The sequence below is a fragment of the Garra rufa genome, chromosome 18 (assembly GCF_049309525.1).
Source record: "Garra rufa chromosome 18, GarRuf1.0, whole genome shotgun sequence".
In the NCBI taxonomy this organism is placed as follows: domain Eukaryota; kingdom Metazoa; phylum Chordata; class Actinopteri; order Cypriniformes; family Cyprinidae; genus Garra; species Garra rufa.
Window position 1 is genome coordinate 2151678 of NC_133378.1, and position 72089 is coordinate 2223766.

General features: G+C 35.3%; 1 protein-coding gene across 1 annotated transcript; it reads left to right on the top strand.

Annotated features, from left to right (window-relative positions):
• Positions 1-40926: 40926 nt before the first annotated feature.
• Positions 40927-48266, top strand: gata5 (GATA binding protein 5). The gene is made up of 7 exons (XM_073823349.1): positions 40927-41147; positions 41641-42301; positions 44177-44346; positions 45684-45812; positions 46201-46285; positions 46602-46729; positions 47436-48266. The coding sequence occupies exons 2-7, from the start codon at positions 41782-41784 to the stop codon at positions 47553-47555; spliced, it is 1152 nt and encodes a 383-aa protein (XP_073679450.1). The 5' UTR covers positions 40927-41147; positions 41641-41781; the 3' UTR covers positions 47556-48266.
• Positions 48267-72089: the final 23823 nt, after the last annotated feature.

Sequence of the window (72089 nt, forward strand, 5' to 3'; positions counted from 1 at the left end):
ATCACTGGGAAACACAGTGAGTTTTGTCAGAAAGAGATCTGGTAGAATATCTTATGAACAAATCAGAAAATAAACACACACACACACACACATATCCAGAAAATGTTGAATGCACACAGAATCTATAGAGGATTTATATCCTATCAAGTGCAGTAATTTCCTGTGTGTAGGTGTGATTTGTGTCCTTGTGTGTGCATGTATGTGTATACTGTATGTGATTCTCATTCGCTCTGTGCATTGGGACGATGAGAGCATGATATTAGACAGAAACGATACATGCATCCCTGTAGGTGAACTGCTGAATCTTGCTGCATTGGGAGTGGAACGCCTGCATTAAAGGCATTTTCGCAACAGTATGGAGAACACTGCAGCAAAACTCCTTTACACTGGAGCTCCGCAATACACCACACTAGATGATGATGTCACTCATGCCTTTGCAAACACTGTTAACCTGCTTACACTGACAAAACGCCTTTGCTGACCAATCAGTGGTCACCGCTTCTCTGTCCCCTTCATATATCTGACAAATAATTACGATTAAAATGAGTTAGTAAAGGTAAAGTGACACTTTTTAAATATAAAACTATATTTTATGTCGTTTAATACAAGCTGGAAATTATACTGTAAATAATACAATGTAGGTCTTCATATTTTAATTTTTTTGTGTGTTTTTGGTTTATTTTGTTTCCATGTGCAATGCATCACACATCATTGATTTATAGGCTTGAGCAGCACAAGTGAATGCATATAAATAGGAAATAACTTCTTATAATCTCTTCTTAATAAATGATGTACATCCCAATCCAACCTTCTGGGTTACACCTTACATCTACCCAAATATGCACGCATGGTACTGAAGTTTTGAGAAAAAAAAAGGAAACTTCAGAAATTCTTCTGTTGCCTTGTTGTATGGTTGAGGTCAAAAGTTTACATCCCCTTTGTTTTTGTTTTTTTGTTCAGTGATAGTTGTTCTTGAGTTCCTTGTTTGTCGTGAACAGTTAAACTGCCTGCTGTTCTTCAGAAAAATCCTTCAGGTCCCATATATTCTTTGGTTTTCCAGCGTTTTTGTGTATATGAACCCTTTCCATCAATGATTGTATGATTTTGAGATCCATCTTTTCACACTGAGGACAACTGAGGGACTCATATGCAACTATTACAGAAGGTTCAAACACTCACTGATGCTCCAGAAGGAAAAAACATGCTTTAAGAGCCGGGGGTGAAAACTTTTGAACAGAATGGAGATGTGTACGTTTTTCTTATTTTGCCTAAATATCATATTTTTTTCATTTATTGCTGCCCTTCTGAAGCTACAGAATATACTTACATGGTTCCCAGAAGACAAAATAAGTTAAATTTAACCTGACCTACAAAAATGTTTTAACCCCCCCCCCCCCACCCCAGCTCTTAAAGCATGGTTTTTACCTTCTGGAGCATCAGTGAGTGTTTGAACGTTCTGTTATAGTTAGCATATAAGTCCTTTAGTTGTCCTTAGTGTGAAAAGACGGATCTCAAAGTTATACAGTCATTGTTGGAAAAGGTTCAAACAAACAAAAATGCTGGAAAATCAAACAATGTGTGGGACCTGAAGGATTTTTCTGAAGAACAGTAGGCAGTTTAACTGTTCAGGACAAACAATGGACTCATGAACAACTTTCACACAAAAAAAAAAAAAAAACAGCTATGGATGATTCAGGTAACAACACAGTATTAAGAATCAAGAGGATGTAAACTTTTGAACCAGGTCATTTTTATAAATTCAGCTATTATTTTCTCTTGTAGACTATATGTAAACATTGTTTATGTGAAATATCTTATTCAGGTCAGTACTGAATAAACAAAAATAAAATGCATTTTGTATGATCCCTCTTATTTTGGTAAAATAATCACCATTTTGCAGATTCTGAAAGGGGTATGTAAACTTTTGACCTCAACTGTATAAAATGCAATCGGTCTTGAAATGGCAAGCTGAGTGATAACTCTTCTGCTCACCAAAGCTGCATTTATTTAATCCAAAATACAGTATAAACACTAATTTTGTTAAATAGTATTACAATTTAACTGTTTTCTATTTGAATGCATTTTAAAATGTAATTTATTCCTGTGATGCAAAGCTGAATTTTTAGCGTAATCGCTCCAGTCTTCAGTGTCACATGATCCTTCAGAAATCATTCTAATATGTTGGTTTGGTGCTCAAGAAACATTTCTTATTATTGTCAGTGTTTAAAACAGTTGTGCTGCTTAATATTTTTGCGAAGAACTAAATTTATTTGAAATAAATTGATCAGTATTTGATCAATACTTGCTAAATAAAGGTATTTAGTTCTTTCAATAAAGTAAGGAATTTATTCTTAATAGTAGGTCTATTTATTTATTTAAAGAAAAGTACATGGTAAACGGTTGGTAAACATTATTGTGCCATGTTCTGTACATCCCAATTACTCTGTGTGGGAAAAGCACAAATGTTCCAAATGGAGAAACAACTTCTGCTCTAACTTCTTAATGTCACTTCCTTCATTTGTTTTGACCCACTAGAAATCTGAATCTGCACTGTCCTGTACGAGGTTAAACTGAATATTAGAGACCTGAGACCTCAGAAGAGCAGATGTGAGTCTCTCTATAGCAGGCCTACTTACAAAGAACCAGAGGAGGACTGAAATAGAAATTAGACCATGGCAGACAGAGGTAAAAGAGAAGGAAAGGAAGCTTTAGAGTGATTAAACAGGCTGCGAAAAAGAAAGGATGAAAGGGATGGATGACGGTTTAGAGAGGGGACCTGAGGTGCTGGATTAGTGGTCAGCTGGCCCTGTTTTTAATATGAAGAGGATTTCTCACTAATAGACATCTAGAGGACTTCATAGGAATTCAATGAGAAAGACATCAGTCTCTGGTCACCAGTGCCAAGTGTCAATATTTTGGCTGGCATTGAGCTCTGTTTGACTGAAGGACAGCAGGAGAATGTGTTCGGAAAGATAAAGGTGGTGATGGCAGCTCAACAACTAGTCATTGAGATCTTAATTTTGTTTGTATTGTACAGTCAATGTTTACCTTAATTTGCATGGTTTTATATTAAAGTCAGAGGCACTGTAAAAAAAATGAAAAATGTCAACGCCATTTCTTGGTAGCTACAAGTTTCTGGTTGATTTTCAATTGTAAACCCGAAGATGACAATGAAGCCATCAACATGGTTGCATCACTGACAAATAAGTGTTTTTTTTTTCCATCCAGGGGCCTCATTTATAAAGACTTGCGTAGAAACCATCCCTGATTTTATCTAAGAACTTTTCTGATTTGATCGTAAGAGCGATTCAGAGAAAACGAACGTACCACGAAATCCATGCGTACGCCAGTCATTCGGTTATAAATCACAAATGATCGTGGAATTGTGTGCAGCTGAATGTTCCGCCGTCGAAACGCCCCTGCTTAATTAATTAACAAATAAAATGAGCTCATTCCTAAAGCAAAAACTCTGTGACAATGGCAAGTAAAAAGGAGCGCAAGAAATCAAATTATAGTGAGGCTGAACTATCTGCAATACCAGGCATTACCACAAGGAAACGGTCGTACGCCAAGCTGGAATCTGACGTGGAGATAAGTACTTTTCCACGTCAAAGACGGTTTTTATAAATCTGTACTTTGACGTGGATTTGATCGTACGAACACTCTAAGATCAAATCAGTGCGTAAGAAAGTTTTATAAATGAGGCCCCTGGTCTTATGATGAAAACGTACCTGTGGGAACCTTTTCCCAAGATGCGAATATATACCAAACAGTACATTTCACTGCAGTTTTCAACACTAGAGGCGGTAAAATAGCAAGCATTTGCAATCGCTTTCAGGACGTAACAGGCTTGGTCAGTAGCTTCGCCGGCACGGAATTGGACTTAGGATGTGGAATCCTTGGGTACGAATCCCGTGAAAAACACGACTCACGATGAAAGAGTTGAAAGATGAGATTGTACTCAACGGATATTTCAATTCAGAACTGCGGTGACACGTACGAAACCAACGTCACATAAAACGTACCATATGTGACTCTGGACCAAATCAGTCATAAGGTTAAATTTGACAAAACTGAGATTTATACATCATAAATAAGCTTTCTATTGATGTATGGTTTGTTAGGATAGGACAATATTTGGCCGAGATACATCTATTTGAAATCAGAAATCTGAGGATGCAAAAAAATCAAAAATACTGAGAAAATCACCTTTAAAGTTGTGCATATTACAAATCAAAAATTACATTTTGATATATTTACAGTAGGAATTTTACAAAAAATCTTCATGGAACATGAACTTTACTTAATTTCTTAATGATTTTTGGCATAAAACAAACATCAAAAATTTTGACCCATGCAATGTATTTTTGGCTATTGCTACAAACATACCCCAGCGACTTAAGACTGGTTTTGTGCTCCAGGGTCACATATGTGCATTCATCTTATCTGGGGGGAAAAAAACAAACACCCTTTTAGCACCACTCAGTGGACATTTCACATCAAATATGCCACGAAACATACACGGCGGTACGTACTTTGCATCTTGCGAAAGTTCCCAGAGGTATGTTTTCATCATTAGATCAGGTTGCATTATCCTGTTGGTAATGGCCATCACCAGCAGAGAACACATTTGCCATTAATGGGTGCACTTGGTTCACAGCAATGTTCGCATACCTGTCAGAGATTGAGCCTCTGTTGGTAATTGGTGTAGCCAGGAGTCACGTTTTGTTAGACCAGGCCACTTTCTTTCAATCATCCACGTTCCAATCTCGATGATCTTGAACTCATTTCATGCATTGTTGGCGACGGTGTGCAGTTAGCATAGAGTCCCGGGTGTGTTGTCAGCTATGCAGGCCCATACGCAGAAGGCTGCGATGAGCTGTGTGCTCTGACATATTGCCCTGGTCACCAGCTGCTAGTGATTTTGTCACACTGTGGCCCTCCAGCGCAACAGTCTCCATTCCCCCTGGCATGAATGAGCTGTGGACGAGACATGGCTGGACGACAGTTTGTTGTTTGGCCATCCGTGCACCACTTTAGATATGTTTTCACCACAACAGCATGTGAACAACCCAGTATGTGAACCGTGTCTGACACAAAGTTCCAAGGTGCTGTGTCATCGAAATTTGTCCTTTATCAAACTCTGATAAAACAGCAGCTTTTCCCATTTTGAGGCTGTTTTTATCCCTACATTGTAAGGAATTTATTATTAATATTAGTGAATGTCATTGGCGTCCAAAACAACTTTGGCCCCACAGACTTTCATTTTATGGACAAAAGTGCTCTGAGACATCTTACAGTTGAGGTCAAAAGTTCACCTTGCAGAATCTGCGAAATGTAAATTATTTTACCAAAATAAGAGGGATCATACATAATTTTTTTTATTTAGTACTGACCTGAAAAAGATATTTTACATTAAAGACGTTTACATATAGTCCACTAGAGAAATTCTTAGTTGAATTTATAAAAATGACCCCATTCAAAATTTACTATTTTTTCTTAATACGGTGTTGTTACATGAATGATCCACAGCTGTTTTATGTGGTCATGGTTGTTTATGAGTTCCTTGTTTATCCTGAACAGTCAAACTGCCCGCTGTTCTTCAGAAAAATCTTTCCGGTCCCACTAATTCTTTGGTTTTTCAGCATTTTTGTGTATTTAAATCCATTTCAACAATGACTGTATGATTTTGAGATCCATCTTTTCACACTGAGGACAACTGAGGGACTCATATGCAACTATTACAGAAGGTTCAAACACTCACTGATGCTCCAGAAGGGGAAAAAAAAATCGATGCATTAAGAGCCAGGGGTGTAAACTTTTGAACAGAATGAAGATCTGTAAATTTTTCTTCATTTAGTACTGCTCTTTAGAAGCTACAAAAGATATGTACATGTTTCCCAGAAGACAAAATAAGTCAAATTTACCATGATCTTCAAATTCAATAAGTTTTCACCCCTGCCACTTAATGCATTGTGTTTTGTGCATTGTCCTTCTGAAGCATCAATGAGCATTTGAATCTTCTGTAATAATTGCATAGAAGTCCCTCAGTTGTCCTCAGTGTGAAAAGGCGGCTCTCAAAATCATACAGTCATTGTTGAAAAGAATTCAAATACACAAAAATGCTGGAAAACCAAAGAATTGGTGGGCGCTGAAAGGACTTTTTCTGAGAAACAGTGCGCAGGATAACTGTTCAGAATAAACAAGGGAGTCATGAACAACTATGACTAAACAAAAGAAAACACAGCTATGGATTATTCAGGTAACAACACAGTATTATCACGTGTATGTAAACTTTTGAACGGGGTCATTTTTATAAATTCAAGTATTATTCTTACTACCTTTCTGGCCTTTCTGTCTATGCAGGATCAGAAAGCTCTCAGATTTCATCAAAAATATTTTAATTTGTGTTCCGAAGAAAGATGCGATCACAACCTGATCTAACAGCTTTTATTGTATTTTGTGTATTTACCGAAACACTGCTGTGCGCTGTGCTAAATTCGCTCATTGTATGTGTGTTCATATTGTGGTATTTTTAACAGATATTTTTAACAGAACTTAAAAAGTGCTTATAAAATGTGTAAAGGGGTCAAAAGTAAGCCAAGAATTCCTCCATTGCATGCACAAAGATGCTACAAGGAGACAGCGGCTGAGCATTTTGTGTTCATGGGTTAATTTTGTGTTCACATCTTGTGACATCACATCCTGTTTTCAGTTTGTCAGATGTCTTTGGTTTGCATTCCAAAAGTCTCAGGTTACATCTGAGCTGGACATACAAAATCAAAGTGTTTGATTCTAGGCGAGAGACCCAAGCAATAAAGTGTTTCAGCAAGAAAATATATATTTGTAAAAATTAAAGAGAGATATCGCAATGCTCCAGGTAATGCATGGCGTTCACCTCGAGAGAGAGGCCTATGACTGCAGAGAGACTAAACTGCAGAGCAGCAATTTTTTTTTACCCTTGGATTGCCCTAATTATACAGTGCATTGATTTTACAATGCATCCATGGATTGATTAGCAATGCCTCTCTCTCTGTGCACCCCTCCACCTCCTACAGGAAGTACTGTGCATGCCGGCACTTTCTGATCTCGTGCGATCTCTCCCAGCGGTGCGAAGGCTGCGCCTGCTTTCTACTGACCTCCCCTCTATCGTTCCCTCTCAGCTGCGGATCCCTAAGAGTGTCCTCTCTCTGCGGTGGCAAATGAACTAGAGAGAGCGAGTGATAATGAAAAGGAGAGCAAAATTGCTCTTTATCAAACTCTCCTCCTTTATGAAAAAGAAAAGGAGCGAGGCAGACGAGCGCAGGGAGATCAATTGCTCTGGGTGGGGAAACAGGAGGCAAACAAGATGAAGAATGCATTTAAAAATCAATTACACAGTAAATATGACACAAGTCAGCCATGACGGCCTCAGGGGAGGATGGGAAAATAAGGTTCTTGCCTGTACTCTGGTAAATTCATTCTCAATGAATAAATTATTCTTTTGATGTGGAGGGCATTAAAAAGAAAATACGCATGGTGCCTGTGTTAACACAATGTTATTCCCCGATGACATTGTGTGTTATTAATTTCTTCTATACATTTTTGCTTACAATCCTTCTTAGAAAGGCTGTAGTGCAAGATATTACCCGAGAGGGTCTTTCATAGAGGAAGGTCCAAGCCCTTCTTATAGCTATAAGCCTAGATCAGCTCTTCTATTACCTTTATTAATTCATTCATTTTATTTGTTTATTTATTTTTTTAAAAATTAAGTTTTTCTTATTTAAAAATTGTAAAAACCTTGTTATTAGGCTAGGGTTTTTAGCTAGGAGTTTAAGCTTCATAAAACACGTACACACACACGTTATAAAAATCTTTCAAAACTCACTTAGCCTATATATAAATCTACATATAATGCATATCTAGATTTTTTTAGACCTTAAATATGTTCAAAAGTTTATACTGTAGCAAAAATTACTTTTACTAGGCTAGTAAAGGTGAAAAGAGCGAAGTTAAACATCATGTCTGAAATGAGTGTCAGAGTAATTAATAAAATGCGACGTAAACTGAACGAATAGGTACAGAGTCTTTGATATCTTTTTAAACCGCTGTTTCACCAGCAACATCTTTGGACTATCCTGTATTTTAAGCATTTATTTAGAGAGGAACCGCACACGAGGTAATGAAGGGCATCGATCCAGGTTGCTTTATTAACGGGACGGGCTTCTGAAGCGCTAATAGGACGCCACTTATTCTGTGGAGGTTTAATTAGCCTCGCGCGGAAAATGTGCTTACTGCGCGCACTGCCACTCGGCCGTCACCTCGCACCCCGCACACACGCTCATTTCACGGGCCGCTGGGACCGAGATCAAGACAGCGTCAGCGAGGCCCTTTTTTCATTCAAGTATAGCGTTCATTAAAGAGACGGTGAGTTTGTCCCCTTTTGTCGGCTATAACCCGTCCCTCTCTGTCAGTCCTCTCGCCTGCGCACTTCAGAAGCTGATTCCTGCTATTGGCAAAATCATGAACTATCGCCAGAAGTCGCTATCGTCTACTATGGGTGATGATCTGTTGATATTGTTCATGTAATTAGCTTTTATTATTAATGGGTTCACCCACAAATGAAAATTCTAAATAAATATACCATAAAACCCCACTCACCCTCATGTTGTTTCAGACCCTTTGTTCATATTCAGAGCGCAAATTGGATATTTTTTATGAAATCCGAGAGCTTTCTGACCCTATAGACAGCAATGAAACTGACGCTTTCAAGGCCCAGAAAGGTAAGAACATTGATAAAATAGTTCATGTGACATCAGTGGTTCAACCCTAATTTTAAGAAGCTTCAAGAATACTTCTTATGCCCAAAGAAAACAAAAATAACAACTTTATGAAAGAATTTCTTCTCTTCTGTGTCAGACTTCACGAGAGTACTACACTGCAGGTGTTCCGCAAGTAAAAAAAAAAGGTCTTAGGCCGCGATCACACCGAACGCGTTTTTGCAGCTGGAGGCACCTCTTTTGAATGGTTTTCTGTTGGCAGTGAGCGTTCTGCGCGCTGCTTATGCGTCCCGGGCGCCTCGCGTTTTCGCCGCCTGCTGCGCCTCGCGTTTTTGCAGGAGCGCTCTGAGCGCCTGAAGTTGAAAAAAAATCAACTCTGACTGTGCGTTCACACTACAGCGTCAAATCCACGCTCAGTGCCGCTAGCAACGCTACAACGCCACTGCTTTGGGGAGTGTCTAATTTAGGGCTGAGCACGCCTCTGAAAAACAATGTTCACACCCTATTTATGTTCCATTGTCTTCTTTTAACGGCGGTTCGAAAACTAAACTGTAGCATATAATGAAAACATGCAAAGTACATTTACTTTTGCTTGACTTTTTCAATAATATGTGATTTCAGCTCAGTAATCCACCAGTTTCAGAAACACGCGTCATAATCTTGCCTTGCCTACTCTTCACAGCGATTGGTTGTCGCCGGCGTTTTGCGCTCGAAATTTGCATAAAGTTGAGGAATGCCCAACCTTTTGACGCTCTCAGCCGCTCTCAACGCTTTCTCCGCGCCGCTTCCAATCCCAAAATGCACCACGCGACCGTTTACGCTCAACTTCCACATGAATGAATTGAAAACGCTCGCTTCGCCCCGCTCGCTACGTGCCAGTGTGAACGCACCGTGAGCGGAAAAACGCCCAACGTCATTCGCGTTCTTTTCCATTGTCCAATCGAATGAATGGAGAGCCGCGCCTTCTGTTGTGGTGACGAAAGTTTACCGTTGCTTAACCCTCTGGGCCTCCTCATTAAGGCCGCGATCACACCGAACGCGTTTTAGCAGTTGGAGGCGCCTCTTTTGAATGGTTTTCTGTTGGCAGTGAGCGTTCTGCGCGCTGCTTATGCGCACCGGGCGCCTCGCGTTTTTGCCGCCTGCTGCGCCTCGCGTTTTTGCAGGAGCGCTCTGAGCGCCTGAAGTTGAAAAAAAATCAACTCTGAGCGGAAAAACGCCCAACGTCATTCGCGTTTTTTCCATTGTCCAATCGAATGAATGGAGAGGCGGGCCTTCTGTTGTGGTGACGAAAGTTTACCGTTGCTTAAAAAGTCCGGAGACTGCAAGAATTAGAGGAGAAACCTTTGGTGTCTATCGTGGGTAACCCAGAGCTGTATTATTTAGGGTTTCTGCTAATATGACAGTTTACTTAACAGCAAAAAACTAAGATTTTAGAGCGCTTGCGCTATAATCCTTTGATTTGACTGACAGGACAGCTGTTTTGGTCGTTGCTTAGCAACATAAAAAAAAACGCAGCACACTGCTCTTTTATTAAAAGTCACCAAAAAAGGCAGTGCTGTGCGCTTCCCGTTTTTAGAACTAAAAGACGCGTTCGGTGTGATCGCGGCCCTAGGCTGACAATACACGGGGCAACTTTTTGAGCAATTTTATCGGGCAACTTTTTGAGCAATATTGTTTGGGCACTTTCCCACTGAGAGTGGGTAACAAATTTCTATCTGGATCATTTAGATCAGTCGTGGGCCCTGTATCTCACCTGGTTACCCATTGAGATCAACATTTGCCAAAGTTGCCTGGCAACATTGCTCAAAAAGTTGCCCGGTGTATCATCAGCCTTAAAGGTTTGAAAAGACCAGAGGGTGAGTGATAGAATTTTCATTTCTGGTGAACTATATCTTTAAGAATCCTACTAGTTTGTTTTCTTTAGGATTCCACCAGTGGTAAAGGTTAATGTGACTATGATTGCTCATTATAGCGCAATAGGCTAGAGTTCTAAATATAAAAGGTCATAATTTTTCTCATACAAAAATGAAAACATTTCTCACATTATCACAGTTTATATGCTGTAGTTTAGAAAATGGACAAAATCAGAACAAATCCATCTTGATAATGTCAGATAACTGTGATAGAATGGTTTGTAATGGATTACAATCAACCAAAAATTCAGACATGTTTGTATGAAACAGTTGAGCAAAACATGGTCAGGTCAAAGTGTCTGGATAATTTTTGGTCCCAGTTTTACTGGTAGTCCAATGTATGAAGATTTTTTGGGTATAATATTTACACAGTTTAGTTTATTTTGCTATCCTCACTTACATAAATGAACTATAGTGCCCTGCACCCACTAGTAAAAAACAAAAACAAAAATAATATCTGGTGACTGAATAATTTTTGGTTTGACTATATTTATGTTGCTAATATATATGTTATATATTGTTGTAATCAGGACATCTAGTGCTGATGCTACCAAACCACAACCCCTTGAAGAACATGGATGGACCATTATTTGAAAATAAACCCTGTTAGCCTGTCAGTTGGGCTGACCAACTAACTGTACATTATCTCTTACCTACGGCCTTTAAAGGAGAAGTTCACTTCCGGAACAAAAATTTACAGATAATTTACTCGCCACCTTGTCAAGATGTACATGTCTTTCTTTCTACGGTCATAAAAAAGTTATGATTTTTGAGGAAAACATTTCAGGATTTCTCTCCATATAATGGACTTCTATGGTGCCTGTGAGTCTGAACTTCCAAAATGCAGTTGAAATGCAGCTTCAAAGGGCTCTAAATGATCCCAGCCGAGGAAGAAGTGTCTTATCTAGTGAAGCAATTGGTTATTTTCTAAAAAAAAAAAAAAAATTACAATTTATATACTTTTTTAACTCAAATGCTTGTCTTGTCTAGCTCTGCGTCAACTCTGTGTATTCCGGTTCATGACAGTTAGGGTATGTCGGAAAACTCCCATCTCATTTTCTCCTCCAACTACAAAATCATCCTATATCTTTACAGAAGTACCAACCCAGTGTTTACAAAGTGAACGTGCAAAGAAGATCAAACGCCCTTGAGTTAAAACAGCGATGTAGGACAATTTTGAAGTTGGAGAAGAAAATGAGATGGGAGTTTTTCAACATACCCTAACTGTCATGAACCAGAATACACAGAGTTGACGCAGAGCTAGACAAGATGAACATTTGAGGTTACAAAGTATATAAATTAACAATTTTTTTAGAAAACCAATCGTTTTACTAGATAAGACCCTTCTTCCTCGGCTGGGATGGGTTTGAAGCCCCTTAAAGCTGCATTTAAACTGCATTTTGGAGGTTCAAACTCGGGGGCACCATAGAAGTCTACTATATGGAGAGAAATCCTGAAATGTTTTCTCAAAAAACATAACTTCTTCATTATCTGTAAATCCCTGTTCTCCTTTAAGACTTATATTTGTAACGAAACTATTCTAGGAGTTCATAACACCTTTAGACACATTTTAGACACCTTTCAGACATTTTGATTTTAGACAGACATAGCATGTAGCATGTTGATACTTTCCACTGCCGTCCCAAAAATGTGGACTCTGTGGACAAAAATGTAGCTTGCGTTTCTCCGATCAAGCACTGACCCGTTCACACATTGATTATTTGATGACTTCCTCCAGGAAATGCCTAGTCCACTTATTTTATACTCCTGTCTGACTGCGAACAGGATTGTACTGCTTTTGACACTAAGTGATTTCTGAAAAAGTCGATAGTATTGCAGAATTAACTGCTATGAATCTGAGTAACAGTGGGTATTTGTCACACAGTATGAGCGAGTGATTTAGTTCTGTACTCCGCAGTAAAAGTCAGTTGGCCTGTTCATGTTTCTCAATCACAAACAGACTCTGCCTGTGGCTTTTTATTTAATCTTGTTTCATAGAAAACAGTTTGTCACCATAGTCTGGGCAAAATGAAACAATGGAAACCCCTAGTTGTGTAAATGGTAAATGAAAAATCAAGTATTTTCCCAACTGGCATGTGGCCACAGATGAAATTTAGCAATGATACGCACTGTGTGTGTGTGTTTGTGAGAGAGACACTTAGTGTGTGTGTGTGATGTGTCTCTACAGACTCAGTTGTGCTTACTAAGGTGGTGCCCCAAAATAGATCAGGAGAGAGAACTCCCTCAACCCGCACACACACACTTCAGTGGTCTGATAAAGACCACCGGGATCTCTGACAAACTGCATACGTACCGCTTTTCCACTCGGTCCGGATCGTGTTTCCCTCTGGACACTCTTGCAGCTGCCTTTTGACGCGGTTCCCTCATCAACAACCGCATATCAACTTTAAAACTGTCTCCATTGCTATACAGACACATTAGGGAATCTGTGTGTGTGACTTTGTGTTGTTTTTATACATCTAAGTGGAATTAAGCAATATACAGTTGAGGTCAAAAGTTTACATACACCTTGCAGAATCTAATGAATTATTTTACCAAAATAAGAGGGATTATTGCAAAAAGCATGTTATTTTTTATTTAGTACTGACCTGAAGAAGGTATTTCACATAAAACGCATTAACATATAGTCCACATGAGAAAATAATAATAGAATTAATAAAAATGACCCTGTTCAAAAGTTTTCATACGCTTGATTCTTAATACTGTGCACCTGAATGATCCACAGCTGTGTTTTTTTTGTTTTTGTTTTTTGTTTAGTGATAGCTGTTCATGTTCCCTTGTTTGTCCTAAACAGTTAAACTGCCTGCTGTTCTTCCGACAAATCTTTTAGATCTCACAAATTCTTTGGTTTTTTAGCATTTTTTGTATTTAAAACCCTGTCCAAAAATGACTGTATCATTTTGAGATCCATCTTTTCACACTGAGGACTACAGAAGGTTCAAACGCTCACTGATGTTCCAGATGGAAACATGATGCATTAAGAGCTGGGGTAAAAAATTTTGAACAGTAATTTTTTCTTATTTTGCCTCTCTCTCTCTCTCTCTCTCTCTCTCTCTCTCTCTCTCTCTCTCTCTCTCTCTCTCTCTCTCTCTGTATATATATATATCTATATATATATATATATATATATATATTGTATTGCCCTTCAGAAGCTACAGAATATGCTTACAAAAGATACTTACCAGAAGACAAAATAAGTTCAGTTAACCCTGATTTTCATCCCCTGGCTCTTAATGCATTGTGTTTCCTTCTAAAGCATCAAAAATCAAGCTGTGCATTTTGTATGATCCACCTTATTCAGGTAAATTGATTAACATTTTACTGATTCTGCAAGGTGTATGTAAACTTTTGACCTCAACTGTATATATTTCAAACATAAATTCAGAGGTTTATATTGTACTAAAATCAAAATAAGTAAAAATTCATACACTGGTATAAAGAACAATAGATTAATACAGTTATGTATTGTAATTAATCCTGGAGGTGGTCAATCTATTTTTTTATTGCATTCTGCATGACCTGCTATAGATCTTGCAGCTTATAATTTTTGCAAAATAGTATTATTTTAATGCTGCAATGATAAATAATGCAAATTAAGCATAATTGTATTTTGTCTTGTGGAAGCAATTAGACATTTAGATGAAGTAGATTACACTAATTATCCTGTTAACTGTTAATTGGTAATAATTTCTCATTAACTGAACTATTACTGTATATTATATTAAAATATTAATTTCAATTGAAGATATTAAAAAAAATTATGAGGGATCATGAAAATGTCCTGTTCAATTAGTTCTATTACAGTTTTTTACAGATTTCTCAATACTTAGGTCACTTTTGCAAAACTCTTCACACAATTCTCCAAACCGACTTTCAGCTTGGCAAAGCAGTTCATTTCACATTCAAAATGCACTACAACTACCAAAACACTTTATTCAGGTCTCAAATAAACTCATTCTTCCAGAACACTAGCAAAGGTTGACAGCCGACAAACACACTTTGTCACCCACACAACAATGAGCTAAAAAACACTAACAACACGTAGCATTACACACTGTTTTCTTGTGTAAAACAAGGACACATCTCTGTTTATAATTGCAATATATATTGTTTATAACTGCAATATATGTTACTGGAATGAATCAGACATGATGCAGAATTCGTCAATATTTTATGTTGTTTATTTATTTTTTATTTTTTGTTACTAAGTAATTCCAAAATACAAGAATTTGTATACACACCATCCACTGATACAGATACAAAAGTAATGCTAATCTACTGCATTTTTAGATTTGAAATATGTTTCAATAAAATATTGCTGTTGAATTTTGCTGTCTTATTCAGTTTTGCATTATGTTATTGTTTGGAACATAAGCTTAACAGTTTTGAAAACAGTATGTAAGCATGTGCAAAATGTGCTGTACGTACAAAGATTTTTGGCAGTTGTTGTGTCTGAGTGAGAAAAGAATTCTAGAAATTTGAGAGATGTAGTCATTGAATGCATTTTGTGCCAAAACAATGATAATTGATCCTCAGTTTAGCCCACATAGACTTCTGTTGTGCTCACTGTGTCAAGAGTTTTGCAAAAGTGACCTAAGTATTGAGAAATGTGTCCTAGCGTCTGTAAAAAACTGTAATAACCCAATGTTATTTAAACTTTTGAACAGAATCATTTATGCAATTTGAGTTATTTCTCCTGATAAACAATACTAATATTCGTTATGCAGCTTCCTTGACACAGTACTAAAAATGCTACAGTACTACTCATGCTTCTGTTTGCAAATGATAATCATCTTACATCTGGAAGTGTATGTAAACTAATGAGCAGAACTGTATTTGAAAGGTGACTTCTCTTCCAAAGGCAGAAGTCTGTGTGTGTGTGTGTGTGTGTGTGTGTGTGTGTGTGTGTGTGTGTGTGTGTGTGTGTGTGTGTGTGTGTGTGTGTGTGTGTCTGTGTGTCTGTGTGTGTGTGTAAGCTATATGCATGTCTATTTGTGTGTGCGTGTTTTTGGCTTAGAGGTATATGTAGTAGGACGACGGGAATCAATCGAACTCTTATCTATCCCTTCCTGCCTCCCTCTTTGTGTTTGATGAGGTTTCTGAGGTCCATTATGTGTTGGTGGTGATTTGCTCCCTCTGCTTTATCTGTTGAAGTGCTAGCTAATATGATTACGGAGCATTCACTAAAGCACCCTGTTCGCCTGTCTCAGCTCTTCACACACACAACCATTTAATCAGTCCCCTGTGACCAGAGAGAGAGAGGGAGAGAGAGAGATGGATAGATGAATGGTGGCAGTGAAGGTCTCCGACTTTGACACATCTTTGAGTTTGCCTTGATTTTCCCTGGTTTGCCTATTAGTATTTTTGTGTTTTAAACAAAAAATGAAAAGAAATGAGTTGTTTTTAGAAAAAGTCAGTGATAGTAATAAATAAACTACTAATGCATAAACTGATAATGAATAATTCAATCTGGAATTATATTCTCCCTTAACCAGTCATGGGAATGTTTAATATTCAGAACAGGCCTATTTCTGCAGTGAAATACTTTATTTTTATGTTTAGAAGCGTAATACAAAAATGTTAAAATCATGAACTTTACAAACTAAGGCGTTAGTCCTGCAATGAAATATGACAAAATATGAAACATTTCTCTCTTCCTTGCAGTTGTTTACTGAACTTTATGTGGCTGACTTTCTAAATGAATGACAATTTTCCCTCCTTCAGGGATGAGACATTTTTCTTCACTGGAGATGTACAACTCCTAACTATGTCATTCCTAAAGTGTGAAGGATGGCGTATAATACAGAAGCTGTGACTTCATAAGCATTGGTGCGGTAAATACTGTGAAATTGCGCCACCTAGTGAGTTGAGAAGGAAATGTCTGCTTGATATTGTTGAAGCAAAGAGAGCCAATGATACAGGAACGGACGCGCGACTGAAATGAGCAGAAAAAAGCTACTTATTAAACTATAGTAAATATCCTTACATATGTTTCAGGTAATTATTATTGTTTGTTAATTTCGTTTATCCGTTTGTCACTTTTTCATGTAATTAAATCATTTTCAAAAATAATTTAAACAATCCAACATTATGTTGCAAACATTGCTGTACAAGAGCGAAAGTCAAAGCGCTTTTTAAATGTGACTTTTTAAGAATTTTGGTGTTCATGAAATGCTGTTTGAAAGATTAAAAAGCGGTTTCACTGTGGTGAAAAGCGTGTGAATGAATGACAAATGACCTACCCTGTGAGTCTGTGACATTACAGTTTTTTTCAATTGTTTACACACAATTTTGAAAACCGGGTTCTTTTTTCAAAATATAATCACAATTGTCCAAATACCACACTCAATTTGCAGAATTCCTAGATTGTTTGCAAAATGACACATTTCAGTCAAAACATATACACATATTTGTGAAAATGCTATTAGTTTTCATTTAACCAACACAGTCCTCAATGATCAGACACTATTGCAGACAGTTTCACACTGCTGTGATAAATAAAAAACACATTTGTAAAAAAAAAACTAATTTTAGGAAATAGCATGTGCTAGATTTTTGGGCAGACATTGTTATGTAAGGGATAATTTCGATGACAAAACAAAATAGTGACAAACCCACAACATTCTTCATAATTAGTTTGAGATATAGGGAGAATGTACACAAATAGGCCTACTATATACTTACCAAGCACTGCACAACACAACACTGATGCTGCAGACTGAATATTTCAAGTATTTATTTCAATTCAAGAAATACAGTATTTCTTACCATAATCAGTTACAGTAATCAACCAACAATGAAATCAAACAAATTAAATCTGTAGACAAATAAAAATTACTGCATGAAGTACATACAGTTTGACTCTGGAAAAAAAAAGCAACACAAATACTGTAACTATTCCTCATCTCTCCGTCTGGCTGGATCAGGCCATAAGATTTCATCCACATCACAGGCTATGTCTTCATTGGCAAGGCAGCGTTGAAAGAATCGCCTTGAGTGACGAATCCACCCCTGCACAGAAGCTGTTTCGATTTGATCACATGCCTGCTCCATGGCCTGAATGAGGGGCAAACGGTCATAGGGCCGCAAGTCGTATACCTTCCACCGCCATGCTGAAAAAAACTCTTCGATTGGATTCAGGAAGGGGGAGTATGGGGGAAGGAATAAGACTTCAAATTCAGGGTGATCATGGAACCAATTCTGGACCAGAGCAGCCCGATGGAATGAGACATTGTCCCAAACAACAATGTACCGGATCTGGTCCACTTGGTTTAATGCTGTGACAATCTCGTGCAATCTGTCAAGAAATGCGAGTATTAGATTTGCATTATAGGGTCCCAGATTTGCATGGTGGTGGAGGACCCCATTTTGTGTGATAGCAGCGCAGAGGGTGATGTTACCCCCTCGCTGCCCTGGCACATTGGTGATTGCCCTGTGTCCAATTACATTTCTCCCTCGTCTTCGTGTTTTTGCAAGGTTAAATCCAGCCTCATCCACATATATAAATTCATGCTGAATTTGTTCTGCATCCATTTGCAAGACTCTCTGAAACACAGTAAAAGACAATAGGATGCTATTCAATATCTATTGTACATTTTTTTTTTGTGCCAGAACATTATGAGCAGTGCACAATACCACACCATAGCAGTAAAATGAACAATACATACCTCCACATACTCAGTGCGCAGATGTTTCACTCTCTCTGAATTTCTGTCAAATGGTACCCGATACAGTTGCTTCATGTGTACTTGATTTTTCTTGAGGATTCGAGCTAATGTTGACAGAGAGACTCGTTGGATGTTATTGAAAACATGGTCATCGTTGATGATATTGGCTTGGATTTCTCGCAGCCTGATACAATTATTGGCCAGAACCATGTTCACAATGGCGGCCTCTTGTGCACGGGTGAACATAGGGCCCCTTCCACCTTGGTGTCCTCGACCCTCAATCCTATGTGAAAAATATACTGTATATATAAAAAAATACACATGCAGCCTACTGTCAAATGTCACATTAAACAATATTGATGATAAGTACAGCAAGCTTAAGTTTCAATGTACTGTGTGGTTAGCTTACCTGTTTTCTCGATGAAATGTCCGAATTACTGACGCAACAGTATTTCTGCTGAGATTTGGTTGAACTCTTTGTCCAGCTTCCATCATTGTCAGTCCATGGTTGATAACATGGTCAATAAGTGTTGCACGGATTTCTTGAGTCAAATTTGGTCCTCGTCTTCTTTGTTCAGGTTCTATCAACTCTTCAAGTCCTTCTCTACCTCTTCCTCTACCTAGGCCTCTTCCTCTACCTACTCTTCCTCTACCTGGGCCTCCTACTCTACCTTCTTCTTCTCCTCTTTGAGCTCCCCCTCTCATTCTCACTCTTCTTCTAGCTCCTTCCATTTTTGATGAATACAGGTGAACTCACCTGCTGCCTTTTATAGCACCTGAGTGCTGCGTTTTCAAAGTAGCACATGTGTGCTTCCACACCTTGTGGATGTGTTTATCCAATTTGTTCATTAGTGTGGTCAATGGCAATCCGGGGCTTTGTAATGACAAGGAAGTAACCTCACAATCCTTATCTGTGTCTAAGGTGTTGAAATGTGTGTAGAGTTTTACAAATCACTGTGTGTAATGTTTTGCAAAAAGAGTGAAGCAGACATTGTGTGTAATGTTGTGCAAATCTGTGACGGTGTTTTGCTCCTTGGAGTAGAATTTTGCAAAATGTTTATTTTAGAGTGTAAACAATCGTAAAAAACTGTAACATAAATTTACAGGTCGTAAAAATAGCGACAAGATAGGATATATAAAGGATCAGAACTGTGTACTAATTTGTAAGGGTCGGTATTTCAGAGCCATTTATTTTTTAATTCATTACTTTGAGCGATTAACCATAAGATTGCGTTGAGCTTCCATTTTTGGACTTTCTGCTTAAGTTTCAGCCTTAGTTCAGCACATTTGGACCTTCAACTTTAGATGCCATTTGGAAATTTTGCATACTTTTGTACGTAATGTTGTTGTTTTAAATAGCAAAATAATTAGGTTCGATAAAATAGATTAGATGAAAAATGAATCCCCCTTTGCAAACACACCTTCATCGTGAACACCCTTGTTGTTCAAACGTAAGACCTTGACCCCACTGAAAAAAAAGCAGACACATTAAAAAATTTGCAATGGTTTTACTTGTTATAATGGGACTTGTATTGGTTTTAATGGAAACCGTAATGGACCCAGTGAGTTTCTACTGGTAATTTGTCACTTTCTATTGGTGGCTTGTTAAAACCACTCAATCCTAATGGAATATGTCCCAAAACACATACACAAAATCATTTTTTAAATGATTTTAATGGTTAAAAATGTATGTTTGTAATAGTATTTGTAGTGTAAATTTCTAGAATTTCCGTTACAATTCCTATGATGGTTTCTATTGTTTTTTTCAGCAAGGTAGTCTCAGATGCAATACCAGTCAAAAGTTTTTTAACAGTAAGGTTTTGTTTGTTTGTTTGTTTTTAAGAAGTCTTTTCTGCTGACCAAGCCTACATTTATTTGATTAAGTGTACAGCAAAAAAAAAAAAAAATACAATTTTGAAATAGTTTTACTGTTTAAAAGAACTGCTTTGTATTTGAATATATTTTAAAATGTAATGTATTCCTGTGATTTTAAAGCTGAATTTTTAGCATCATTACTCCAGTCACATGATCCTTCAGAAATCATTCAAATATTCTGATTTGCTGCTCAAAAACATTTATTATTATTATGTTAAAAAACAGCTGAGTAGAATTTTTTCATTTTTCTTTGATGAAAAGAAAGTTCCGAAGAACAGCATTTATCTGAAATCAAAGTCTTCAATGTCTTTATCATCACTTTGGATCAATTTAAGGCATCCTTGCTAAATAAAAGCATTAATTTCTATAATATCTTCCCCCCAAAAAATTATACTGATACTGTATAATGTTACAAAATGCGGATCTTTGGATCTTTCTATTTATGAAAGAATCCTAAAAAAGAAATGTACTAAACTGTTTTAAATATTGATAAAAATAATAATAAAAATGTTTCTTGAACAGCAAATCAACACATTAGAATGACTTATGAAGGACTGAAGACTGGAGTAATGATGCTGAAAATGTAGCTTTGATCACAGGAATGAATTACATTTAATATATATTTTTACTAAATGTATTCAAATAGAAAGCAGTTTTAAATATTAAAAATATTTTAAAATTTTACTGTTTTTGCTCTACTTTGGATCAAATAAATGCAGGCTTGGTGAGCAGAAGAGACTTCTTAAAAAAACATTAAAAATCTTTTGACTGGTAGTATATGTCAACTTTGTTGGTTTCATTGTTTATGGGTGAGGAGATGTAATATTATGCTATGGCATATGGCAAATGTTGCAATTCAATTCATGATGTATTTTGTATCATCTAGAACTTGCTCAGTATTAGCACATACAATGCCATTTCATTATTAGTCAGCACTAATCGACCCTATTAGCTGTTGTTGTTATTTTTCTGTGTCTTGAATGATATATGAGTGTGCAGGGTCCACATCTTAACAAATATTACACATGTACAGACCTGCATTTTTACAGCTTTAGCATCATTTTCCAAGAAGGTGTGTGTGTGTGTGTGCATGTGTGCGTGTGCGTGATAAGGAATGTGAACTCTCAGCAGAATGACTCAGGTAAGCTGCCAACTCAGGCCGAGTGACACTTGCGTAACTCCTGCGCGCCATACGTCAAACAAGCGAGCAAACCCCACCCCTCTCTCTCTCTCTCTCTCTCTCTCTCTCTCTGTTTCTCTCTCTCTCTCTCTCTCTCTCTCTCTCTCTGTTTCTCTCTCTCTCTCTCTCTCTCTCTCTCTCTCTCTCTCTCTCTCTCTCTCTCTCTCTCTCACTCCCTCACTCACACTCTCTGTTAAAACACATGAATGAGTAGCCTTAAAGTGTGAATGGCATTTATAAGAAAACACACACAAACCCCTTAATTTTAGCTAAAGATGGCCTTCCTCTTTCTCTCTCTTTCTTTTTCTTTTTAGGGTCATGGATGGGAAAGTAAACAGTCGAGGGGATATTTAAAGCACCAGTGGGGAAGGACACCATTCTAGCTCCATTCAATGCAAATTCACTTCTCTCTGTCAATGAGTCACTATTGTCACCTTAATTCACCAGAAGAACTGAGAAAACATGCGGTGAACTTTGACATTTTGCCTTTTGCAGTGAGACGTTTACATACAATTTATTTTCGTAATGAAACGTTACCTCACGCAACCCTTTGTTCATCAATTAGTAACAGAATGAGAAATAACAAAACCTTATTAATCTGACTTTAAAAGACAGTGGTTAAGTACTTTAGTTAAGCATTTATTATTATTATTAGTTAATTTCAGCATTTACTAATGTATTCTTAAAATTACAAGTTGTGTTTGTTAACATTAGTTAATGTACTGTGAATTACATTAACAATGAAAGACTATTTTTTTTATTAACTAACATTAAAGATTAATAATTTAATAAATTCCTTGTGGAATAAGAGTATTGATTTCAGTAACTTCTAGTTGTGTTGTGATTTATGAGGTTGGATCTTTGTCCTTTGATTATTGCGAGCAAGTACAACTATTTATAAATAAGGGTACTTTCATACGTTAATTGCTGCTTTAAAAAGGGGCACATGAACTGATCTAACTAGTTTTTTGACTAACGTTTTTCATTTATCCTAAACAGCATGTCCGTTCTTGTTTACAGGTTTTTCTTGCTTCGTTTTCTTACCAATCTACCTTTAGGGCACACTAGTTCTGTATATTGTTTTTGTAAACATTCTCATACATCATGGTTAACAGATAAAACATCTGATATAGATAACACTATCACAAATGTGATTTGTCAAGTCGGTTGTAGTAATGGCTTCACTCACTGAAGGAGGCAGTGAAGAGTAAAGCTGACCAGATCTGGACATGTTGGTTTAGAAATCTGAGTATTTTGGTATAGCTTGAAGCAGTTAATCTGAATGTGTTTTATGCAGTTATTAATTGGTCACATTTATACATGTACAGTTGAAGTCAAAAGTTTACATACACCTTGCAGAATCTGCAAAATGTTAATTATTTTACCAAAACAACAAGGATCATACATAATGCATGTTATTTTTTATTTAGTACTGACCTGATTAAGATATTTCATATAAAAGATGTTTACATATAGTCCACAAGAGAAAATATTAGTTGAATTTACAAAAAAAAATGACCCAGTTCAAAAGTTTACATACACTTGATTCTTAATACTGTGTTGTTACCTGAATGATCCACAGCTGTGTTTTTGTTTTTGTTTTTGTGATAGTTGTTCATGAGTCCCTTGTTTGTCCTAAACTGTTAAACTGCCTGCTGTTCTTTAGAAAAATCCTTCAAGTCCCACAAATTATTTGGTTGTTCAGCATTTTTGTGTATTTGAACCCTTTCCATCAATGACTGTATGATTTTGAGATCCATCTTTTCACACTGAGGTCAACTGAGGGACTCATATGCAACTATTACAGAAGGTTCAAACACTCACTGATGCTTCAGAAGGAAAAACGATGCATTAAGAGCCGGGGGTGAAAACTTTTGAACAGAATGAAGATGTGTACTTTTTTCACATTTTGCCTAAATATCATAGATTTTTTTTCATTCAGTACTGCCGTCAAAAGCTACAGAAGATACTTACATGTTTCCCAGAAGTCAAAATAAGTGAAATTTACCCTGATCTTCAAATTCAAAAAGTTTTCACCCCCCCGGCTTTTAATGCTCAAATACACTTAGTGTTCAAATATAGAAAAATGCTGAAAAACAAAGAATTTGTGGGACACTTTTTTTAGAAGAACAGCTGGCAGTTTAACTGTTTAGGACAAACAAGGGACTCATAAACAACTATGACTAAACAAAAAGCTGTGGAATCAAGTGTATGTAAACTTTTGAATGGGGTCATATTTATAAATTCAACTATTATTTTCTCTTGTGGACTACATGTAAATGTCTTTTATGTAAAATGTCTTATTCAGGTCAGTAGTACATAAAAAATAACATGCATTTTGTATGATCCCTCTTATTTTGTTAAAATAATTAACATTTTGCAGATTCTGCAAGGTGTATGTAAACTTTTGACTTCAACTGTAAGTAGTCTATGCTTACATTCTTTTCTCTGTTATGGATCCGGAGAGTTCCTGACTGTAGGGTCTCTGACTGTAGTGCTGATATCATACAGACTTCCTCTGCATGATCTGTTTTCTGCTTGAGAATTGAGATCACACACATACATACTTCTCTTCCTTTTCTCTCTTTCTCTCTCTCTCTCTCTCTCTCTCTCTCTCTCTCTCTCTTACACACACACACATACAGAAATGTGAATGCATTCATCTGGAAAAAACCTGGACATGATCTATTGCAGTAATATATCACAAACATCAAAGGCCATTTTACAAGCAGAATTGTTACAACTCATAAAATGACATTTTATTAAACCATTAAATTATGTTTTAAATATAAACACACTGAACTGCCCTCTTAGAATTTGTTTTTTCACTGTATAACTTTACAAGCTCTAGGGTTTGTACAAGGGTTTAAAAAGGTTTGAAAGTTAGAAATTATTAAATTTATTCAGCAAGAACGCACTGCTTAAAAATAAATATATTTATAATGTCACAATAGATTTCTATTTCTATTTCAAGTATTTTTTTTTTTTTTCAAAAAAATAAAGTATCAACAAATTATAGAAGTTTTTTTTATATTTTTTATATTTAATATAAAATACATATTTTACATAACAGGTTTTATCCTAAATTTGATATCAAAAATAAGTTATGTTCCAAATTTGAAGTTGATATGAAAAAAATGAAGGTTCCTGTGAAAGTTTGTTTAGGGCGTTATACCACAAACAGCCACCGGGTGCCATACAAACGCCATAAATATTTTTTATAAATATATTTTCACAGAAGTCTAAATTTTTCAGAAAATGTTCATTCTATCACAGAATAACCACCAAATATGCAATCCTGAGACTCAGACCTTTCCAATTATATGTTTTTTGTCAGGATTGTAAAATGTTATGTTTATAAAAGACCGTAATGCATTTTGTAATATGACACCGCTAAGGGGAAGGAGACCGCCAAACGATTTTAAAGTACCATTTCCATGGTAAGGCAATGTCCGATTTCAAAATGATTGAACTTTATTATTCTTGAGCTTCTAAGCTTTCAAATGATATATAATTTATGATGGTTACTAAAACATTTGATAGAGAAAAAGGACAACGGAAAAAAGAGCGCCAAGCGTCCCACAGGTGAGATGGTGACAGTTAAGGGGTTAATAATGTCACAAAAGATTTCTATTTCAAATTAATGCTGTTCTTTTAATTCCTAAAAATCATTTTCAAAATTGACAATAGTAAGAAATGTTTCTTGAGCAGCAAATCAGCACATTAGAATGCTTTTGAAGGATCATGTGACACTGAAAACTGAAGTAATGATGCTAAAAATTCAGCTTTGCATCACTGGAATAAATTACATTTTAAAATATATACAAATATTACAGTTTTTTACAGACGCTAGGACACATTTCTCAATACTTAGGTCACTTTTGCAAAACTCTTGACACAGTGAGCACAACAGAAGTCTATGTGGGCTAAACTGAGGATCAATTATCATTGTTTTGGCACAAAATGCATTCAATGACTACATCTCTCAAATTTCATGAACTCTTTTCTCACTCAGACACAACAACTGCCAAAAATCTTTGTACGTACAGGACATTTTGCACGTGCTTACATACTGTTTTCAAAACTGTTAAACTTATGTTCAAAACAATAACACAATGCAAAACTGAATAAGACAGCAAAATTCAACAGCAATATTTTATTGAAACATTTTCAAATCTAAAAATGCGAGTAGATTAGCATTACTATTGTATCTGTATCAGCTGATGGTGTGTGTACAAATTCTTGTATTTTGGAATTACTTAGTGCAAAAAAAATAAAAATAAATAAACAACATAAAATATTGACGAATTCTGCATTATGTCTGATTCATTCCGGTAACATATATTGCAGTTATAAACAATATATATTGCAATTATAAACAGAGATGTGTCCTTGTTTTACACAAGAAAACTCACTGTTGTTAGTGTTTTTTAGCTCATTGTTTTGTGGCTGACAAAGTGTGTTTGTCGGCTGTCAACCTTCGCTAGTGTTCTGGAAGAATGAGTTTATTTGAGACCTGAATAAAGTGTTTTGGTAGTTGTAGTGCATTTTGAATGTGAAATGAACTGCTTTGCCAAGCTGAAAGTCGGTTAGGAGAATTGTGTGAAGAGTTTTGCAAAAGTGACCTAAGTATTGAGAAATGTGCCCTAGCGTCTGGAAAAAACTGTAAAAGTCACAATATTACTGTTTTTATAGTATTTGTGATCAAATAAATGCAGCTGTTGAGAGCATAAGTGACTTCAAAAACCTTACAAATCTTTTCTTATTCTCTAAAGTGTGTTATTTGTCAAATTAGTTCTGGATATTTTATTCTTCTGCAGAATATCCCTTTAAATTTTAGATTGAGATCAGTATGGGCTTCTGTGGAGGCCTAGCAAGCACACAGAGGACTAAAGAGCCTGACATGAGGGATGAAAAGCAGCCCAGATCATCATTATCCTAAACCAATGTACAATTAGCACTAAACAGGTAGCGTTCTCCAGACGAGATTTGTTTGGCAATCCCTACGCCAGTTTTGTCTATGAAGATTTACAGACCTGCCAGTAACCTCACACACATTATTGTTTCTCTTTTTTGTTTTTCCAACCTTTAAATGAGTAGTTTAGTCTGTGATAAGTAATTGGCTTTTTGACAGCTGGTTGTAGGCTGGTCTGTGTGTGTGTGTGTGTGTGTGTGTGTGTGTGTGTGTGTGTGTGTGGTTGGGTTAAATGGTGTGTATAAGTTGTTTTTTATGGGGCCTCAGGGAGAGATATTTCACACCCTATTTAACTGTTCATTACAGCTGGTCACTACGCAGAGAAAATGTTCTGTCTTTGGACAATTATGCAGTGAAATGGTAACGGCGGCAAGCTTTCAACTACAGCACATAAAGCAGAACAAAGACGGTTCCTGAAACTAATAATTACTGGACAAATGAGCTTAACCGTTTATGCTGCTTAACTTCATAAATTGTGCCCTAATATGGTCATGTCTATTCTTCGTGCGCAAAACACAATCTTACAAGACTTTGGTTCGTGTGGTGAATGGTAACTTTGCATTTTCTGTGTGCTTAATGTTGACGTCATGATCCTGAGCTGTTCTTGGTGAGCTCATTGTTAAAAGCCGTCTTACCTCACTGCTAGAGACTCCATCTTTCCTCTTAAGATGGCTTTCACTCTGTGTGCTAGAGTCTGTTTTCCTTCTTGTCATTCAGTTGCGTTAGATAACTCAAGTTATCTGAATGCGCAGAGAACGGAAACCTCAAAGGGTTCTCACAGCATTTAAGCAATGTTTAACACTTTCTCGGTTGCTGAGCGTGTCTTATCTAGTATGTCGTTTTGTCACTTTATATGTTTGTTTGTTTTTAGTCTTACCATATATATTTTAATTAGAGATACACAGTATATCACACTATATCAATACCATATTGGTTATAGGCCTATATTAACCCTTGTGCGACCTTATGGACATTTTTGTCCATTTCAGTTTCGTTTTTGTTATACACTCTTAAAAATAAAGGTGCTTCACGATGCTATAGAAGAACCTTTTTGTCTAAATGGTTCCATAGAACCTTTAACATCTGAAGAACCTTTCTGTTTCACAGAAGGTTATTTGTGGCAAATAAGGTTCTTCAGATTATAAAAAGGTAAGCAAGAAATGGCTCTTTAAAGAACCTTTGACTAAATGGTTCTTTGTGAAACCAAAAATGGTTCTTTTTATGGCATCGCTTGAAGAGCCTTTTGAAGCACCTTTATTTTTAAGAGTGTAAGTGTGTCTGTGTTAATACCAACTGCATACATTTTGGCTCAGGTGTTTATTTTTATTGAAATTTTTATATTTCACCTTCATTTCCTCAAATCAATTTTACCCTCCGTACAAAAAATACTCACACTCAGGACCTTAAGGACAATAATGTCTATTGAAACCCATTAAAACTGAAATTTTTTTAACCCAGGGCCATTTAACTATAAAATTATGCAATATTTGCTAATAGGCATTCATTCTATCGACAAGGCTTAAAATTTTACATTTTTTCCATATTTTACTAGATTGTGCCATTTTTTTTTTTTGGCATATAAAAGAAATATTCGCTTTATTTGTGTTTTCTGCTTATGCATATTATAGTCAATTATAGAGTCAATTGGAAAAATAATGCAGCTATAATTGTGTGGGTATGTTGGTAAGGATGTCAGAGTGTGGTTTGCATGTGTTTACTGAAAATTTAATGTGTGTAATTAGTTTGAAAGAAATTATATTGTACTGGCATTGAAAAATCCCACTCCATGTATATGAGTCTCACCCTTGGCAGGGTCATAGGGTCATGTCAAAACTATGAATAAGGTCAAAGAAGGTTAATGAGCATTGAAGACTTTTCTTTTTCACCCAAACACACATTTTAATCCTTGATTGCACTTTTTCATTTGTTATTGTTTTTGTACAGAGATAAAAGGTGAGCTTGAATTTGATGTAGAACTTCAGAAGCCTCTAAACACATTGTTTTTGTTTTCACCACAAGAAAATGCTGATTGTTTAGTCTGGTAGATTTTATACAAAGTTTGAGTGTTCGCACAGCCCAGACAGGTGTTGGCACTGCCAAACCTATGCATATTTGGTACTTGATGGCTTGGTCATTTCATTGCTCGCAAGATGAAGAGACGTTACTCAGCAGAGGAAGCTCTGGAGCTGGTGTTGCCCACTGACAGACAGCATTATGTAAAGAAACCAGCTTTTAAAAGCATTACAATTCTGAAAATGAATGAATGTTTGGTAATTATGAATAGAGGAGATGCTGATAAAAAAACAACAGACAGTGAAAGTGGGGAAAAAATATTAATATATGTGACCCTGGAGCACAAAACCAGTCTTAAGTCGCTGGGGTATATTTGTAGCAATAGCCAAAAATACATTGTATGGGTCAAAATTATTGATTTTTCTTTTATGCCAAAAATCATTAGGAAATTAAGTAAAGATCATGTTCCATGAAGATTTTTTGTAAAATTTCTACTATAAATATATCAAAATGTAATTTTTGATTAGTAATATGCATTGTTAAGAACTTAATTTGGACAACTTTAAAGGTGATTTTCTCAGTATTTTGATTTTTTTGCACCCTCAGATTCCAGATTTTCAAATAGATGTATCTCGACCAAATATTGTCCTATCCTAACAAACCATACATCAATAGAAAGCTTATTTATTGAGCTTTCATATGTTGTAAACATCTCAGTTTTGTAAAATTTTACCTTATGACTGGTTTTGTGGTCCAGGGTCACATATAACATTTCTATGATTTTTGACATTGACATTTTTGTCCATTATGGACCTAAATGTTAGTTGTTGTTTTTTTTAAATATGACACTACATAAAAAATATACATGCCTCAAAATGAATGTTGTTGTTCTTCACTGACACACCCAAGAAGCTAATAAGCAAAGAAAAAAAATTCTGCTTAGCATTTAGTATATGGAAATTATCTACTATTTTTCATTTTTTCATAAAAAACACCTGTGGCATTATGTAAACAAACCAGCATTTAAGGGGTTACAATTCTGAAAATTAATGAATGTTTGGTATCTATGGATAGAACAGATGTTAAAAAATCAGTGAAAGTGGAAAAAAAATATTAATAAATCATATTTTATGACAGTTTTTGGACATGGACCTTTTTGTCCATTTTGCACCTATGTGTAACTTATTTTTTGAATGCACAAGGGTTAAAGATAATATTATGTTATAATATAAAATTATGATATGGATTAGAGGTATTAGAGGATATTGAATATTGCCGCCATCTAACATTCCAAATTAATTTTTCAAAAGTTCTATATAAAATATATTATATTTTATTATATTATAGTATATTATATACATTTATTTTTATGAATTCATTTTAATGAATCATTGTATAATTAATTGAAATAAATTATTGTAATATTATATTATAATATTTATAGTAAAATAGATTAGAGGTATTAGATTATATTAAATATTGCCGCCATCTAACACTCACTTAAAATTCATCTTTAAAAGTTTATATATGAATTATATGATATTATACTATATTTTAAACATTTATTATTATAAATTAATTTGAATAAATAATTGTACAATAATTAAAATAAATTATTATAATATTATATTATGGATTAGAGGTATTAGAGGACATTGAATATTGCCGCCATCTAACGCTTTCTTAAAATTAATATTAAAAAAATTCTAATATTATATTATATTATATTATATTATATTATGTTATATTATATTATATTATATTATTTAATACAATTTATATATATATATATATATATATATATATATATATATATATATATATATATTTATTATTATAAATTAATTTTAATATATCATTTTTTAATAAATTTATATATAATATATATAATAGTAATATTTATATTAAGATATGGATTAGAGGTATTAGAGGACATTGAATGCTGCCGCCATCTAACACTTAAAATTATTTTTTTTAAAGTTCTATATTATATACATTTATTATTTTGAATTAATTTTAAATGAATCATATAATTATTATTATAATTATTTAAAATACGTTATTATAATATTATATTATAGATTATAGGTATTAGAGGACATTGAATATATGAATATTTAGTTTTATGAATTAATTAATTAATAAATATTGTCGCATCTAACACTAACCTATAATTAATCTTTAAAAAGATCTATATTATATTATATTATATTATATAAATGTATTATTATAAATTAATTATAATAAATAATTTTATAATCAATTAAAATATATAATTATAATTTTATTAATACTCTTTGTAATAATTTTTTATATTTTTGTATCTCATTATTAAATGAAAATCCATATTTTTTATACCACATCAATTTTATGTTTTAGTGTTTTATTTCATTTTTAAATGTTTATAATAGTTTCTCATTTATTGTTTACTTAGACAAAAAAAATATTTTAATATCATATAACATCAAAAACATATAACAAAATTATATATATATATATATATATATATATATATATATATATATATTAACTTTATGTACTAAAATAACTCAAACTAAAATGCAAATAAAAATTAAATGTATAAAAAAGTATATATTTTATAGATAGATAGATAGATAGATGATAGATTGATAGATAGATAGATAGATAGATAGATAGATAGATAGATAGATAGATAGATAGATAGATAGATAGATAGATAGATAGATAGATAGATAGATAGATAGATAGATAGATTGATAGATAGATAGATAGATAGATAGATAGATAGATAGATAGATAGATAGATAGATAGATAGAAAAAATGACGAAAACACAACAAAATTACTAAAGCTTTAACTGAAATTTTAATCAAAACTGAAAATATAAAAATGAAAACTGAATTTTAATATCAGTGCATCCCCAATTTTTACATTAAAATGAACATTTATCAAACTCTCATTCAGTGTCACATGACATTTCTTCATCTGTATTTTGCAGTACTTTATATACCCGCTTATACTTGCCTGCATTTAATGCACTGTGTGCAATATGTGACCTACAAAAGACTAGACTACCTTTGTTTACATTCCTTTAGCTCCCACAGTCATAGACGACAATCTTGTCTGGTGCAGTAGTGAATGGTTGATGAATCATGGTTGGACACATGAAGTATTATGAGAGGTTAGTATTCATATCCATTCATAATCATATCTATTCGCCAGTACGTCCGGTACACACAGGCTTATCTCCTTCAAGCGATTCTAGCTGATTGCATTAGAAACTGAAGAAAGAAATGAACACGACTGTGGTTTTTGTGCAGACTAAGTGAAACAAGGAGCCATGGTAAATTTGTATGACTGAATAAACGTACAGACACACACAAAGCAGGGTCAGAGACTGTAAACGTGTACTCAACGCTCAATGCTTCAAATATACAAGATGTACTCTTAGTTCAAATTGAGATTCTTTAGCTGGGATATGGCCATATGTTGATGTGACCTGTGCCTTGGTGACTCCTGTGCCACCCCTCTCTGACTCACTCAGTCACGAGTGCCATACCTGTCTGCGCTGACCTCGATTCTGGCCCACATTCACAACCCTTCTTCCTCCCTCACACCCAGAAGAGCAGCTTCAGTCTGTGTGCTATTCAGTTACACATTTCTAGTTGTTTAGAAAGGGAGAGGAACTTCCTCTATACATGGACTACACACAGCGCTGCATTACTTAATCCTTTTGAGCCACTGAATGGAGCTGCCTTGATGTTGTGCCAATACACTAATGCATAAAGCACCCATTGACACATCAGCTTCCTTGATCTTAATTGAAAGGCATTTAGTAGGTAACATATTGGTGTTGTATTGATTTTATCAAGCGGTTTCCTGATGAGCATTTTTTTAGTGGAATGAGGGAGCATGCTTGGAAAGATCGCAGACATCTTTCTTGTCTTGCACTTTGTTGCAGATGCATTTATTTTCAGTATCGGTGGGTTATTCATGACAAGATGGGTATGTGTCTTTACAAAGCCAGATTCCCTGTTGATAAAGTAGATTTGATATAATCTGTGATCATTTTGATCCATGTAGTCTTACCACCTTTCTGTATGTCATATTTTGCAGTATAAATTGGGATCCAAAAGTATTAGGTTAGTATTGAGTATTAGGATCCATATTAAAAACTCTACCTTTTTTATCATTTATATCTGGAAATAAACTAAATTTCTACATAAAAAGAAGAATATTGTTTAACATAAAAGTGGTCAAAAGCTTGGGGTTGGTACGATTTTTTTTTTTTTTTGAAAATATAAAAATGAAGCATTAGTCTCTTATGCTCACCAAGGCTACATTTATTTGATTAAAATACTATAAAAATAGTAATGTTATTACCATTAAAAGCATATATAAATTTATTATTATTAAATAATTATAATGAATACTTTGTGTAAAGCAGATTGTATATGCTCAGATTTTATTTTATTAGATATACGCACTAGCCTATATCACACTATATCAATATCATATTGGTTATAGGCCAATATTAGAGATAATATTATATTATATTTATATTATGATATGAATTAGAGGTTTTAGATTATATTGAATATTGCTACCATCTAACGCTCACTTAAAATGAATCTTTAAAAACGTTTATATTATATTAATATTATATTACTGTTATATAAATGTATTATTATAAACTGGTTTTAATAATTAATTAATTATTTTAGAATTGTATAATTAATTCTATAATTATTTTTATTTAAAAAAATATTATAATTAATTAAGTTTATAATTTAATTTTTAATTAATTAAAATAAATACAATTATTATAATTTTATTAATACTCTTCATAATAATTTCAACTATTTTTATGACGTTAAGATGGCTAAATTGATTGATTTTATGTTTTAGTGTTTTATTTTTAATGTTTGTGTTTATAATATATTATATACCTTTGCTAATAACAACAATAATTATAAATTATAAAATAAATGTTTAAAAGTTAATTTAGTTTACCTTCATGTACTAAAATAACTCAACCTAAAATGTAATCTTTAAACATTTTAAAATAACAATTTTCTAATTTTACATATTTTTAAATGAAATTCATACATGTGATTAAATTTACATTTTATCCAGCCATTATTCGCGGCTTCAGTGTCACATGATCCACCAGAAATAATTTTAATAACCTTATTTGGTCATTTTAATAATTTTATAAGCTTGCTTGGTTCTTCTTAGATCCTATATATATATATATCTGCTTAAAAGTGTTGTTAAATATTAATTAGGGCCGGGACTTTAACGCGTTAATTTAGATTAATTAATTACACAAAAATAACGCGTTAAATTTTTTTAACGCATTTTAATCGCAATACGTTTTGCACCGCGGAACGTTTCTCACTAGATGAGATTCAGCGGACCGATTATACTGGAGCACAAACTAGCGTTCAGACAAGCCAAAGACGTCCGTCCTAAATAGTATTGTATGTCCCAAATCGTAGTATGTTTAAAAAGTATTCCAAAGATTCCCGGATGGTCTACTACTTAACGATCAATGCACACTCTTAACTGCTTATATTGCCCGCAGGATTCGATTAGAACTACAAACACGCATAAAAAGTGTTAAAAAACTACAAACATGGAGGATATACGCGACCAACAGACAGGTAGAGAAAGGGGTTTGAGTGATAAATAATCAGTGTGTAACCTGATAAAAACTATTTTTTAAATGTTATCCGCGTTATATTCCATGTGCAGCAACATTTATAATGATAGGTTTGGTCATTAAAGTTTAAATGCATAATTAAGCAAACACAAGAGCAGAGTTCTCGGAATGAAAGACTCGTTAAAGAACGTGCCTCTTGCTACACTTTTAATGGCAATATTGTACTGGTCTGTTGGACTTGGTTGAACAAAAATAAACAATATTTTGTTGCTTAAGCTTATGTATTCAGTCATTATTCAATGGTATACTAAAAATCCATGTAAAAATCTTAATTCTCACTGTTCTCAGGTCAAATATTTACATGCGATTAAAATGCGATTAATTTCGATTAATTAATTACAAAGCCTCTAATTAATTAGATTAAAATTTTTAATCGAGTCCCGGCCCTAATATTAATACAATTATATTTTATATAACTTATATAAAATATAATTGTGGAAATCATGATACATTTTAATGATTTTTTTAATGAATAGAAAATTCAAAAGGAAAGCATTTATTTGAAATAAAAATCTTTTGTAACATTATGAATGTCTTTACTGTAATTTTAATTAATTGAATGTCCTTCTCGGAAAAAAAATTAACCCAATTGTTTTTTGTTTGTTTTTTTGAGTGGTGGTGATGCAAATATTGCAATTGCAATTTCAAATGAGTGTTACAAAAAATTAAAAATTAATAATAATAATAATAATAATAATAATAATAATAATAATAATAATAATAATTCAGCATTTAATTAGAAAGGAAAAATATATCTGTTTTGAACACTAAATTGTATATAGCTGGGTTATACCCCTGGTTCCCAATAGCCATGGGAGGTGTTATTTTCAACACATTAATGGGTGGCAATAATCCTAGTCTCTGTGTGTGATTATATTCACATTGTACTGCCTGCTTGTGTATTGGGCTTTTTAATGAGGATCAGCTCTTCAATCCACATGTGTTTGATAGAACATACAAATGTTAGTTTGCATATGTGAAGTTGTGAATGTTGTGTATTTGTTTTGTGTAGGCTATGTATCTCAGAGTGTGTGAGATTATGTCTGTTGGTACAGATGAGGTAAATCTCAGAAATGCATATGTTAGAGGCTTTCCTCACATAGCAGCGGTGATTTGGATTTGTGTGTGTGTACACTGGTAGTCCATGGCCCTGTGGAGGCCAGTTGAATCCCATGCTGTGCCCCAGCACTGCAGTAGAGATAGGGAGGGAGGGTGTGAACTGAGACGCACAGATAGAGGCCTGGCAGACAGGCAGACAGGAGCCAGTCTCTCTGCTCTCACAGATTAGCCTGACTCCAGCTCCACATTCCCCAGCTCGCCTGCTCCGGACCAAACCACACACCAGCCGCGCCAATGCACTCACACACAGGCTGAGATATTACACATTATTCATAGTCGCATACAACCATTACAAAAATAGTCAGAACATTCAATTTCATCATGTTGTTTGGTCTAAGTGTGAATTTAACGTCATGCAATATTTTCTCAAGGTAAAGCACACTAACACAACGTCAAAAAATATTAAGAAGCGTCAAACTGAAATCAGGATGATCTTGTAATCTCAAATGCAAGTCATGACATCATTTTAAAACCTCATAATCTCTCTGTACCACATTATCACACACAAAGTCATAACAGTCACACACTATATTATAAACTTTGATTAGTGGCTGCAGTGTCTTCAGTTATGAGCTGCGCCATCCACAAAAACCACTGACTGACCACAGTTTTATTCTGATCAAGGACAATATTTCATTTAATCTATATATTATTTAATAAATAAATATGATTTACAAAAACAGTCAAACAAAAAACTTCATTCACGTCATACTCATTTGATTAAACTTAACGCAAACGTGACCCTGGACCACAAAACCAGTCTTAAGTAGCAATAGCCAAAAATACATTATATGGGTCAAAATGATCAATTTTTCTTATGTGCCAAAAATCATTAGGATATTAAGTAAGATCACGTTTCATGAAAATATTTTGTAAATTTTCTACTGTAAATATATCAAAACTTGATTTTTGATTAGTAAAATGCATTGCTAAGAACGTAATTTGGACAACTATAAAGGCGATTTCCTCAGATTCCAGATGTATCTCGGCCAATATTGTCCTATCCTAACAAATCATACATCAATGGAAAGCTTATTTATTCAGTTTTAAAATATGTATACATTTATTTAAAAAAAAAAAAAAAAAAAAAAAAATTACCTTTATGACCTTTACGGTTTTGTGCTCCAGGGTCACAGATGTCAAAAAACGAAGAAAAAATAGATATATATAAGTAAGATAGGCCTGAAATAATATACAGAATAATCTTGTTTAATAAAAAGCTTTAGATTGTCAGTATTATATTTTCTAAAATATTTTTAATAAATAATGAATATATTAATGAATATTCTTTAGCGTTGAAGTAAGCCAATGGGTGAGACTTCCGGTTCATTAGCCGCTATAGGGAAATATCGAGAAGAATAATGCTGTAAACGGTAAAACTGTTTGCACTACAAACCATTGTCTTCGTAAATAAGATATTACGTTAAAATAATATGATAAGTGACCGATTTGCATTTACAAGCTGCAAAACGAACTGTTTTGTACAGCAAAAAGCTAAATGGATACATATAAATATATAAATTACAGAAACACTAAAACTAAATAAGAAATAAAAATAGACATAAACTGATTTACAGAAACTATTTATGTCATACAAATTTGTTTATACCTAATAAAAATGTCAATAAATCGGAATGATTAATTTGTTGTTATTTATTATTTAATTTTCAATAAATAACGATGTATAAAAATAAGTAACCAATACATAAATAGGATCTGTATACTTCTGTATACGTGTTAAAATGTAGTTGATATGTAGCCGCAATTAAAGCTATTAAAACAAAATGCAGGAAATGGATGAAATTACAATCAGACGCAGATGGAGAAATAAATTCCTCTGCAAACACACAATGGCAGGTACCAGTGGAGGTGAAATTAGTCGAGAAGTACCATATATAGACAGTAAATACCTCCAGGCATTCTTGAGTTATCTCAGCCTGCTTCTAAACTTGAAGACTCAAATTCCGTTTACCTTGAAGGAATGCGCGCTAAACACGAGCGACAGCATCAAAGTAGGCTACACTGTAAAAAATCAAGACACAAAAACTGAAAACCTACGTTTAAATGCTGCCTTACGTTTGAAATCAAATCAAAGGAAGGCCTACGGTGATAATACATTACACTTTTTCAACCATGTATGATGCAAAACGAAAAGGGAAATCAATAAACGTTTCTATTAAGTAGAATATTATCCTAAATAGAATCTTTGACGTAGGCTCACGCTTAATATAACGATATGGGACGATTTATGTTGTTTATTGAGAAAGGCCGTCACAATAAATGGCTCATCTAATACTAAGGTAAGATGAGTACAACAACAGTTGCGAAGGATGTCTCTTGCGCATAGTCGTTAAGACGCATTGAGCATTATTAATATCCTGCTGATCCCTTCATGATTTGGAATAGGTTCATCTTGAGTGTTTCAGCGGCTACTAAACGCTGGGGGTTAAGGCTGGGTTTAATGCCTGTCTCTCAGGAGGGGACGGCTGATACCGCACGCTTATGAATGAGGTGCCTCGTGAGGCCCTCTCCGCGCGAGCCTCATTAGCTGTCCATCAAACTGTTCCACGCCAGCGAGCGCGTCCCCCGGTCAGTCTCTGGTTATGTAAATAATCTTTACCGAATTACCATGGTGACTATAGTTGCCAAAATAATATTGTTAATTCAACTGTAGATGTAATAAAAACTGTAGTAACAATAACTGTTATTTTTAGTGGAAGATATGATAGCCATGAATAGTAGGCCTTCAGGGAACCACCAGTCAAATTTGATTTGATCTTGTTCTTTGGAATTGCACCCGTATTTTGTTCTCAATATTTCTATCATTACTCTGACCCAAGCATGTTAGAAAATTAATTAACTAATTAATTAATTAATTTTTAAATATATAAATACCAAATTAATTAGCAAGGGTTTATTTGCAGCATTAGCCAAAAATACATTGTAATGGTCAAAATGATCGATTTTTAAATGCCACAATCTTTAGGATATTAAGTAAAGATCATGTTCCATTAAGATATTTTGTACATTTCGTACCGTAAATATATCGAAACTTATTTTTTTAAATAATAATATGCATTGCTAAGAACTTCATTTGGACAACTTCAAAGGTGAATTTCTCTATATTTTTATTTATTTTTTTGCACCCTCAGATTCCAGATTTTCAAATAGTTATATCTCGGCCAAATATTGTCCTATCCTAAAAAACTTCAATATAAAGCTTATTTATTCTGCTTTCAGATGATGTATAAATCTCAATTTTGTAAAAAAATAAATAAATAAAAAAAAAAAATAAAAAAAAAAACGGCCCTTACGACTTCAGGGGATCAGATAATATAATGAATTGTAAGATTTTTATTTTTGGTCATCATTTTATCGTTTTAATTAATTATTTTAATTTTAATTAATTTAACAATATTTGTTATACTTATTTAGAGGCTACCAACTTTGAAAGGCTGATCAAGACATAGACAAATCTTATGACATGTAATAATGTTAGATGAAGCATATAGCTGAAGAAGTTTCAAGCATCGCCCAAGAACGGTGTCCTGAAAGGTATGAAATGCTAAATCAATTAGGCTAGTAGTCATTCGTCAATTATTAGAAGTAATTAGTCTGTGGTGGATTCATAACTCAAGTCTCCCCTCCTTCAGCATTTCCTCGTCTCCATCCTCCAGTGCCTGATGTTGTTCGGTATCACCTCTATCTGCCAATCTTACTATCTCAGAAAATTATCAGCTGAATTATTACTTACAAACAATGTTGTATACTCAGACGCGTGTTTATTTTGTTTAGCTAATGGTGCAATTGTATCTCATTTTAAACCAGGTTATTTGTGTGTTTAAATGAGTTCCATTTTATTTAAATCATTGTAAGATTCATTGGTGGTCACCTTTATTCGTTAGTTAGCAGTTTGTGATTGCGTTTTCCTCGCGTCTTTACATAGACGCATAACAGGCTATAAAATAAATATAAATGCGTTTAAATATATAAATAAAATTCATCTACAAACATAAATATTTCAAACAGCCTAACATTTGACAACACTAGTGACAACATTAGATTTCTCCCAAATAACGCACAGACAAACACACTCACACAACTAAAACACTTGGCATTGCGCGTGGCCGTTCATCCAGAACAGAATTTACAGTTCTTCTCTGCATCATTGAGTTCTTGCTTTGGTTGTCTGTCAAGACGGCTGTCTGTGTGGCGCTCACTTTGAGGGTGTCTTTCGAAGGATAATGTCTAAGATAATTGAACGCAAGCCAGGTGATAAATAGCTAGAATCACAAAATATTTTACAAAAAAAAAAAAAAAAAATATATATATATATATATATATAGGTAGGCTACCACACATTAATAATTATTAATAAAATACTTTTATTTTAAGTTTGTTTTGATGCGCCAAACCCGTGACCACATTTATTTACATCTACTGACAAAATGAAACGGCTTCAATTGAAAATCCCCTCAGTGGTGATTTACTCTTGGGCAAAGCCGGCTTTGATAAAATTGAAACGCTTGAGTAAAGGAGGATTTATTTAACCCGTGTAGCCTTGCAGGTTCTCCAGTGATCAAACAGTCGCTGGCTCCCTCACTGCAGACAGGGTGTGTGTCCAATTGTCCTCTCCACGCGTTTGTGGTGCGAGCAATGAGTTCACAGGTCGCAACATCATTATTAATCTCATTATCAGCGGCCTGTCGAGGAGACTGATTGGCGACCACCCTTCTGAAATTTAAGAGAAATTTACAACACTTGCTTACTTCAATTTAGCAGAAGTAAACCCCCTATTCGATGTTGTTCCTTAATCATCCCTTAAAAAAATCTAAAACTTTCAGTATCATTTCTTTTTATTATTTTAATAATTACGCTTTTATTTGACAATTTATAATATTGAGCGCTATCTTTACATTAGCACTTGTAATTAATTTATTTATTTGCATACATATTTAAAACTCTATTTTTATTCGAAAAGGGGAGGGCTGATAACTCAAAGAATACCGCTAAGATAACAATATTTCCAACTGAGTATAATGAGTGTGATTATTGTTGTATGATCGTGCTAAGCTGTCGCTCGTATCTCTTATCTCTCTACAGCTTTTATAGAGAACACATCCAGATTTATCGGGCCATAAAATTGAGCTTTACGTTCTCGCACAGACAGCGAGGTTATTTTACTGCAACATTTTTCTTTTACAAGAAAGTAGGCTACAAACAAAATCCCAAGCGATTATTGTAAAACATAACGTGCACAGTAGGAGAAAAGCGTTTGCGTATTGGTCCAGTTATTCCAGTGCTTTGGTTTTATTTGGAGCGTATTTAGACTAATTTAAAGTATTTAAAATAAAGTTAAATAATGTTTTATTGCACTATAGTGATTTTCTAGTGCGTGTACACGGATAATATTTGCTTTGGTGCCTGTCAAAGCAATTTTCCAGCTGCTTCTAATGTCTCTTAAAAGTTAACTTTCATCGACTAAAACAAAAAACAAAGTCGTTTAAAATACAGTGGACTCAGCAAATATAGATCTTACAGGTAGGAGAACACCCCTCCTCCGCAGCACACCATCGGTTTATCCCTCACTCTTCTCCTCCTCCATGGGTCCTACCTTTGGAGTGCGTCACGTGGTTCTGCTCTTACAAATAACTCGCTGTAAAGTAGAGAGCAAATCAGAGAACAGTTATATTAGGCATTATCTGCAGCAGCAGCTATCTCCAGATACAGACAAGGCACAGTGACACGTCCAAACGCGGAGAGGACTACGGAAGTTTTTCGTGTGTTTCACACTCGATGAAGTTTGAATTCTGGGCTAAAATCAAGAAGAAAGAAGAGACTGGGAACTTCCACGGCGATATTCAATCAAGTCACTTGGAAAAGAGGGTTCCTGACTTTATCACTAACCGTCCTTATCTGGTGAGATAATACAGCGAGAGCTCTTGGATGAAATTATATAAACCCTTTCCTTACAGTTATCAACGTTTTTATGTAATCTGCATTTTCAGCGATAAAATATAGATGTTAGAGAGATTACAGTGCGGACTGATTCGATCCCCACTGATGATTTAATGGTTCGGTATAGAGTTTTCCCAGGATATCTGAGACGGCTGCTGATAATTGTTTATATCCCTATGTAAAGATATGGACAGTAATTAATGTGATTTTAGTCTATTAAATACAAATCGAAAGATACAGATAACCGAAAAATCACGACAATTATAACGGTTTGTCCATCTTGACTGCAGCCAATAGCCGATGTGTTTTTCTTCGGTTTCTCTGTTTATAAAAATTCGAAATGTTATGTTTCATTTAGTGTTTATGAATTGAAAAAAAATATTTATTACATTTTTATGTATAGTTTTAAACCGAGAAAATATTATAATTTGTAATTGTTTCTGTTTGTCATTAGGAGTGAATTCCTTTTATCTGAGGCTCTTGCTCAAGAAACCATTGCATTGGAGATTTTGGACTTTATCGAGGTTTTTACTCCAATTTGGGCTAATTTTAAGATTTCCAAACTTGCAAGGATAGCTTAGTCACTGGATACATAATGTATTCGAGTCTGGCTTTATCTTCCAACCCGTCCCCCTACGCACACGACTCCGGGAACTACATCCATCCGTCCGCCAGCTCACCTGTGTATGTGCCCACCACCCGCGTACCTGCCATGCTCCAGACCTTGCCCTACCTACAGACGTGCGAGTCCACACATCAAGCCCACGGGCTCGGCAGTCACCACGCCTGGCCACAGACTGGCACGGAGAACTCCTCTTTCAACCCGGGCAGCCCTCATCCTCCTCCCGGTTTCTCTTATTCGCACAGCCCGCCGGTAAGCAGCAGCACCGGCAGGGACGCCGCGTACCAGAATCCGCTGGTGCTGAGTAACAGCGGCAGGGCAGATCAGTATGGAAGTGCCCTGGTGCGCTCCGTCGGTGGCTCCTACTCCAGCCCGTACGCGGCCTACATGAGCCCGGAGATGGCAACCTCATGGACGCCTGGGCCCTTCGACGGCGGCATGATCGGGCTTCAGGGACGCCAAGGAACCCTTCCTGGAAGGAGGTCCAGTTTAGGTAAAACGATGATAAAAAATTTCTCTGTGATGTTTTGTTTGCGTTACTTTATGTAAAAATAATATCGCCTAAGATTCTATAATTAGGATTTGAGTATCTGTTTCCATGTATGTTGTGTGTTATGTTAAAGTTAGTTATTACATGTGGGTCGTTATTTGGCAACAGTTTAAAATCCATCTTTCAAGTCAGCAGGCAAAAATGGTTGGAATGGAGGGGGTTTCGTTTGATGCTGTGATCCCACAATTTATAGCGGCGGTGTTGAGGGTTATTTATTGCTGTCTTGGTGTTTATGTTAGACTATCGTTGTTAGAAGGCACTCGAGTACCAGCTAGTTTTGCTACAGGGGCACATTACAAAAGCTTATCAAAACAAAACTTGATCTTATTCCACTAATACACATCCTTTTAATGGGCAATGCAATCACTTTAATTTAAATGTTAATTTAATTCCCCGCTATTGTCTGTCCACTTGTGGATTGATGAAAGGGTCCCGTGCACACCTCATAATTGTGAGAACTATCCAAGCTACTGTCACCTTGATCAAACTTTTCTAAACAGACCATTACGGTCAGATACACATTTAGCGGCCGTTCCCTTTGAAGCTCGGTGCTTTAGGCGGACACATTTTCTTTGATAGTCCATAAAACGTACATTATTTTCTACAACCGAGGGCGATTTATTCGGGCTTACATAAGGCTCGGGCGTTTGCGTATTTTGATGTTTTGCTACAAAACTTGAGTAATGCACCATTTTGTTTTATTACAACAGTCCACCAGGAACTTAACAGGATTAAATAGCACAGACATTTTCAGACTACTTTGAAACTACAAACACATATGAATAATAATACAAAGATTATTAATACGCACGTCTTATTTAAAATAAATTGTTGGAGAGCGTCACGTGCCAGTATCTTGATTGATCGGTGACCCCTGGATCTTTAACACTGATAAGAGCCCCATTGACATTCCGCTCGCCTGAGGCCCTCGTGCCTCGTCAGCCGCCCTATAGACACTCCAATGACCCTGGATATACTCTTTTAATTTATCCATTCTTCATCCCGTCCAGAGTTTTGTCACATTCCATAGCTCTGATGCTCAGAAAACACCAGGCCCCATATAAAGGTCTATTGGATCAATCCAAAGTGTTGAGTTTTTACAGGGCTTTAACAACGAAAAACAATATTGTAGTATTATAAGCTACATAAGACCTTTTCTTAACACATCAATAAAAGCCTAGTTATTTCATTTTATATATAAACATATTGGATATAGAAATAGCCTAGTATATTCAAATATTCTCTCTTCTTAGATTTTGTTGTGTGCCAAGCTTACGCTTCAACTTGTTAGAACTCTCTCTTTATATGAAAATCATATACAAATACACAGTGAACCCTGTTACTTTTTGAAATGTTTAAATGTTTAAATTTAGTTTCAAATGGCGCAACACGTAAATAATTATAGAACGTTTTAAAATTTAAAGAACTTTATTTTGAAAGTCTCCGCTTCAAAATAGAAACGTCGAATATTTTTAGGAGTTTAAAAGTCTGATCAGTAGGCCTACACATGCTTAAATTACACTTTTTAACATTAACCTGATTTTGCGAGACAATGACACATTCGAGTTTGTATTTATTTACTTACTTACTTTTTCATTTAAAACGAATAAAACAGGACGAAATAACAAAAATAATACAACAGTTAAGCCTAAACCTTGAAAACATCTTATTACGGTCACTTCATTTGAACTTTAACGATTATTTCGTCTCGCGTTGTATTTTATGATTTTAACGATCATTGTCCTCTCATAAATCTCTTTGAACCGAGAAGAAAACCTTGAAAAATTAATTAAAAACCAACTGAATTTCTCCTTGCAGACATGCTGGAGGAGCTGCCGTGTGAAGGGCGTGAGTGTGTGAACTGCGGATCCATCTCAACACCGCTATGGAGGAGAGACGGTACCGGACATTACCTGTGCAATGCGTGCGGCCTTTACCACAAGATGAACGGCATCAATCGACCCCTAATCAAACCACAGAAACGCCTGGTAAATGCCCATTTGTTAAATATTCTTATTTACTTGTTTATTACGTTTAACGCGTCCTTTTCCAAACCAAAAGTACAAAGTGAGCATGTGCAGTTGACAAATTAAACGGTTATTTCTAGGCCTACCTGACCTTCTGATTCCCTAAAAATGACTTTCTTTGGTTTGATCTAATATAAACATTGATTCAATTAAATGATGTATTATTCACTCACACTATTAAAAATTAAAGTTCCAAAACAACCGTTCAGTGAACAGTTCTTAAAAATATAAAGAACGTTTTTCGACTATAAAGAACCTTTTCTGCGTTTTAAAAGTTTTAAAAATGTTTGAGGTTCTTCATGGAACCATCAATGCCAATAAAGAACCTTTATTTTCAAAAGTGGATATGAAATTATATTTCTCAGATGAATTAAAACAGTGGATTTAGATGTTAACACATTAAATTTTATTGTGTTTTAAATGTGGCCTATTCCTCAATGGAAAATACTTCAAATTAAAATATTACATTTTTTAATAGACAATAAAAAAACTTCAAGCTTAGAAAGAAAAGTATAAAATATCCTGATGTTCCCAGACAAGATGTAAACCTTTTTCACAGATTTTGCTGGAAATACCTAGCTGATACTTTTATGATATAGTCTCACAAAATGAGGGTAGTGGGTTGATCTGAGGGTCAGTACTGGGGAAGGCCATTGAACGAGAGAAATTGAGCAAAGCCTTCACTGCTGTCCTGTTTCCCAGGAGTCTCTCTCTCTCTTTCTTTCACTCATGCTCTCTCTCTCCCTCATTCTCTTCATTACTCTCTCTCTCTCACAATTCTCTCGCTCGTCTCTACCTCTCTGTTTTCATTTTTGCATTCATGACCTTGTCCTTGAGTCAGTCTGTTTTTAGCCCAAGCAGCGCAAAACTCAAAACAACACCAAACTTTATGCTGAATTTCAGCTGAGAAGCTTCATTCTTCAGTCTTCCTTAATGACATGAACCTTTAAAATCCTGTTGAATTCAGAAAAATAGTGCTTGGAATGAATATACAGGCCTGGTCACAGAGCTCCCGTCAATTTTTTTCTATTATTTATGACCACAGTTGCTTGCATTTAAAATAAATGCTCTATAATACATCTACACATCTTAGCCACTGCAAAATGTTTGTAATCAAACATATACTACCGGAAGAAAATAATCTTTTGATTTACATTTTACAATTAACATTTTATCTCCATAGGTGTATCTTTATTTTTTTAATTCCCTGTCTTAATTTCTTCTCTTCAGCTCTAAAATTTTGTCAAAGTCTTCCAATTTATTCACCTTTCTAACTTTCTTTATGTTTGTCTCTGCAGCAAAGCACATCAAGACGAGCAGGTCTGTGTTGCACTAACTGTCATACCAGTACGACCACACTGTGGAGGAGAAACGCAGAGGGAGAGCCCGTCTGCAATGCCTGCGGACTGTACATGAAGCTCCACGGGGTGAGTTCCTGATTCAGTCTGTATTATTGTGCCACACAAGACTGGCGTTTCTAACCAGAGCTCGATTTGGGAGGGTGCATACGCACGTCAGCGTGTGTGTGTGTGTCTGTGTGTGCAAACCTGTAATCCACGTGATACAGAGGTCATAGGTGTGTTTTATCGGAAGAGAATGAGAACACCGAAAGGAAGGGGAGTCGCTTAAATAAGCTTCGTTCTATAAACTACCAATTCCCACAGCTGACTCTCACAAGAAAAAAAAAAAAAAAGGAAATGTAATCTAGTTACAACTGCATTTTTTAAACAACAAGGTCCGGTTTTAATTCTTGATTGCATAACGAATAATCAGTCATAATTAAATTCTAATCTTTTTACTTCACTCTGGTTTTAGGTACCAAGACCATTAGCAATGAAAAAAGAAAGCATCCAGACGAGAAAACGCAAACCAAAGATGCCCAAAACCAAAGCATCCTCAGGTAAGAGTTGAGACAAGCTTTTCGAAAAAGCTTCATTTTTAGACAAAAGCAGACATAAGTGATTCGGATGGAAGTGTGGGAGTGAGTGAGTCAGAGAATGTGTGGAAAGAAATATGGGGTGAGCGAGAGAGTAAAGGGAGGGGAAAGGGAGTAAAAGAGAGAGAGCGCAGTAACAGCACTTTCCTCTGCATTCGGTCGACATGCGGTGTGTGCACAATGTTTGACGCCATTAATTGTCAATTGCATTAACCAGCATGTCTAGTTTCCTCCTCCTTTATTGTGGCTGTCAGTCACATTTCGTTCTATTTGTCTTCAGGGTCAACAGTGTCTGGCGCTACGTCTCCCACTTCATTGCCTGCGTCAGAAAACGCCTCTACAATAAAGAGCGAACCCAATATCGCAGCTTCACCGTATGCAGGCCAAACTGTTGTCTCAGTCACACAGGTATGTACACGTGTGATTGACTGAACTGTAGTTCTTCCTTTGCAAATGTCACCGTCAATGAAAGGCAATTATTAAAGATGGAACAGATAAATGATTGATTCCAGAGTTCAAGATTCTTTATTGGCATCAATGGTTCCATAAAGAACCGTCAACCTCTGTGGAACCTTTCCATTGGACAAAAGTTTCCATACACCCTTAAAAATAAAGGTGGTTCGCGATGCCATAGAAGAACCTTTTTTGTCCAAATGGTTCCATGAAGAACCTTTAACATCTGAAGAACTGTTCTGTTTCACAAAAGGTTCTTTTCAGGTTCAGATTCTAAAAAGGTAAGAAAGAGTTTTGACTGAACGGTGCTTTGTGGAACCAAAAAAGTTCTATGGCATCGTGGCGAAAAACCTTTTAACGCAACTTTATTTTTAAGAGTGTAGATGATGAAAACGTTCTTCACACTATTAAAAAAAACTGTCCTTTCGGAACCTTGACTTTTAAAAGAGAAACTGTTGGAACTCATGTTCCAAACCTGTATGACTTTCTTTCTTCTGTGGAACACAAACTTATTTTGAATGTTTTAGCTGATTTAACTTTTAAGTTGGAACAACATAAAAAAATCACCTTCATTTTTGGGTGAACTGTCACTTTAAAAATGACTCATCTACTGCAAAGCTGGATTTGACAGCTAACAATGTCTCTCTTTGTTCTTTATAAGGCATCGACACAGTTGGACAGTACCAGTTCAGGACATGTGGATATCAAATATGAAGACTACACATACACCCCGACGTCAATCGCCCCACAGAACTCCTGGTGTGCGCTGTCCCAAGCGTGATGTGAGACCTACTACCTTTTTTAAACCTCTCCAGTGCATTCTGGGAGCAAAGACTTTTAACAAGATCTACCTAATAGAACCTTTACGCAGATGTAGACAGACGGAGCTTAGGAATGCAAGAGATTGACTGTAATTTGTGCTGGTTGATTTATCGTGGCATATCTGTTTGTGATGCCACGGACAGTTCCGCCAAAAGTACGGCGGGCGACAGGCAGCGACCCGACAACAGTTCTCAAGTTCCTTAAGCAATGATCGGGAGGACAAAAAACATGCTTTTTATGGCTTCTGAACATGTTTCATGGCTTAGATGTTAATGATTAACTTTTAAGATACATTATTTATGTTGAGATAAGAGTGGTGGAGGCACACAAGTCTCTCCCATAATTCGCCTTATCCTTCAGGGAATGCGGCTTTATGGTCGTTATGACTTTAGATCGCATACTTTCCCTGGATGAGGCTTTTAAAAGTTTCGTTGTTGTCTTTGCTGATTCCAGACACTTTTAATGCTGTGTTGTATTCCTCCGATGATCCGAAGTGCAATGACCCTCGCTTTTCAGCAGATTTTGAAAAGGGGCACATTTATATTAATTGTTCGCAATTTTGTGTTTTGTTTTGTCCGAATATGTTAACCTAAATTTATTTGCTGTATTTTGTTGATATATATTGGAATTATAGCATTGTTTTATTGCATATAAAATTGCCAAACATCTACTTCGCGTCTGCACTTGTTTACAGAATTATTGTAATTCTCTTGAATTTTTAAAAAACAAATACATTTCAAAAAATGTTTATTGGTTTAAACAGTAATTTATGGACAAAAGTTCAAAACTATGTAGTAAACAAGAAGATCAAATTAAGACGAGAAGAATCTTCTTTTTGAAGGTTAATAATGGTTAAACAGGCAAAAGTACAATACCAGTCAGAAGTTTTTGAACTGCAAGATTTTTTTTATGTTTTTGCACTGTAAAAAAAAAAAAAAAAAAAAAAAAACACAATTTGTTGAGTAAACTTAAAATAATTTGTTACCCTGCTGCCTTAAAATTTGCCTTAAAAAGTTGAATCAATTCATATATCTAAGTTGTCTAAACGTTTTTGAGTTGATTGTACTTAAAATTAAAAAATAACACAGCCAGGTAACAAATTATTTTAAGTTGATTCAACAAATAGTTTTTTACAGTGTGAAGAAACATTTATTTGATCCAAAGCACAGCAAAAACAGTAATATTTTTACTATTTAAAATAACTGTTTTCTATTTGAATATATTTTAAAATTTAATTTATTCCTGTGATCAAAGCTACATTTTTCAGCATTATTACGCCAGTCTTCAGTGTCACATGATCCTTTAGAAATCGTTCTAATATGCTGATCTGCTGTTCAAGAAACATTTTTATTCCTATTATCAATATTTTAAACTGTTGAGCACATTTTTTCAGGGTTCTTTGATTAATAAAAATATTAGCATCTATCTGAAATTTAAAATAAAAAAAAAGCTTTCATAACATTAGACACTATACCATTCAAAAGCTTGGAGTCAACATATTTTTTTTATTTATTTTTTATACTTTTATTTAGCAAGGATGCTTTAAATTGATCAAAAGTGATGATAAAGACATTTATAATGTTACAAAAGATTTCTATTTCGGATCAATTCTGCTCTTCTGAACTTTCTATTCATCAAAAAAAACTGAGAAAAAATTCTACTCAACATAATAATAACAATAAATGTTTTTTTAAGCAGCAAATCAGAATATTAGAATGATTTCTGAAGGATCACGTGACTGGAGTAATGATGCTAAAAATTCCTCTTTGAAATCAAAGAAATAAATTACGTTTTAAAATATATTCAAATAGAAATCACTTATTTTAAATAGTAAAAGCATTTCAGCATTTTACTGTTTTTGCTGTACTTTGGATCAAATAAATGCAGGCTTGGTGAGCAGAAGAGACTTCTTTAAAAAAAAAAAAAAAAATTAAAAATCATACTGTTCAAAAACTTTTGACTGGTAGTGTATTTCATATTTTATAAGATTATCAAATTTTGACATCAGTATTATCCTGTTTTTATTATAATGGCGGACCGTGGGGTGATTTCCATGGATGTATATATGTATATAATTTATTTCAGTGTCCATAAACAATTTTGTGAACTTTATACTGATGGAGTTGTTGGCTAATTAATATGAATACCATCAAATTTGTACATTTTCATGCAATCAATCAACAGTTTAGACTTGGAGGTGGACCTTCATAAAAATTCTAAAAATCGTATGTTTTTGTACGAATCACATCATATGAAATCGTCATCTCGTAAAATCCTCACATTTTCTCATGAGAACAGGTTGGATATGCACACTTTTACTAGATATTAGATTTTTTTGAAGTTAAAAAATATTAGATTTTTTAACTTCATTCCCACAAAAAAGTCCAAACGTCCCATTTAGCATGACTTGCTTTGTTTTCAAAGGTATGTTAAAGATGTTAACTTTTAAAACACCCTGACTTTATAATCCTAGACGTAGGCCATATACGAATTGTATATGAATGCTTTGATGTTTATGACTTTATATAGTTCTTTTTTTTCAGTAACCTGTACCCTCATAGATGTTGCTGAGAGTTTCCGTGAATGACTCTCAGTGTCTGAGCGTGCCTCTCTCCGCAGTGTGTTGGCGATCAAAGGTTGCGTTCCAGCTTGGCTTTATGGTGCTAAGGTTTTGGGTTGGGCTAGAGCATGTTGGCTCTAGGCGGGCGCGTCAGCATGTAGCCCACCCGCTTTACAGCCCCATGGCGACAGAGAGGCACCGCCATCCACCTTTATTGCCATTGGCCAAATTAGCTTGCTTTATCTCTTGGTGTTTTCGTTTTTGTTGCCCCAGTGATGAGGTGCAGGGTCAAGAAACTGTTGCATCAGGTTCATAACCTTAACCTCAGGAGTAGTGCTTCATAAGCAATATTTCATTCACTGATTTTTTATTTCCATGTCGTCATCATCGCCATCACGCAACTCACTGATATGAAGTAGTACTGAGTGCAGTGATTGGTTGTGAGCTTAGACACAGCTAGCAGAATTCGAAACTGTACAAGTCAAAAACTTCAGTTTGAATTAGTGAAACGTATCCGGATTTCCTTAAATAACTTCATCAGAGAGGCACTAACCAGGCCAACAAGACCCTTTAGGCCGTTGCTCAAATGTGTCTATTCAACTATTGACACTACAGCTGACAAAATTCCAGCAATGAGATTTCATGGCTTTTAAATACCATTATCACATTTTCCATCGTCTGGATTTAATGGCAATTTAAAATCTCCAAAGGTCAACCATGATCATTTTTCATAAAAGCCTGAGGTTAAGGCAGTTTCTGTTCTTTGTTCCTTTCCATTATTCTTTAAGATGGATACCTCATTTTCCTCTTTTCGATATTTTCTCATTTTTGTTGAGCGTTGAGGCCAAAGACTGAGTTTTCCCAGGGTCACCTTCCTTCATTCATTTTCTCTGCACTGCGCTTTCTATCCTGTGGTAAAAACAGGATATTGTAGAGCGGTTCTGACCATGAAGGAAGTTATGGAGGGGGTGACGATTTATCCTACTGTGACAGTGGACTCGGCTGAGGGATTGTTGCTTTTTGACTAAACGTGTGTGTCACAATGTGATGTATGGCTATAGACAGCTACTGTAGAAATCACCAAAATTCTGGGATGGCCCCATGGTTTCATAAGGACTAAACTAAGGCTTTATTTCAAACTAATAAAAAAATAAAAAATATATATATATTTAAATTTATTTAATGTTTGATTATTATGTTATATTTGATTTAGTGCTGGGCAATGAATATTTGCAATTAATCGCATCCGAAATAAAAGTTTTTGTGTACATAATATAAATGTGTATATTTATTATGTATATATTAATACACACACATGCATGTCTATATTATATATACATTTTTTATGCATGTAAACATTTTCAAAATATATACTGTATGTGTGTGTTTTTTATATATATAACAACAATAAACAAAAACATTTATTTTGGATGCAATTAATCGCGATTAATTGTTGCCCGGCACTAATTTTATTATTTAGTTATGTTGACCCAGGCTTCGTTTATTTAATTAAAAACACACTAAAACAGTAATATTGTGAAATATTATTTAAAATAACTTATTTTAATTTATTAATTTATTCCTGTGATGGCAAAGCTGTATTTTCAATGACCAGTCTTTAGAAAACAAGACAAGTGATATATATATATAAACAGAATACTTTGGTAATCAAAAAGCCTTTATTTGAAATTTAGAAGGAAAAATAAGGGGAAAAAATAATAATGTAAAAGTCTTTTTGTACTTTTGATCAATACAATGTGTATTTTCTGAATAAAATATTTAATTTATTTACAAATAATCCCAAATTTTTCAACGTAAAAAGTAAATAGTGTATTTTATATATATATATATATATATATATATATATATATATATATATATATATATATATATATATATATATTACACTATAATTATAATTATATATATATAATTCTTTGATAATCAAAAAGCCTTTATTTGAAATTTAGAAGGAAAAATAAGGGGAAAAAATAATAATGCAAAAGTCTTTTTGTACTTTTGATCAATGCAATGTGTATTTTCTGAATACTTATTATATATATAAAATATATATATGTAAGTTTTATTTTTTATTTTTTATGAAGAAGTCTTTTCTGCTCACCAAGCCTGCATTTTATTGGACCCAAAATTCTGAAATATTGTGAAATATTTTTACTATTTACAATAACTACTTTCTGTTTAAATATATTTTAAAATATAAGAATTTTAGCATCATTACAACAGTCTTCAGTGTCACATGATCCTTCAGAAATCATCCTAATATGCTGATTTGCTGTTCAATATTAGAATGATTTCTGAAGGATCGTGTGACTGGAGCATTGATGCTAAAAATTCAGCTTTTAAATCACAGGAATAAATTACATTTTTAAAAAATAAAATGAAAAATATTAAAAGTCTTACTGTTCAAAAACTTTTGACTGGTAGCGTATAACAATTTTCAAACAAATCATAAACCTCAGTGTTGTATGAGGTCAATTTTATTCTTAGACTAATCACAACTACTCTGTGAATCATTTCAAATATTTGCATTGACTGAGAACAAGATTTACATCTACATTTAAATCTAGAAAAAAACTGACCATCGAACAAGACGTACCTTTACTGTGTTCACCTGTGCATGTATACACGTGTATTTTTCAGGGCAGCCCATATTGAGGATTTCCTCAGAATGAGCAGTCAGATATCAGAGCTGCCAGAGCCAGAAGGCACTAAAACTGTAATGTGTTCTTATATAACCCCACTATAAGGCCTGGGCCAGAGAACAAGCCAAGTATGGGGGAGAAAAAGAGACAGCGACTGGAAAAACGGGGGAGAGAATCAACAATAATGCAGCAATAATAATGAGTCTCGCTCTAAACTCTAAAGTAGCATCCAGCTGACGTCTTCATTCAGAAATGCTCAAGAGGGAGTTTTCTTAGACTTTATGTCTTTCTTAGACTACTAGAGGTGAACAAGAAGGATTGAGCAGTGGTGCTCTCATTCCTCACCTTTTAGTTGCGTCAACATTTCTGCCAGTCTGCAGTTCTCAAAAAACACCAAGGCCACTGGCTTTCAGAACACACTATCAGGAAAATGACCTTAGAGGTGCCCTGTGTACTTTAAGCTATAGCATTTGTGAACTATTACGTCTTCTTTCTCTCCTTTGCAGTCTCTCTTTCTTCACAGCACTACACCAGTTGACTGTCTTATTGGCCCCCTGCAACTAAAAATAACACCCCCACATTCCCTAAAACACACACTGTCACTGGCACTAGTGTGTTTGTGTTAGTAGCTCTTGGGGGTTCACCACAGGACTCCTATTATATTGTAATTGAGGACTCTGTTTTTGAATATGACCCCCACCTTTTACATTCTGGAAGAATACAGAGTAACTGGGACAAATGGCCTAATTCAGAGAGGTCAAATTAACCTATTCTTTATGGGGCAACATTATCATTCTGTGATGCAGTTATAATAATAACTTACATTAGCCCTATTGAAAAGCAATAAGAGCATATTTAATATGATTAGTTACAAGGAGCGTTCAGCCATCAAATAAAAATTACAGACAGAAAAGAAGATTTTGTTGTTGTCCAAACAATGGAAGTCAATACAGTCAAACAGGTTGTATAATTGTAACCAAGTCAAACCTTTAAGTCATCATTTTATTTTGTCCAAACAATAAAAGTCAACAGGTTCCAAAACAAATCAAAGAACAAAAACATGCAGAAGAAAGTCCTACTGGTTCTTCTGTATGACTCAGTGGTTTGGTTTTTTGTTTTGTTTTTGACCCAAAAACTGTTTAACTTTATTTCTTTTGAATGTTTCAGAGCTTTTGTTTTGTTCCTAAAAAGCAATTTGACTTTATTTCTTCCAAATGTTTATGAGGTTTTTGATTTGTTGACTTTGTTTCTTCTGCATGACTCAGTGCTTTTGTTTTTCATTTTGTTTTGTTTTGTTTTGGACCTTAAAAGCAGTTTGACTTTATTTCTTTTAAATGTTTCTGAGAATTTAGTTTTGTTTTGTACGTTTTTGTTTAGTTTTTGACCCAAAAAAAGTTTGACTTCATTTCTTTTTAATGTTTCAGAAGTTTTGTTTCGTTTTGGACACTAAAAAACAGTTTGACTTTATTTCTTTTGAATGTTTCAGAGTTGTTTTTTTTTTTTTTTTTTTGCTGTGTTTTGTTTTTGTTATGGACCCTAAAAACCTGCTTGACTTTATTCCTTCTGCATGACAGTGGTTTTGTTTTGTTTGGACAAAAAACAAAGTTAAACATGTTTTTAAGGGGTCCAAAACTAAACAAAACAAAAAAAAAAACTCAAAAATATTTAAAAGAAATAAAGTCAAACTGCTTTTTAGGTCCAAAACAAAACCACTGAGTCATGCAGAAGAAACAAAGTCAAACAGGTTTTTTAAGGTCTCCAAAACAAAACAGAAATAAAATAAAATTGCTTTTAGGTTACAATCTAAACTTTTAATCTAAACACAACAAAACCACTAAAGGGGCCAAAACAAAACAGAAACCTCAGAAACATTCAAAAGAAATAAAGTCAAACTGCTTTTTAGGTCCAAAAAAAAAAAAAGAATCACTGAGTCACACGGAAGAAATAAAGTCAAACTGTTTTGTAAGGGGTCCAAAACAAAACAAAACAAAACAAAACAAAACAAAACAAAACAAAACAAAACAAAACAAAACAAAACAAAACAAAACAAAACAAAACAAAACAAAACAAAACAAAACAAAACAAAACAAAACAAAACAAAACAAAACAAAACAAAACAAAACCTCTGAAACTCTTAGAAAGAAATAAAGTCAAACGGTTTTTAGGTAAAAAAAAAAAAAAAAACACTGAGTCATGCAGAACAAACAAAGTTAAACATGTTTTTTAAGGTGTCCAAAACAAAATAGAACAAAACAAAAACCTCTGAAACATTAAAAAAAAAATAAAGTCACACTGCTTTTTAGGTCCAAAACAAAACAAAACCGCTGAGTCATATGGAAGAAATAAAGTCAAACAAACTGTTTTGTAAGGGGTCAAAACAAAACAAAACAAAACAAAACAAAACAAAACAAAACAAAACAAAACCTCTGAAACACTTAGTGTTTTGTTTTTTTTTTTACCTAAAAACCGTTTGACTTTATTTCTTTCTGAGTCATGCAGAACAAACAAAGTTAAACATGTTTTTTAAGGTGTCCAAAACAAAATAGAACAAAACAAAAACCTCTGAAACATTAAAAAAAAAATAAAGTCACACTGCTTTTTAGGTCCAAAACAAAACAAAACCGCTGAGTCATATGGAAGAAATAAAGTCAAACTGTTTTGTAAGGGGTCAAAACAAAACAAAACAAAACAAAACAAAACAGAAACCTCAGAAACAACTTGTTTTAGGGTCAAAAACAAAAAAACTACAGAAAAAAGCATTGAGTCATGCAGAAGAAACAAAGTCAAACAGTTTTTTAAGGTGTCCAAAACAAAAACAAAACAAAACCTCACAAACATTCTAAAGAAATAAAGTAAAATTGCATTTTAGGTCCAAAACAAATAAGTCATACAGGTTTGTATTGACATGAGTTTGAGTGAATAATGACACATTATCTTATTTGGGGGTGAACTATCCCTTTAACAATGTGTTAAAACAAAAATGTCCATTCTCTTCGGATGTGTCCTAAATGACAGAGTAATTAAAGGAGAGTCCCTCTCCCCTCATGCACTCACGAAAACAAAAACAAGAGAGTGACCCCGCCTATCCAAAGGTCAAGGTGTGCTCAGGCCAAAGGTTGAGTTGCAACTAAAGGCCCATAAAACAAAGTGCATCTATGTACATAATTATCACAGCATGCCACATGCACGCACATTCAAATCCAATGCAAGTACAGGCTCAGATATATGCGACTGCAGCCACACAGCACACACGCAAGCATGCACACATTTACTAAGCAGGACAGGTGTTCGGTGTTGGTGTTTGCGCACACATGCTTTTCCGGACACACACCTGGCCAATAGTGAGCTTCATTAGACACATATATCAAGTACCCACTGCCTGTTACATGATCCCAGTCAACAATGAGTTACTCATTAACATGTTTTAAATCATAAAATGCCATTGAATTTATGATTTATTAAAGAAAATGTGTGAAGTACATTGCTGTGGTGTTTGCATATACTGACATAGTGTGTGTAATTTTACCACATATTTTTAATTCAGCCTTGCCAGTCTCCTCCTTTCTCTATTTTTATTTATTCATTTTATTTTTGCAGCATATTACAAGACAAGCTATAATGGAGGCCATGAGCAGTGTCCATCAGAACATGCTCAAAAACACAAATCTGTATTAATTGTACCATTCATATCACATTGTACTGCAATGCTGGGCCATTTAAACCACCTATGTCTACAAGCATAAGTAAATGTTTTACCAACTTTGACGACCTTGAGTATGGCAAGCAATTTTAATCTTCAAAAAAATCTTCAAATCTTCAATTTCACAGGTAACTATTTATTAGATACTAGCACATTCCAGTAAGTACAGTATTCAATTCTTATTGAATTAGTAGTATTTATATATTACCATTCCTAATAGATACTTCTAGTTGTTGTTGTTGTTGTTGTTTTTTTTTTTACTAGTCTAGAAGATAACTTCTAATTCTGTACTGTAATAAGTACTGAGTAATATTAATTAACTTCATGTATATGGTTATGGTTAAGATTAGGGTTTGGCTTAGTTGCATGTAATTATGCAATGTATTGTTTTATATTATGTATTATAATAGTAAATACATGTAACATGTGTAACAACGACACATTAAAATAAAGTGTTACCGATAACCTTTTAAGAATTTTAAGGTGTTTTATTTATATTTTTATATACATGTAATAAATAGTTTAATTCGTGTTATTATAAATTACTGGAGTAATGATGCTGGAAATTCAGCTTTGCATAACAGGAATAAATTACATTTTAAAATATATTAAAATATATTAATAACCTGAAAGCTGAATAAATAAGCTTTACATTGATGTATGTTTGTTAGAATAGGACAACTTTTGGCTAAGATACAACTATTTGCAAATCTGGAATCTTAGGGTGCAAAAAAAAAATCTAAATATTGAGAAAATCACTTTTAAAGTTGTGGAAATTTACAAAATATTTCTTAGAACACGATCTTTACTTAATATCCTAATGATTTTTGGCATAAAAAAATCGATAATTTTGACCCATACAATGTATTGTTGGCTATTGTTACAAATATACCCATGCAACTTAAGACTCGTTTTGTGGTCCAGGGTCACAAATATGCAAATCAAACTCACGTCAAAAACGTGAAATGACACTGATGTAAATTGAACGTTAAACATATTGGATTTCATATATACTAAACCAGTTTCAGTGTGGGATTAACTTCCTATTTCACCCAATTACCACTGGAAGAAATTGTCACACAGCCGGAATTTAAAACGATTTTACAGAATAAGAAATAATTACATTTACTTCATTAATTACATTTAATGAATGAGTGCTGGGAATAGTTACTAGATTGTGCTATAAAATAAATAAATAAATAAAATATATAAATACTGGGTCGTACTAATTAGTTTAAAGGAATAAATGTTTAGCCAGCTTGCCATATCTTAAGTGTTTGCGTGTGAAGGTGGGAGAGGCTGTTGCGCGCGCGCGTGTCCTCGTGCATTTTTCCTGTTGTGGGAATTAATGCCATTTCACGTGGGTATTATTAGAGGTGGCCGTTACTAAACTTAGCTTCATTCTCGTAAGTTATTCATTCTCTAAGTTTGTCCATGAGTGGACAAAAAAGACATGGCAACAAATAACCAGACCGAGGAGGAAAATGCCAAAATAAGAAGGAAAATAGCATTGTAAACGATGAGACGGAGACGTCTGAGAGCGATGACTTCCGTGGCCGGGAGCAAGATCGTTTCCGTGCCGTGGCAAAAAAGAGCCAGGAAGGGGAAGAAAGGTGCGGGGTAAAAAGAAAGAAAAACCTCGATCTTTGTCTACAATCAATGCACCCCTCCTCCTCCCCATGTCGCCGCATCTCCCAGGCCGTAATTTACGATCCCTCGCTATTTATTTGGCTCACACCTCCCGGTAAAGCCCCGTTAACAACTTCACACCAAAACATGCAGTTGAATCATGATGGCAGGTATATTGTATACAGAGCATGTATTTATTGTGTTTTGTCACGGTAAGTTGGCGTGGGAAATGGCAACGTCTATTTATTGTTATGTCTGATGTGACATAGTTGTAAAATCTCATTTTTTACATTACTGAATAGATGTTTTTGGTGCAGGTTCCTCGTGACTGTGCTTTGCACTTCTTAAGTGTAGCTTCACCTCCCTTTCTACTTTGAACCCTGAATAAGTAGCATGGTACACGCCAAAAACGACCAGTTGAATCTACTTGCAACAAGCCAAGGAGAGAAACAACAGAAAACGGCACATTTATGAAATCTTGTGGTGTTCTGTGTGAGTGTGTCAGCCTTGTATGTGTTGTGTGTGTGTGTGTGTGTGTGTGAGTTTTTGTCTATTCATCTGTCATCAGGGAGGTTTGGTGAGGAGACTCTGTGGAGCCCAGAACTCAGGGGTCAAGTCCAGGTTTTCCCAGCCCCCAGCATCCCTCCCGCTCTCCTCCGCTCCAGAGAGATGGACAGAATCAGGGAGAGGCGTGAAGGGATGGGGAGGAGAGGACATGAGTCTGAAGTGATAGATTGACGCTTACGATGAGGAACAGTGGGAACGGATATTATGGACGAAAAACAGTTTACTTTTACATTTCGCAGCCAACGTGTTTGGCTTCTGTGGGGTTAGTTATTTGGGTTTCTGTGAATCCTAATTTTAAATGTCAGTTCTGATGGCAAAGACTGCATTTTTACATATTGTTAGGGACATGCCAAGCTTTCTGCTTCTGCTCTGTCTGTTTCAGAGCTTACAAAAATAACATTTTAATGGAAATGTTAGGAAAAAAATCTCTTACACCGTAAACTTTTTATTTGAGATATATAACTTGCTCATGATATGCTAGTATGCGAAAGGTTGGGGTCTGTAAGTTTTTTTCTCTCTCTCTCTCCCTCTTCCTCTTATTATATAAAAAATACAGTAGCAATTGTACATTTGTAGCAATAGCCAATAATACATTGTATGGGTCAAAATGATAGATTTTTCTTTATGCCAAAAATAATTTGATATTAAATAAAGATCATGTTCCATAAATATATTTAGTACATTTCCTGCTGCAAATGTATCAAAACTTAATTTTTGGTTAGTAATATGCATTTCTAAGAACTTTATTTGGACAACTTTAAAGGTGATTTTCTCAATATTTTGATTTTTTCGCACCCTCAGATTCCAGATTTGCAAATAGTTGTATCTCGGCCAAATATTGTCCTATCCCTACATCAACGGAAAGCTTATTTATTCAGCTTTCAGATTTTAAATATATTTTAATATGTGACCCTGGACCACAAAACCAGTCATAAGGTTAAATTTTACAAAACTGAGATATATACATCATATGAAAGCTCAATAAATAAGCTTTCTATTGATGTATGGTTTGTTAGGATAGGACAATATTTGGCCGAGATACATCTATTTGAAAATCTGAAATCTAAGGGTGCAAAAAATCAAAATACTGAGAAAATCACCTTTAAAGTTGTCCAAATTAAGTTCTTAGCAATGCATATTACTAATCAAAAATTACATTTTGATAGGTTTACAGTAGGAATTTTACAAAAAAATCTTCATGGAACATGAACTTTACTTAATTTCCTAATGATTTTTGACATAAAAGAAAAATCTATAATTTTGACCCATACAATGTATTTTTGGCTATTGCTACAAATATACCCCAGCGACTTAAGACTGGTTTTGTGCTCCAGGGTCACATATATGTATTTTAAAATTTAATTTATTCCTGTGATGCAAAGCTGAATTTTCAGCATCATTACTCCAGTCTTCAGTGTCACATGGTCCTTAAGAAATCACTCTAATATGATATGATTTGGTACTCAACAAATATTTTTATTGTTGTCAATGTTGAAAACAACCATGCTGTTTAACATTTGTGTAAAAACTGATGCTTTGGAAGCACACAATTGAATTTGCATGCAAACTTAAATCAGGTTATGAAGCAAAAATAAGGGTTTCGCTAAGTGAAACAACACTGATAGTTTGTAGATATTGTTTCATTGTAAAAACTGACAACACCAGAAAATGTACTTGCTTTAGCTAATGTTTATGACTTTTACATAATAAAAGAGCTATTGGTAAAGGATGTATTTGCATTCAATTTTAAATTAATTTAGATTTCAGACCCTAAATTCAATTGGTTATCGACCCTTTCATATTATAGCGTCTCAAATATAGTGTTTATCGGGCTGTTACGTGTTTGTTTAATTCCTGTAAGTTGAGACCCTGTGCCACCCTATGACCCTATTTTAAGTAATGTCCTCCATGTCACCCTTTCTGTGTGTGTCTGTCCGCCCTGTCTGTCTCGCTGTCTCTCTCAGGTGAAGTGTGGAGTGATGGGGCCCAGGACTGCTCTCTCTCTCGCCTTCTCGTCTCCAAAGTGCCAGGCGTTTCACGCAGGGTGAGAGACGTTGCTGAGGTGTGTGTTATTCTTGATGACGGCCTCCAGCGGGGAGCAGGAGTCAACACAGCTAGTTACATTCACAGCGCCATCAGCCTGTCAATCAAGTCAGGTAATCACACCCCCGCTGGTTTCAAACACGTGATGTTACATGCACACTCAAAAATCCTGTACACGCACGAGACACCTCTAATGCAGGTGCGTCTCAGTCCAGTGATTCCTGAACTCTGATTCCACCCTCACGTCACCCTGGGTGTTCACTTGAGAGCCCTTTCATTCCCAATTATTTTACAGCATAATCCATGAGGAGATAATAACCATTTGGGCAATCAGTGACTGAGGATGCCAAAAGATACCACTCACATTTACACACACTCCTTACAACATGAATTATTGTCATCAGTGCGTATGTGTATCTTGTTAATAATACATTTAGACTACTGATGTGCTTATGAATTTGTATTTAAAAAAAAAAAAAAAAATCGAATAATCCACTCATTCTATCCAAAATTTATCTAAGAGGTGTAGTCAGTAGAGTATTTTTTAGCCAAACAGAAAACGTTGGCTAACCATTCAAAAGATTTTTTGGTAACACTTTGCGATAAGGTGTCATTTGTTAACATTATTATTTTTACTAACTTTTTTTTTACTAATTATTTTTACTATTTACTAACATGAGCAATACATTTATTACAGTATTTATTAATCTTAGTTATCGCTAGTTAGTAAAATTATAGTTCATACATTTTCACAGTGCATTAACTAATGTTAACAAATACAACTTGTGATTTTAATGCATTAGTAAATGTTGAAATTAATATGAACTAAGGTTAATAAATGCTGTAGAAATATTGTTCATTCTTAGCTCTTGTTAGCTAAAGTAGTTAACTAATGTGAACTAATGAAACCTCATTGTAAACTCTTACCAATTTTCTTTTTTTAAGACTCTTAAGCTTGCATTTATTTGGCCAAACATACAGTTTGGGATCAGTAAGATTTTTAATGTATTTTAAATAACTTTCTAATGCTTAAAGACCTTTTGATCAAAAATACAGAAAAAATGTAATATTGTGAAGATGTAAAATAACGTTCCACTATTTTAATATACATTAAAAATCTAAATTATTTCTGTGATCAAAGCTCAATTTTTCAGCATCATTACTCCAGTATTCAGTGTCACAAGATCCTTCAGATATCATTCTAATATGCCGCTTTATTATCAGTTTTGAAAACAGTTCTGTTGCTTAATATTTTGTTGGAACCTGTGACACTTTTTTCAGGATTCTTTGATGAATAAAAAGTTAAAAAGAACAGCATTTATTTAAAATATAAATCTTTTCTAACAATATACACTGTGTTCAAATGTTTGGGGTCAGTAAATTTGTATTCTTTCTTTTTTTTTTTAAGAAATTATTACGTTTATTCAGCAAGGATGTGTTGATTTAATAAAATAGTGATAACAAAGACTTATATTGCTAGAAAAGATTTATATTTTAAATAACTTTTTATTCATCAAAGAATCCTGAAAAAAGTATCACAGGTTCCAAAAAAATATTTGGTAGCACAACTTTTGCCAACATTGGTGATGAATAATAATAAATCAGCATATTAAAATGATTTCTGAAGGATCATGTGACACTGAAGACAGGAGTAATGGCTGATGAAAATTCAGCTTTGCATCACAGGAAAAAAAAAAATGTATATTAAAATAAAAAACATTATTTTATATTGTATGATAACACTTTGCAGTATTGTTGTTTTTTGTATTTTTGATCTAAATAAATAAGCATTAGAGACTAAAAAACATTACATGTCTTATTGATCCCAAACTTTTGAACAACAGTGTTTATACTTTAATTTTGTATTTTAAAATGTTACATTGTGAATAAATTAGTTACCTTTTCAAAATGAACTGATCACTGACATACTTGTCATGTAAGCACAGTTTACTCAAAATCAAGCCTTTTAAATTATATGTTCATGGTAGATCCTTTAAATATAAAGCTCTTTGTATTGTGCTTGTGTGCGTTGCAAATATCCACAGTCCGCAATATTTCGATAATATTTCGCCATGAAACCCATGCGGAGTAGTTTCGGTCAGGGCTGATTTTTGCGTAGTCACATTCCATTAGAAACGTTTTCATGAGTGGAATGAACTTTGACCCTGCCCCGGTCAGCTGAACTCTAGCCCACTCATTAATTTATAGACTTTGTGCCATCTGATTGGTGCTGCACTGATGATGTCAGCCCTGAAACAGCAGCACTAAATTATAATCATAGCCATCGTAAAGACAAGGGCCTGCTGCACATGTGGAATTCTTTTCTCTCTCTTTTTTTGCCTTCTCTTCTCTTTCATTATCTCTCCCCCTCTCCCCTCTTCATCGTCTCCACGCAGGATTTCCTTATGTTCCTGTCTCCGTCTGTCTATCTATTTCTTTTCTCATGTTCTTTCATTCGGGTTAATCTCTCACCCTTTCTCATTCTGTTGTCTCTCGCTCTCTCTCTCTCTCGCTGCTTCTGAACATGCACTTTGGATAACCCTGTTCTCAGACCCTCTGCTGCACTTTGCAGATAGATGCAGCCTATTTATTTTACTGTAAGAACATAGCAGACACAGGGAGCCAGAGAGAAAGCCAAAGACACATATATTCTGGTGGGTTAAATCCAAAAGAAGTTGGCTGAATGTAAGTGTGTGTGCCTGCCGACTACGTCTTCAAGAGAAACTTCCAGATTTATAGAAGTGACTCTGGACCTTGAAATATTTTTAATCATGATTTGTTTGATTATGTGGGGGAGTAGAGAGAGAGAGCTGGAAGTGCTTTATACTGAATTCTCTCTCTCTGTCTCTTTGTCTCTCACTCTGCCCCAACCCCTAACACACAAACACTACATCACTGTCTATCTTACCTATTTAAGCTCTTACAGTATAGAGCTTCTTCAACAAATGCCTCGAATCTCAATTCTCACTTCTTAAAGAGATAGTTCACCCAAAAAGGAAAATTACCCCATGGTTTACTCACCCTCAAGCCAGCCGAGGTGTATATGACTTTCTTCTTTCAGACGAATACAATCAGAGTTAAAATATAAATGTTCTGGCTCTTCCAAGCTTTATAATGACAGTGAATGGGTGTTGAGATTTTGAAGGCCAAAAAACTGCATCCATCTATCATAAAAAGTACTCCACACGGCTGTAGAGGGTTAATAAAGGCCTTCTGAAGTGAATCAATGCATTTGTGTAAGAAAAATATGCATATTTATAACTTTATAAACCATAGTTTCTGTCTTGTGTGACAGAATTTGTCGTGTGTGTTTACGAGAGTGGAGTTCCAGCGAATGACGTTGGAAGTAGGCGAACACGGTGGCAACATGGAAAAGCAGAAACACAAAACCAAACAGCGGTGATTAATTACAAGTGCAAAACTAGTTTTTTTTTTAAAGAAAAATGTTAGAGGATTTCCATACAAGCCAAGAGGAGACTGGTTTTCCTTTGCTGTAAACAAAACTTGTTTTTTTGTGAGACTAGCATATTCTTGCGCTACGTAAGGGTCACTGGAACGCCACTCTCTCTTGAATGTGTACAACAGTTAGCGAAAGTTTTAAATATTGATATATACAAAAATGCATCGATTTGCTTTACAAGGCCTTTATTAACCCCCTGGAGCCGTATGGAGTACTTTTTATGATGGATGGGTGAGGTTTTTTGGGTTTTGGGCTCACATTCACTGCCATTGTAAAGCTTGGAAGAGCCATGTTTTAACATTATATAATAATATAAGAAGAAAGTCATATACACCTAGGATGGCTTGAGGGTGAATTAATCATGGGGTAATTTTCTTTTTAATTCTGATTGGTTTCATATAATATATTTTAATTGCACAAGTTTGTGGATGTTATTGCAGTTTCATATTATTTTACATAATTTTATTTAATTCTAATAGTTAATCATTTTTTTCAATTATTCAAACTGGAATTATTGTTGAACCATTGTTTCTTAGTGGAGAAACACGATTTTTGCACAAATCTTTGCAGTCTGGTTAACTCAGTGCTAGTTGCTGAATATTTTGTGCAGTGAGAGATGACAGATTTCATTTACACAACAACAGCGTTTTGGTGCCTAAAAACTCAAACTTTTGAAAACAAAGTGCATGTTGTTGAAATTGTCTCTCTGTAAACTGCAAAAACACAAATTTGTGGAAATGTTGATCATTGTTGTTACATGTTGGGTCTATAGGAATGTGTATTTGGGGAGGCACAACTACTGGCCTGGTGTGCATTTTGACAATGTTTCAAAAAGGTTTTAAAAAAGGAAACTTTCTCTGCTTATAGTTGATATCATGTAAGTGTACTATGAACACCATCCATTTAGAAGAAATCAGACATGTTATAAATTGTTTTTCACTTGTCATGCATCTTAAAGGAACAAGATGCACATTTTGTCTTTTCAGAAGCATTGGGAAGTCTTTTAGTGTGTGATTTAGTGTGTGATATTCTATATTTGTAGCAATATCCAACAATGCATTTTATGGGTCAAAAATGCCAAAAATCATTAGGATATTAAGTAAAGATCATGTTCCATGAAGATATTTTGTAAATTTCCCAGCATAAATATATCAGAACTTAATTTTTGATTAGTAATATGCATGCCGAAGAACTTCATTTGGATAACTATAAAGGCGATTTTCTTAAAATTTGGATTTTTTTTGCACCCTCAGATTCCAGATTTTTAAATAGTTGTATTTCGGCCATTATATTGTTCTTTCCTAACAAACTGTATGTCAATGGAAAGCTTATTTAGCTTTCAGAAAATGTATAAATTGCCATTTCAAAAAATTGACTTTTTTTGTGGTCCAGGGTCAAAAATACTTTGGCTAATTTAATGGTAAGACAAATATTTTCAAGTTTTACCATGTTTAAATCTATTTTTCAGAATTCTGGAGATTTTCGAATAAAACCGGAAGAGAAAATATGTAAAAAGTTTGCAGAATCTGTCTGGGCCTAGTAGTAGAGGTTGCATGTCTCATGGAGAAATGTTTGTCTGAAAGGTATGGATCTCTTTCTCTCTCTCTAACTGTAATGGTATTTGTTGCGTTTGATAAGCTCCTCTCTGACAATGTGGACACAGAGACAAAGGCCGACTGCTGCATTCTTCTGAACCCAGAGTTTAACACATGCTCAGATAACAGAAAGGTATTTACAGCACACTTCACCGCTACCTCAGAAAAAATGGCCTGAATCTAGACCTTATAAACTAATGCTGCATAAAACGACAGAAGAGCATTTACGCAACAGTCCCTTCAGTTTATGGCATGGAAATTATTTTATGTGCTGGAATTGATTGGCTAAGACTCTCCATCTGTCAGCCATGAAAAGGAAGAGGACAAAGCAAGATTGAAATGATGTCATTAAAGGCGAAGTGCGGTTGGTGAGCTGTAGTTATCGCTGTGATGTGAGCTTAATGTGTGCAGATTAGACTGCAGTCAGTGTGACTGTGAGTGTATCAGTGAGCGGCAGGCCTGTCCATCTGAAGTCCCGCTGGGATTCCTCTGGCTGTGTCTCATTGTGCTGGGCCCTGTAAGACAAAGGGTTAAGTAAATGTTTGGGGAAGATAAGGCCACTCACACTGACAGCATGCAGACTTCATGGACCGGGCTCCACTACGGCCAGATACGCACTCTCTTTCACACACATGCACACACACTCCTCCTCACTTTTGCCTCTTTCTCAATTTCAAATTTCCTCTGTCTCCCTCAGGATTATTTTATCTCTCTATTTGTGCACGTACAGGTTTGTGATTAAATCATTAACGCTTTGCATTCCTACTATGAATTGCATTTTCATGTCCCTATCATATATCTTAACATATGTTAAACTAAGGATGAAAATCATATTAGTTCATAAAAAAAAGGTTGGACCAGAGCATGTACAGCACAAGCATATTTATTTTTCTTATTACGTTTACAGTGTTCAAAACACACTTCATAGTAAGCCCTAACTGCCGTGAATATGGTTGTATAGAGGCAGAGACATCCCTTTTTGTCTATGAGAGTGAGATTATGTGTAACACTGCAGTATTATGTTTTCAGGTAGTATAAGGCAGTGGGAGGGGAATGGTGGAGGCTTGCTTCACATGACTGTTCCAGCTGCTATCTCCAGCTACAAGACTGAAAGTCTGGCCAGGAAAGCAGACTTGCACACACTCACTCCTATTTTCTTTAATGTGTTCTGTTCAGTTTTTCCTACTCTTAAAACAAGCTATGTCCCACAGCGCTCTGATAAGGAAGAGGAGGGGCTGTGTGAAGGGCACTGTGTCATGTTGGTTTTTTTTGGAGGGTGTGTGACAATTGGTTCTGTTTGTGTCATGTATGTGGGTGCATTGCGTGATTGTGTACAGCTTATTGGCGCTATTAGCACTGTCGCATTAAGAAAGCATTGTTTAGTGTCATTTTATGGCCAGCTTCCTACAAATGTGACCCTGGACCACAAAACCAGTCGTAAGGGTCAGTTTTTTGAAATTGAGATTTAGATGCCATCTGAAAGCTGAATAAATAAGCTTTGCATTGATGTATGGTTTGTTAGGATAGGACAATATTTGATTGAGATACAACTATTGGAAAATCGCCTTTAAAGTTGTCCAAATGAAGTTCTTAGCAATGCATATTACTAATCAAAAATTAAGTTATCATATATTTACAGTAGGACATTTACAAAACATCTTCATGGAACATGATCTTTACTTTATATCCTAATGATTTTTGGCATAAAAGGAAAATTTATAATTTTGACCCATACAATGTATTGTTGGCTATTGTTATAAATATGCCTGTGCTTTGTGGTCCCGAGTCACAAATAAAAAAGTTCTGTTACTTGCCATTACCATGTTTTCTTGGGAATACTATGAATAGTTGGATATGTATGAAAATAGAATGACTCTTTAATATGCACCATGGTCATAACCTGCTTATCTCTAAACTGGTTTGAAGTACCATGTAAAAACAATGGTACACTAATATGGTAATCATTCAGTGACATGGTATTTAAGGAAATGTCATGGTGTTGCCAATTGTACTGTGGTACGACCACAGCACTTTTTAGGGGTCAATCCAGCACAGGCTCGCTCAACCAGTTTCAATAGAGACAAATGAGCCCTGAAAATACATAAACCACCCCCTTTCCGTTTACTTCTTACTTTCACACATATTAAAATTATGGCCTACATTTTACACAAATAGGAGATCATAAATTAAACCGCAGACGTCAACTACACAATGAAGTGCTGCCATTGAAGTGTTCTCGCCATACACAAACAGTGAACGTTCTCCGTACACAGTTAGACGTTTTGTTTTTCTCCATAATTGGGCTGTAGAATAAACACGGAGGTTAGGTTGTGGAGCAGGGATGTCAGATAGTTTACGGAGACTTCATTCATGTACGGTCAAGTCTGATTCAGCCAACAGCTAATAAGTTCGGCGAACATCGCGTCAAATTGTCAGAGACGTCCAGAGCGGCTCGGTTAATGATACACAGTGCTTGATTTGTGCGAGCTGCTAAATAGCAGAAACATTAGTTCAGCTGTTTTAATGGCCTTGTTAGCGTGTCAATGAAAGATCAGTATATCAAATGATGTATCACCTGCCATCTTAGTTATGAAGAGCTAGCACCAGCAAAAATGGGGGGAAAAACAGTAAATTTAGCTTAAAAGTGTTCTTGGATCAATGTGAATCGTAATGCATATAGTGGGGGTGCATCCTTTCTCAGCCAGTGAAGATTTAGGTGGACAGCTGTTTGAAACGGGGGAATGCATTCATGAACCTGGAAATTAGCTTGTGCTCTTTGGATAATCTACACCTTCGGGAGGACTTGGAATCTAAAAACACACTCCTATCCTTCTCTCACTCCCCCCGCTCTGTCCGTCTCTCGCTCTCCCTCTGATTCTCTGTTTCACACACACACTGACACAAACGCATTCAGGCTTTCTTTATATCTCTCTTTCCATTCGCTCTACCCCCTCGCCCATTGCCATGACCCTTGTTCTTCCCACTTACTTTCTCTCCATTCTCTCTCTGTCTCTCTCCCTCCCTCCTGCTGGTTTTATCAGTGGTCCTGCTCAGTGTCCTACTGTCATGTCTTGATGTGATTTATGTCATGGGCTGTGAAGTTTACTTATCTCCTCCCCCTACACACACACACACACACACACACACACACACACACGCACACACTGAGGAGCTGGCTCCCACTTTCTAGGGCTCAGCCATCCTGGCTCCTCTGCCGCCCAGCACCCAGACCCGGCCAAAGTGAGTGAGCAGTGTGTGTGTGTGTGTGTGTGTGTGTGTGTGTGTGTGTGTGTGTGTGTGAGAATGCTGGTGGCAGTGAAGAGTATCAGGGTCTAAAATGAGTTTAGTGGACAGTCAGAGATAGTGATGTCACTCACAAAGCAGTAGATTTTCTCCCCGATCCGATTCTATCCAGTCCTGTCTTGTCCTATACTGGTCTATTCTATCATATCCTGACCTAGCCTAGTCTATCCTGTCCTATCCCATCCCATCCCATTCTGTCCTGGCATATCCTTTCCTTCCCTGTCCTATCATTTGGCAATCCTGTCCTGCCCTGATTTATCTTGGCCTGCCCCATCTTACCCTGTCCTGGTTTACCCTATCTTGTCCAGGGCTGAGTTTCTCGAAAGCATCATAAGCTTACTTGATCATAGAGACCGTTGGTGGCGATGGTTCTATGATCCACTTAGGGTTGCGATGCTTTTGGGAAACGCAGCCCAAGCCTAAGCTATCCTATCCTATCCTATCCTATCCCTTTGCTCTTATTTATCCTATCCTATCCTAATTACTTATTTTTTATTTTTTATTTTTCCTATCCTGCCCTATCCTACCCTACTCATTCCTGCTCTGACCTATCCTATCGTATGCTATCCTATCCTATCCTGGTCTGTTCTAACCTAGTCTCGGGTAGCCAGACCTTCAGACTGACGGCTGAAGGTCTGGAATTCATGGCAGCTTTCATTGGCCAAGGCCCGTCCATAAGACCGTTTGACCGACATGTCAAACAACCAATCACAGTTTGTTTCGTTCAGCGTCACGTTTCAGTGCATGGAAATGCCCCCACAACAACAGACTGGCGTGCAACAAGTCAGTCATTGAAATAACCAGCATTGAAAGATAACGAAGAAGAGGGAGAACAAGCAGTAAGTCAGTAATTTGTTCGCGAACGTCGCAAATGTGTATAACAACAGTGGCGTCTGCATAAGCACCTTTTAGCAAAACGCCGAGTAAATCAGTCTGCGCTTTGTTTCCCGGCGGACCGAAAATAAACGTGACATTCGCGTCTCCCGGAATTCCGGTCAAATTCAACTAATCAGATGACGATCCAGTTAAGTGTACCATATGCATCAGACGTTCAGCCAACATTCCGTGGGCGTGACGTCTGAGGCTGAGACTAATTCTAACCTGTACAGGCCTATCCTATCCTATCCTGTCCTATTATATCTCTTATTTATCCTCTCCTCTCCTCTTCTATCCTATCCTATCCTATCCCGTCCCATCCCATCCCATCCTATCCGGTCCTATCCTATCCTATCCGATTGCTCTTATTTATCCTATCCTAATTATTAATTTTTCCAAATCCTGTCCTATCCTACCTTACTCATTCCTGCTCTGACCTATCTTAGCCTATTGTATCCTGTCCTATCCTATACTATCCTGGTCTGTTCTATCCTGTACTGGCCTATCCTATCTAAACCAATCCTACCCTATCCTATCCTATCTCTTACTTATCCTGGCATATCCTTTCCTTCCCTGTTCTATCCTTTGCCAATCCTGTCCTGCCCTGCCCTGCCCTGATTTATCTTAGCCTGCCCCATCTTACCCTGTCCTGGCTTATTCTATCCTGGTCTACCCTATCTTGTCCAGGGCTGAGTTTCTCAAAAGCATCATAAGAAGACCATTGGTATCTGATTTTTTTTTTTAACCTATCCTGTCCTATCCTATACTATCCTAATTATTTATTTTTCCTATCCTGTCTTATCCTACCTTACTTGTTCCTGCTCTGACCTATTGTATGCTGTCCTATCCTATATTATCCTGGTCTGTTCTATCCTGTACAGGCCTTATTTATCCTATCCCATCTGATTCTATACTATCCCATCCTATCTCTTATTTATCCCATCCTATCCTATCTTTTCCCATTGCTCTTATTTATCCTATCCTAATTACTTATTTTCCCTATCCTGTCCTATCCTATCGCTCTTATTTATCCTATCCTAATTTCTTATTTTTAATTACTATAATTTTCCCTATCCTGTCCTATCCTGCCCTACTCATTCCTGCTCTGACCTATCATATCCTATCCTGTCCTTGTCTATTCTATCCTGTATGGGCCTATCCTATGTCTTATTTGTCCTATCCTATCCTATCCTATCCGATCCTATTCTATTCTATCCTGTTTCTTATTAATCCTATCCCATTGCTCTTATTTATCCTATCCTAATTACTTATTTTCCCTCTCCTGTCCTATACTACCCTACTTGTTCCTGCTCTGACCTATCCTGTCCTGGCCTATCTCCTATTTATCCTATCCTATCCTGGTCTGTTCTATCCTGTACAGGCCTATCCTACCCTATTCTATCCTTTCCTAACCTATCTCTTATTTATCATATCCTATCCTATCCCATTGCTCTTAATCATCCTATCCTATCCTAATTACTTTTTTAATTACTTATTTTCCCTATCCTGTCCTATCCTACCCTACTCATTCCTGCTCTGACCTATCCTATCCTATCCTGTCCTGATCTGTTCTATCCTGTACAGGCCTATCCTATCCTATCTCTCATTTATCCTATCCTATCCGATCCTATTCTGTCCCATCCTACTTCTTATTTATCCTATCCTATCCCATTGCTCTTATTTATCCTATCCTATCCTATCCTGGTCTGTTCTATCCTGTACAGGCCTATCCTATCCTGTTATATCCTTTCCTATCCTATTTCTTATTTATCCTATTCTATCCTATCCTAATTACTTACCCTTACTTATTCTGACTTATCCTATCCAATGCCATGCAAAGTGAGCTATATCCTTTTCTTCATTCCAGTCTTTGAGTCTGAATCTTTGCCTCTTGAATTACTAGAAACTGTGACCAAAATTGTCTGGCACCAAATATGTCATTTCCTCCATCCAGTGACTCACACAGTAACTCTCAGCGAATCCAGCTCCATTTATATGTCATTGTTGTCTGTAATTTTGAAATACTTTCATCCCAGTGTCTGCTCTGTATGCATGTGATATTTGTGAGGTGCATATGTGATTTGTGTATGTGTGCGT

Excerpts from the sequence above, each read along its gene's own strand:
- gata5 (XM_073823349.1), top strand. The coding sequence starts at position 41,782 with ATGTATTCGAGTCTGGCTTTATCTTCCAACCCGTCCCCCTACGCACAC. Across the intron at positions 42,302-44,176 it reads TGGAAGGAGGTCCAGTTTAG|ACATGCTGGAGGAGCTGCCG; the intron begins GTAAAACGATGA and ends TTCTCCTTGCAG. Across the intron at positions 46,730-47,435 it reads CTGTTGTCTCAGTCACACAG|GCATCGACACAGTTGGACAG; the intron begins GTATGTACACGT and ends GTTCTTTATAAG.